At 40.5% G+C, this 72,089-nt stretch overlaps 2 protein-coding genes across 2 annotated transcripts; one reads left to right on the top strand and one right to left on the bottom strand.

Moving 5' to 3' along the window:
• Positions 1-17,856: 17,856 nt before the first annotated feature.
• On the top strand, positions 17,857-29,703 carry LOC113704572 (uncharacterized). The gene is made up of 2 exons (XM_027226462.2): positions 17,857-18,490; positions 29,522-29,703. Exons 1-2 carry the CDS (start codon positions 17,857-17,859, stop codon positions 29,701-29,703), a joined length of 816 nt encoding a protein of 271 aa, XP_027082263.2.
• Positions 29,704-37,510: 7,807 nt separating this feature from the next.
• Positions 37,511-43,434, bottom strand: LOC140012680 (uncharacterized). Its single transcript, XM_072060961.1, has 2 exons — positions 43,199-43,434; positions 37,511-43,118 (listed from the first exon to the last, which is right to left on the bottom strand). The coding sequence occupies exons 1-2, from the start codon at positions 43,432-43,434 to the stop codon at positions 37,511-37,513; spliced, it is 5,844 nt and encodes a 1,947-aa protein (XP_071917062.1).
• Positions 43,435-72,089: the final 28,655 nt, after the last annotated feature.

Raw genomic sequence — 72,089 nt, 5'->3', positions numbered from 1 at the left:
TCGGTTGCCACTTTCTTTCCTTTCCTTTTTTTTTTTCTTGCCAACCGATTCCTCTTTTCTTTCTTTTTCTTTTCGTTTTTGTTTTCTATTTTTTTTTCTTGACTACAACTATCGACCACGACACAAAACAAGGAAGTCCACAAATAATAACTACCAAGAACTCCAAGATCTTTCAAGAAAGTTGTCAGGAACTTCAGAAATTTCAAGATTGTGATCAAGAATGCAAGAAGCTCAAGATTATTGTAAGTTCTCTTCAAGATTCACAAAATTCCAACAAGTTTTGCCAAAATTCAGATTTGAAAACCAAGTAAACAAGTTGGATAACACAAACAACAAGGCTGGACAGATTTGTATTCGGTGAACAGTAACGATGAACAGTGTCTGTGAACAGTACGATAAACAGTGTTGGGTGAACAGTACCGCTACAGTAGCGATGAACAGTACGATGCTACAGTTTTTTTTTTTTTTTTTAATTGACACACAAACTGATTTGAAACAAGAGTATGTGACTCGAAACACAAAAGAAAAGAAGGATATAACCTGGTGGTTGTCGACTAGCTCTGATTACCAACTGATGTGAAACGGATCTAGACGAATACCAAGTTGGGATGTTTTGCGGAACTTTGACCCTTCTAGAATCACGAGCCACGAACTAAGGAGATTCCTTAACCCACGACTAGCCACTTTAGTGAACCAAAAGTATAGATAGAAGAACGCCACAATCAAGGAGACTACTTGATTGATAAGTTCGTTGAACAACTTGAGATTGATTCTCAAGTATTCAAAGGAAATTCTCTTGAGGCAAGAGAGAGTGAAATAACTCACATATATTTTATAAAATCTGAATTGTCCCCCTAATGAATGAAAACCTAAGCTATATATAGCCTTACAAGACAAAACCCTAACTCGGCTAGGCTAGGCCTTTGGCCCGATTCCACTACTCAAATCCACTATCTAATGGTCAGCTTATAATTGATCCAATGAAGGCTTTAAGCTGGCCCAACATAACCCAATAAAAGCTAATTAACCAACTTAAGTTATAGTGAGCCTAGACTCTATAAATCGGATCCAACTCAACATGAGGTCTTGGACCGAATTTATTCCTAGCAAATAAAATAGGAATCTAGAAAATAAACTACTAACTATTACTAAAAGATTCAATCTCTTGCAGCCCAAAACATGGCCCATAAGCGGCCCATATTTCGTATCAAAGAGCATGATTCTGAACTCTGTACACCATCTGGTAATGGAGAGTTGCTGCAATTGCATCCTGAACTTGGTCTACACCAACAATTTGAACCTGTACTTTGAGAGCATCAAGAAGATGGGGTCCTGCCAAAGACATATTAAAATTAGGGAAAAGGGTGACAAACACAGTTCCAGCATTTAGGGTCCGTTTGTTTCGGGTGAAAATGTTTTCCAGGAAAATATTTTTCTAATTTCCCGTGTTTGGTTGCACAAAAGTTACTGAAAACATTTTCCTATGTAAAATATTTTCACTCATCTTGTGGAAAACAACTTCCCTTCCAAACTTACTGAAGTTGTTTTCCGAAATACATGCATCCCGCCTGTAGTATGTTCCAAACTTACTGAAAACATCTTGTAATATGTTCTTTTTTTTTTTTAGTATAAACAGGAGGACTCGAACCCAAGATCTCTTCCTTACACTCCCTCCCCTGTACCACCCAACCCTCCCCCTAGTATATTCAAAAAAAAAAAAAAAAACCTCATTCTGCTCATCCTATGCTAGTAATTAATTGTGTATAATAGGGACATTCTTTTCTAGAGAAACTTTCAGCAGTGAGAGTGCAAGATATATGTCACAATAAGCATTGCATGTGATTGATATTTGACACTAAATGGCCAGCAATTTGTTTATTGCTTAAGGAGATATTTTTTATTCATATATACATTTCTCCAAGATTTTTTAAAGTTAAACAATGAGATAAATTTTCTTATTTTGCATGGGAAGAAGTATGTAGTTATAATGTGTAGAAAGTAAAGATAGAGATAAAAGTGAAAATATTTCAAAAGTTAAACAAACACCAGAAAAATGAAGTAAGAAAATATTTTCAATAAGCTAACCAAACACCTGAAAATGATGAAAGGGAAATGATTTTCATGGAAAATTACTTCCACGGAAAATATTTTCCCAAGGAAAACATTTTACTTCCAACCAAACAGACCCTAAATGTTGTTTCCACAGTTGCGATACAAGCATGCTGATATTGTGTAAATCTGGTGTCTAGTAGTGCTACTCGAGCAACTACAGGGAGTCCTTTTCTTCCATGAAATGATAAGGAAATCCTTATTGCTCCAAAATATATGTGGGTATATCCTTGTTGTTTCCACTGTGAAGGAAAATCTTCTGGAATATGCAAAGTTATGAACTGTTCCTTTTTTGTAGCAGAGATTGGATGTTGATCAATTTTGGAAGCTTGAATATATTCTTTTACTCCTTTCGGATGATATTGGATTAAAGATTTAATTACTCGGGAAGGAGAGAAAGACTTCTTAGCAAAAATAGTATAAGGATTAATAAGAGGTAAAGAGGTAGGATTAACCACCTCTGGTTCAATAGATACTTCATAGAGATAATCTAATTTACTACTATTAGTTTTATTTAATGATAGTCCACTAGACATAGATACAGCAGATGAACTAGAAGAAGCCATAACACAAGTATTAAATACGAAAAACTTTAAGAGCTTGGGTAATTACAACACGACTATTCTTTTTCTTTTCTGCTTCTTGTTTGGCAAACTTTTCTCGCTCAATAACAAAAAGACGATGATAAAACATATCAATTCTTACTTGTCTGCTAACTATAGTATAAGACATAGGATGTAAAACCTCAGTAGCATCTTTTTGTTCTTTTTTATAAATATATATAAACATCAAACAATTTTCTTTATTAAAATTATCATAAGCACACCAATGATTACCATCAAAGATACGATCACGAATATGTTCATATAAGGAAATCTTCTGGAAAAGTACCCGAGGCAGGATGCGCCAAGAAGGGGAACAGTAGTCCCACATCGAAGGTTGGTTAGGAGTGGCCACGGTACTTAAGTCAGGGGAAGGCTGGCCCTAACAGTTTAAGCTTTTAGGAGCAGTGCGGCAGGATCCCTGGCCCAGGCTACTTGTGGTATCAGAGCCAGACCTTCGGTGGGGATGAAAAGTACCCGAGGCAGGATGCGCCAAGAAGGGGAACAGTAGTCCCACATCGAAGGTTGGTTAGGAGTGGCCACGGTACTTAAGTCAGGGGGGACTGGCCCTAACAGCTTAAGCTTTTAGGAGCAGTACGGCTGGATCCCTGGCCCAGGCTACTTGTGACAGTAGTCCCACATCGAAGGTTGGTTAGGAGTGGCCACGGTACTTAAGTCAGGGAGAGGCTGGCCCTAACAGCTTAAGCTTTTAGGAGCAGTGCGGCTGGATCCCTGGCCCAGGCCACTTGTGGTATCAGAGCCAGACCTTCAGTGGGGGTGAAAAGTACCCGAGGCAGGATACGCCAAGAAGGGGAACAGTAGTCCCACATCGAAGGTTGGTTAGGAGTGGCCACGGTACTTAAGTCAGGGGGAGGCTGGCCCTAACAGTTTAAGCTTTTAGGAACAGTGCGGCTGGATCCCTGGCCCAGGCTACTTATGGTATCAGAGCCAGACCTTCGGTGGGGGTGAAAAGTACCCGAGGCAGGATGCGCCAAGAAGGGGAACAGTAGTCCCACATCGAAGGTTGGTTAGGAGTGGCCACGGAACTTAAGTCAGGGGGAGGCTGGCCCTAACAGATTAAGCTTTTAGGAGCAGTGCGGTTGGATCCCTGGCCCAGGCTACTTGTGGTATCAGAGCCAGGTTTCGATCCTGGGACCTGTGGGCTATGGACCTGGGACCTGTGGGCTATGGACCTGGGACCTGTGCCCACAGGTCCCAGGTCCATAGCCCACAGGTCCCAGGATCGAAACCTGGCTCTGATACCACAAGTAGCCTGGGCCAGGGATCCAACCGCACTGCTCCTAAAAGCTTAATCTGTTAGGGCCAGCCTCCCCCTGACTTAAGTTCCGTGGCCACTCCTAACCAACCTTCGATGTGGGACTACTGTTCCCCTTCTTGGCGCATCCTACCTCGGGTACTTTTCACCCCCACCGAAGGTATGGCTCTGATACCATAAGTAGCCTGGGCCAGGGATCCAGCCGCACTGTTCCTAAAAGCTTAAACTGTTAGGGCCAGCCTCCCCCTGACTTAAGTACCGTGGCCACTCCTAACCAACCTTCGATGTGGGACTACTGTTCCCCTTCTTGGCGCATCCTGCCATGGCCTTCCCCCTGACTTAAGTACCATGGCCACTCCTAACCAACCTTCGATGTGGGAATCCTGTTCCCCTTCTTGGCGCATCCTGCCATGGCCTTCCCTTGGGAGAAACTTAAAAGTTTTAGCCTGTCATAAGGAAAACACACTTGAAATTTTACTGATAGATCTTTGATACAAGACTCGATAAAGGCTAGATGATCCTTCCAGCTGCGTGTTGCTTAGATTATCATAGCCTTGCTATAATCTGCTCTTGTGAAAAAAGTCCCTTGAACTTTTGAAGGCCCAGAAGGAGAGAGGTTGTTGTGTTCGGGAATACCTTCAAAGAGCAAGTTGTTTCTCTGATATGGTTTCTAAGCAGGCACTTTGGTATTTGGTATCAGAGTAGCCTGGGCCAGGGATCCAGCCGCACTGCTCCTAAAAGCTTAAGCTGTTAGGGCCAGCCTCCCTCTGACTTAAGTACGGTGGCCACTCCTAACCAACCTTCGATGTGGGACTACTATTCCCCTTCTTGGCGCATCCTGCCTCGGGTACTTTTCACCCACACCGAAGGTCTGGCTCTGATACCACAAGTAGCCTGGGCCAGGGATCCAGCCGCACTGCTCCTAAAAGCTTAAGCTGTTAGCGCCAGCCTCCCCCTAACTTAAGTACCGTGGCCACTCCTAACCAACCTTCGATGTGGGACTACTGATCCATAAGATCCTGGCCAGATTTCAGGAGGAATGCATCTGTTTTCCTGGAATATGTATCTATGAGCTTCTCCATACTCAACTTCTTGGTCTAAAATAGTATGAGACAATTCCCTATAAATAACTACATTGGATAAGGCTTGGATTTGGTTATTTATGAGATGACAAGGGCGATGAAAATAGAGGAGCAGATGATTAGGATTTGTGGCAAATAGATCTTTCCAATAAGATAAAGGCTTAAACCATTGAAGAAATTGTTTAAGATTCGAAACCAATGGTCTATTGAAAAATGGACTCTGAAATTTCATCAAAATATGATATTGATGACACAAACACCAAAAATACCATAATAATTCTTTTGGGAATTCAGTAGGATTGGCAATGAAGATCTGACAAAAAGGATATTCAAAATTTGTACCAAAGGGACTAAGTATTAATCCACCATATGAGCGGAAAAGTTCAAGCTCATATTGATTTCTAATTCGTTCAATATTTTCTTTTTCCCATGGGTACGGTATTTCATAGATGTCTGGTGGATGATCTTGGACAGGGGTAAACATGAAACATGGTAAGGCTTTGGGTGGTGAAACTTGTTGAGGCAAAGGTTCTTTTCTTGAAAAGAAATCAGCAACAAGATTAGTTTTCCCTTTAATGTGTTTAACATCAAAGGAATATTGAGAAAACCATGCTGCCCAACGGAGGAGTTGTGGATGTGGTATGGTCTTTTGTTTGAAATGCAGCATTTTAGGAAATGATCCCATATCCATTTCAACCAAAAAATGTTGAGAGATGAGGAAGAAAGAGAATTTCTTTATTCCATTCCTTACCGCAAGTATTTCCTTGAAAGTGGAATGATAATGTTGTTCAGACACCTTGAATCTTCCACTAGCAAAACCACAACAATGCCTTTGTCCATTAAGATCTTCTTCAAGTAAAATAGCTCCCCAATACTTGTCACTGGCATCTGTCTGTAAAATCTTTTTCCCGGTGGAAGGGATAAACAGAGTAGGAAGACCCAAGAGGGTTTCCTTTAATTTCTGGACTGCTTTTGTCTGGGACAATCCCCAAGGAGGAGGATCTTTCTTGAGCATCTTAGTCAGGGGACTAATATGCTTTGAGGCTTTGGGAATAAATTCCCTCACATAGTTGACAACACCAAGGAATTGTTGTACCTGTTGTTTTGACAAATTTTCTTCTGAAAAATCTTTAACAGATTGTCCAACATGTTGTTCAGGTGTACAAGTTCCATTAGAAATTTTTATTCCCAGAAATGAAATTTCTTTTGTTGCCAAAATCATTTTCTTTTCAGAAATCATTATACCATATTGCTTCACCAAATCATGAAACTGATTAAGCAATCTGATATGTTCATCCAAAGAATGGCTGAAAAGAAGAATATCATCAATATAGATGAGTGCAGTATGTAAGATAGGCTGGAAAATCTTTATCATGGCCTTTTGAAAAAGTGATGGTGCCGTTTTGAGACCAAAAGGCATCACCTTCCATTGATAATGATGATTTGGAATGCAAAATCCAGTTTTATGCCTATCTTCAAGATAAATTCCTAATTGCCAAAATCCAGATTTCAAATCAAACTTTGAAAACCATTTTGCTTTCGCAATTTGAGAGAAAAGTGTAAATCTGTTTGGAATAGGAAATTTATCATCAAGTAGGAAAATGTTAAAGGGTTGTTAATTAATTACCAACCTCATTTTCCCTCTTACCTGTTCTGATCTCTTGTTGACATAAAAAGCTTGACATGCCCACTGAGAATCAGAGACTTCAATCAAACCATATTTCAAGAGTTCTTGGCATTCTTGATCAGCAAGTTTAGTATCCTCAGGATTCATTCCAGAATGACTTGCATTTGTGGGATTTATATCCTCATTCTTTTTGAAAGGAAGATGGATATAAAAATTAGAATTTTTCCACAATGGATGATCACATTTTTGTAGAAACTCCTGATGGTTAGAAGCACAAGACTCCTTAATAATTTTCTCACGAAATTTCTTGAGTCTTTCTTCTAAGGAAATAGAGGTTTCATCCTCTATAAGATAAAGATTAGGGATTTCTATAAAAGATTTAAAAAATATTTTTGATCTGATCCCTCTGGCTGTAATAAAGAATTTGTCTTCTCTGTAAACATCAAAGCCAAGTAAAAGATCTTTTCCAGAATCAAGATTAGCTCCTAGGAATTGGATAGTAATGGTACAGTCTGGAAGAAGTTTAAGAGTAATGGGATGTTTAGTAATAAAGTTTGTATAAAAAGATTTCCCATCAGCTCCAGTAAATTCCTTATCATAAGAGGTCCAAAAATAGTCTGGTAAAACATCTTTTTTCATGATAGATAGAGTAGCACCAGTATCAAAGAAGGCAATTAATGGAATAGGCGTAGCATATTAGCCTAAAAGAAGATGAACAAGTGCTTGAGGATATATGGACCTTTTCCCATGTTCCATTGGTTTTGCCATGAGAATTGCTGGTACCTGTAAAGCCAAATGAGTAGAGTCAGTCTGTTCTTCTCGTTCGGAAAATTCAGATTCTAAATCGAAAAACTATAAATTAAATTCATTCTGAATTTCTGAAATAAGATGTACTCCCTTTTGGTTTTGAGGACAATTTTTCGCAAAATGTCCAGGCTTTCCACAAACAAAACATTTGGATCATTTCTTTCCCCGAAACTGTTTACTTCTTCTCTTGAAAAATCTCCATCTTTTCCTGAAAGGTCATTTTACAAATTGTTTGTAACCTTTGCTGAATGTCTTGAATCTTTTAAACTTTTTTCTTCTTTTAAAAGGTCCACAAGCTTTGCATTTTCCTTTAATAATAAGATCGGGCTTTTTGAAAGCTTGATCAAGACAAACATCTCCTTTGAGATATTCTCGGATAACCTTTCTGTTGTGACATAGATCATCAAGAGCTAATAACACTGCCTGTCTCATTTGTCCTGTTGTTAGATTAAGGATGGATCCATATTTATTATGGATATATATTCCAGCTCCTTCTGCGAGTGATTTGGGTAATGAACTGATGAATGCCTGTTTCAAATTGATATCTGCACCAAGAGTATAAAAAAGTTTAGTCATTCTTTTGAAATGCTTATTTATATCTTTCCTATCATAAGATAAACATTTCATTTGAAAAAACTCTTTTCTCTTGGTTTCACGGCTCTCTTTGACATCTCCAATAAACATCAGATGGAGGATGTTTATATTTTCTGAAACATCTTGTCTAGTCAAGAAAGTCATTTTATCTGCATCACCAAGGCTGGTCCACCAATCTTTGAGAATCCCTGAAAAGTGAGCAGTAAAAGTGGATAAGATTTCAAAATGAGATTCTTCATGAAGATTTTGAGCAGTCATCCAAGCATGAAATTCTTGTGAATTTTGCTTCCCATTTTCCAGCAGGAATATCATCAATTGAAAATAATTGTACTCCTTTTGCTTTAGGAAAATCTTGTTTTGGAGGAGGCCTGTTGGTTGATGTCCCTTCCTCTGCTTCGGATTCTGGTTCTTCAACAACTTCAGAATTCATAAGAATAAGAGGAATTTTTTCTTTGTCTTCTTTGTCTTCTTCAGAGAATTCAGTTGAATCTGGGGATTCATATTCTGATTCAGATTCAGAAGATTGTGAAGTATCCTTAGGGCTTTCTTTCTCTGTATCTGTATCTGAGCTTTGAGACTGATCTGACTGAGTGTCCGCTTTAGAAGTAGTAAGACAGGGAATTAAATCTTGATGAAGATCCTTTAGCATAGAAGATAAAGGATTTTCATAAACTTTAGTAGCTTCAATCGCCTTTTGTTCCTGTTGAACAGAAAAAGAAGGATTAGATTGTACTGTATACATTAAAGAAGTTTCTGTTGCAACTTGTTTTGCCTTTCTCTGTCTTTCTTCTTCTTGCTTCTTTTGTTCAGCTTCAATCCTTTGTTTTTGCCTTTCTTCTTTTTGTTGAGCTTTTTTATTCCTCCGATATTCTCGAAGGACTTTGGCAATATCCCAAGGTTGTTTTGAAGCTGGTTGTGGTTGGTCTGGAAAAAATACTGAAGGATTAGGAGTGGTTACATTTCCAAAATAAAATGGAGTAGGCCAGTTCCTTAAAGGGATGGCTCCAAACCTTGAGCTTACCTGTGGAGGAGGTTCTGATGGTCCAACATCATATTTTGGGATTTCACCTGTAGTTTTCAAAGTAGCAATTTGTTTTTGAAGAAACGCAGTTTTTTTTCTTGGTTTAAAACAAAATTTGCTAAATCGGATGCATTCAGTGGTGAATCATATTTGATGCTGACAATTTTCAAGCGGCTCGTAGTAGTTTTGATGGATACCAGATTCCTTTTTCATGGATTTCCCATGTACCCAAAAAAGAGAAACTCTTGCATCCCTACTATCTAAAGTGTCTTGATATTTTAGATAAGGAAGCAAGATACCAAACAAAGCAGACTCAGAAGGAATGCAAGCCATCACCACCTCAAACACCAGAGATCAGCTCTCAACCTATTCCTTGTTTCATGTTTCAAGAAGCTGATTTTCCACTTTTGGAATCATTTGTAAAAAATGGTTCTAAACATACCCTAAAAATCCAAAATGCTGCTCCTATTGTCTTACCAACCAGCGAATCTGCTACTACAGATATTTCTTATGAAATCCTCAATTGGCAGACAGATAACTCCTTGGTCCAGAATTCAGCTCTTACCTCTATTCATCAAAATGTCTCAGAGGTATCTCAACAGGTAAGTACTCTTGGTACTTCAGTTAATCATTTGGATACTACAGTCAATTCTCAAAAAGAGGAAGAATAAAAAATGATTAGTGTTCTGGCAAGCATCAAAGTGTAATCGGGGGTTGAGCTTGCTCCATGTCCTTCGTCTTACCCTGCAAAATGTTAGTGAACAAGAAAATAGCACAAATATAACCTCACTTCACTCCCTTAGTGTTTCACTCACCCTCGTATTTTCACTCAAAACACTAATGAATGATCTTACCAAGATTCCTTTCCTATCGGTTTGAATAGTTGAGAAATATCGTACAAGTTCTCAATTGGTTCACAACCTTCCACAATAGTAACCAAGAAACAAGGGTACAAGTCGGATGCAATAAGAACACAAAAGTGCACGATTTTGGACACTTCCTAAGTGCGGACAGAAATGGAAATAGGCGCTAGTGTGGAAAGGAAGGGCCGAAACCCTAGCTTCCTAAATTGGAGGGACTTGTCCAACGGGAATTAGAAGAGTTACCCAAGCTGCCCACTTAGTTTCCTAATTGAATTTGGAAACAAATTAGTTTTTGGAAACCTTTAGAAAACCCTTTTCTTCTTGAAACAACTTTTAGAAACTTCCAAATTCTTTTTCCAATAAAGATTACAAACCAGATTTGGTTCCAATTCACTTCTTGTGCAATTTCAGATTTGGTTCAAACACACCAAGCACACAAGTCAGTTTGGAGAGGAACTATTAAAGCTCCACCACGCAACTCTTCTCTAGCAAACACACAAGACCAGTTTCGGATTTCTTGGTCAAGTAGCAAGGCAACTTCGGATTTTACTCAAAACAATGGAAACTCAACAAGGTGATGCAAATAACCCTCCTCGGGCCCCCCAATGGGTTACCCAAGATGTTCCCAAGAAGGAAACAAGAACTCCGAGAAAATCCTTCACCAATGCTAGGGAATACAAGAAGATGTTCACTAGATGGATGAAACAAGTTCCCAAGAATCAAGATAGTCAAGAACTCCAAGAAGTAGTTGATCAAAACTTTTGAATCTTTTCCCTTTGTTTGATTTTTCTTTTTGGCTAGGCCACAAGATGTATCGCGACTGATTTGGCAATAAAATTCGAATTTTTTTCCTTTCTTGTTTTTGTTTCTTGCCAACCGAATGCTCTTTTCTTTCTTTTATTTCGATTCTGTTTTTTTTTTTTTACTTATACGAACAACACTACACAACTTGGCCAAATGGAATAATATTCCAGATTGGTTTGACCAATCAAACACATAAGAAACTATCAAGATTCTCAAGATCCTTCAAGAACTCCCAAGTAAGTTATCAAGAACTTCAAGATTGTGGTCAAGAAATTCAAGAAACTCAAGCTTATTGTAGGTTCTCTTCAAGATTCTCAAATACCAACAAGTTCTGCCAAAATTCAGGGTTGAAAACAAGTAAAATAAGTTGGGTATCTCACGAACAAACTTGGACAGATTGGACACAATGACACAACGCACTAGCAAGGGAAGGAAACCCTAGCCGCCGCCCAAGTTATTTTTCTTGCTGCTCAAACAACGACTAACTAACAAAACAGATTTGTAAGCTCAAGACAGAATTTCGTGGGCCACAAGTGCACACAAACCACGGACAGATTTCACACGAAAAGAGGAACAAGACTACGGACAGAATTTTGACACCAAGGAAGCTAAATTCGGACAACCAACTAGCAAGTGAATTTCGGACAGATTGCAAGACACATCAAATAAACACTACGGCAGAATTTCAAGACGTGACAATGGACACAAACATGTAGACAGATTTCAAGGCAACGACACAACACAAGAACGGGCAGAAATTGACGCAACAAAGAAATAAAAGTGCGGACAGAATCTATTATATTTTTTTTGTAACAATGCAGCGAAAAATAGGAACCCTAAACGACTCCACAAAGACAAACAATGGATATAACAGATTGATACCTCAACCTAGGCTCTAAAGCCAATTGATATACTCCTCGGTCAACACGTTCCGAGACACGTAACACGTTTGTCCAAGGATCTAGCGAGATTTCCAACCGTTTGAATCTGCGAATCCTAGAATCAAGAGGGGCGACTCAACTTGATTGAAGGCGGTAGAACGGTGACTCCAATTGAGGTGGTTACTCAAGTAGATAGGCCGGATGCACAATCAAGAACAATACGCGAGATTGCTTAAGAACCATTGCCAAGCAAATAATGGAATTGTATCTCTCAAAATTGAAGAGAAAACAATGCTCAATTTTATTATCAAGTGCGTAACCCTTCAACCGTACCAAGTGAACCTTTTTATGGGTTAAAGGACTAATGAAACCCTCAAGAAAGAGGATCACAACTAACCTAAGACTGGGGAAGGGGGGTTCGGCCACCTTTAGGCATAAGTGGGCCGAATCCATGACTCCAACAAAGTAACAAGCTAGTAACTAATCTAAACAATGACTCGATTGGCTAACAATTCGCAACTAGAGGCCTAAATAGTCGGCCGACTCTACTTAGTGAAGTCGTAGTCTCCACTTGGCTCCTCATGGCCTTGGAGCAATGTGTAGGTGCCTTGGGCCGCTACGTCCAAGCCTTCAATGTTTCTATGAATCCCATGTTGATCTTGGACACTTCGAATAAGGGCTTGAAGTGATTCTTTGAAACGTTTAGCCCGTGCACGTGTAACCGAGCCCAATGGGACTTGAACTGGATCATCACGTGGGTTAAGGTCTGTGCACACATCAGAAAATGTGCCAGTAGTGAAGGAATTCCCCGATGTCTTTTCCGAGAAATTAGAGACGTTACCTCCGAAAAGAGAAATAGTATTTAAGATTGATGTAACTCCGAGGACGGCACCTATCTCTAAGACGCCTTATAGGATGGCTCCATCTGAATTAAAAGAATTGAAGTTGCAGTTGCAAGATTTATTAGAAAGAGACTTTATTAGAGAAAGTGATTTACCGTGGGGAGCTCCGATCTCTTTGTTAAGAAGAAAGATGAAAGTTTAAGGTTATGCATAAACTATCGAGACTTGAACAATTTGACCATTAAGAACAAATACCCTTTACCTCACATAGATAAGTTATTTGATCAAATACAAGGAGTTGTGGTATTTTTCAAATTGAATTTGAGGCAGAGCTATTACCAATTGAGGATCCTAGAAGCGGATGTATCTAAAACCACTTTCAATTTGAGATATGGGCATTTTGAATTTGCAGTTATACCTTTTGAGTTAACTAATGCGCCAGCAGCATTTATAGACTTGATGCATCGGGTCTTTAAGCCGTATTTGGATTAATTTGTGGTGATATTCATAAATGACATATTGGTGTACTCTAAATCTCGAGAAGATCATGAATGACACCTGAGGATAGTCTTGCAAATCCTGATAGAGCACCAACTTTTTACCAAGTTCAATAAGTGTGAATTTTGGTTGGAAGAAGTAACCTTTCTAGGTCATATAATCTCTAAGGAAGAGATTACTGTGGATCCAGTTAAGGTAGAAGCTATTTCTAAATGGAAACAACCAGAAAATCCTACCGAAATTCAGAATTTCTTAGGGTTAGCGGGGTATTACAGCCGATTTATCAAGAACTTTTCTAAAATCGCAAAACCCCTAACCGAGTTGACTAAGAAGTACGGCAAGTTCATATGGATCTTAAATACGAGAAAGGGTTCCAGGAGTTGAAGAAGTGTTTGACCGAGACACCTGTATTAGTATTGTCGAATGGAAGAGATGGTTTCATGGTTTATACAGATGTTTCAAAGGATGGTTTGGAATGTGTGTTAATGTAAAATAGAAAAGTAATTGCGTATGCCTCCCGTAAGTTGAAAGCTCATGAACAGAATTACCCGACCCATAACTTGTAGTTAGTGCCAGTGGTGTTTGCCTTGAAAAAGTGGAGACATTATCTGTATGGGGTGATTTTCGAGGTTTTCACTGATCATAAGAGTCTTAAGTATTTATTCTCCCAAAAAGAGTTGAATTTGAGGCAACGTAGATGGGTGAAATTTTTGGAAGATTATAACTGTACGCTTAACTACTACCCTGGAAAAGCTAATGTAGTGACAGATATCCTAAGTCGTAAGATACAAGTGGTCAGCCTAATGGTGAGAGAATGGCATATGCTAGAGGAAATTAGCATTTGGAACCCGCATCTTGAGTCACAGAGGGTGATTTTTGGGAATATCACCGTGAAATCTGTCTTGTTAGATCGAATCAAAGAAACTTAAAAAGGAGACCTTGAGGTGCAAAAATGGATTGAGAAAGTTCAAAAAGGGGAAAAGTTCGACTTCAATTTGGGGACCGATGAAGTGTTAAAGTTTAGAAATCGTCTAATGGTGCCAAAAGATGAAGGGTTAAAGAAGGAAATTTTAGATGAAACTCACCGTTCCAAATATACGGTGCATCCTGGAGGTAATAATGTGAGAACCCGTAAAACCCTAATTATTTTCTTAGGGTTTAGTTCCCTTTAATTGCATGTTTTCTGCATTTTCTGGTTTAGAAATATTTTCTTAGTGGATTTTATGAGCAATTATAGTTTTAAGATGATTTTTCTAGCATTGGAGAAATTTTAGAAAATTAAGAGTAAATAGTGGACGTGGGACCCACTAGTGCGAAAAGTTCGGAAAAATTCGGCCAATAAGGTTAAGTTTCGGATACTGTTTAAAATTTATCGGGTGTTAAGAGATTAGTAGAGAGTGTGAAGTGATTGATGTGAGAGAGAAAAGAAAGATAAGAATGCATTAATGATTGCGACAAGTGTCACAATATGGTTGGTTGTGACTTAAGAAACACTATTCACCTTTTGACAATTTTTTTTGACTTTTGACCACTTAAGTAAATATTCCAAAAATTCACAAAAAACACCATTTTCTTACCTTGTGTTGGCCGGCCCTTCTAGCAAGACGAAAGAAGAAACTTCTTCAACTTCAAGCTTCCAATTGGTCCAAAATCCACCAAATCAAGTGTTTAGTTAGATTTCACTCCATAAAACCTTACCTTCTAGTGCTAGTAAGGGTTGTAGTGAAGTTTGTTTGAAGAGCAAAGGTGTCCACAATCTCTCTCTCTCTTGATTTCTTGGTAAGTGATGCTTGAACACCCTACTACACCTAGTGATGGTTATATTATGCTTAGAAGTGGCTTGAGTGTTGGATTATATGATTTATTTCTTGGTTTGGCTTGATTTGGTGAAGTTTTCCATTTTATGATGAATTTTCTGGTTTCATATGATTTTGATGTTTTGGACTAGTATGATGGTTGGTAATAAGGGGCTTTGGCTCTAGTAGGTGTGAATTGTTGTTAAATGCAATCAATTTTGGATTTGGAATGAAATGTGAAAAGTTAGGGTTCTTGAACCCCTATTCTGTCCGAAATTTTAGGTCATAGCTAGAGGCCGAATTGGACTTTGCTCAAAACATGAAAGTTGTAGGTATTGATGATTTTAGTGTGCCTGCAAAATTTCAGGGAAATTGGACTAGTGTAGAGTGAGTTATGCCGTTTTTACTGTTGCTGTTTTTGGTGCACAGAATGTCCGAACTGCGATAGTAATTGCCTGTTTGGACTGGTATTGGTTTGGATTTTGAAGTTGGTGTCTTCTGATGAAATGTTACTGGATGTCTTAGCTATCATATGCCTTTGGAATTTCGGCATTTGGACTTGTATAGACTGAGTTATAGTAATTACAGTTTTGTGTGTTTTGCAAACCTGTTTTGGTAATTCTGGTTTAGTATTTGGCACATTTGACCTAGTTGTGCTAGGATTTGGACTGAGAGGCCTTCTACATTGTTGTAGCCCTGTCTTTTAGCTTCGAGATGGTGGGTCTTACGCCCTCATCCGATAAGCGTAGCGTATTTTGTGCCAATACCGCATACGGAGGCCAAACCTGTTTTTGTTGATTGATCAAATGAGTTATATTTTCTGATTTTCTGGTTTGCTATTATGCTTATTTATGCATATGAGACCCTATTGGGGTTGTGTTCAGCATTGTTTTATGACTCGTCGTCGAGTCTCTCTTAGGGCTTGCTTTCATTTTGGTTGTTTCCTAGCTAACTTTTGTACTTGTACCACTTTGAGCCCTGTACGGCTTTTGGGAAATGAGATGACCTTTGGTGTGAAATGTTGGGGCTGATTTGAGGAAATAATGAAGCCTTAATGGCTGGAAAAGTAAGAAATTTAGGGGAAGTGCTGCCCGATTTTCTAGGCCGTTTGGTTCTTTAAGTTGGATTTGCCTTTTGATGGAAATGAAGGGCTTTTGGGTTGTTGACCCTAGGTCTTCATGTTATCTTTTTGTTTCCAAGAAAATCATGTTCTTGCACCCTTGCATTAGTATTTATTTGGCAAGGCATACGACGTGTAGTCGAGCCTCACTTGTGCATTCCGTTTGCTCGATTTGGATATGAAACCTTCAATTGGTTTATTTTGATTATTTTAGGGTTTCTTGGCGATTAAGGCCAATCTGAAGTAAAAACTTTTGAAGTTGAGCCGGTGAGTGTACCACTCCCCTCCATTGCTGTTTAACTTGATTTCTGCTCTGCAATCTGTTTATTTGTTCGAGACGAGGGTGTACTTTATCACACTCGTTCTCTAGTCTGTTCATATGCCAATTTACTATGCAAAATTTGAATCTGTTATCTGTGTCTGCATCTGTTCGGATTTCTATGACCTATGAGCTCAATCCTGTGGCTAAGTTATTCGAGTCGGGCCGGCAAGGGCCTGGACGATTAGATAACGAACCACGGTAGTCTGTTCGGGGATTTTGGGTATTGAGACCCTTGATTCCGGGTATACTCGAGTATTACCATTTTGTTCGTTTGAGGTGAGCGGGCCCGGTAAAGGGGTGTTTGGTGGACGGAATTCGGTGATAAGAGGGGTCTACGGACGCGTTGGTTCTATCTACGTTGACGGAGAGTCAACCGGTTTGGATCAAGTATTGCGCTGGAAATTTGGCTCCTGAGAGCCACCCGTATCCTTCTGATTTGAATCATTGGTTCCTTTGCTTTACATCTGACATGTGTATCTGATTTGTTAAATGTGAAATGCCATGATTTTAATGCTATCTGTTTGGTACCTCATTGAGCGCAAGCTCACCCCTTTCCGTTCCTTTTGTTTTCCTTACAGGAAAATTAACCCTTTTGGTCTGGATTTGACAAATGGCTGCCAAATTGAGCTAGTTGAACATATCTTTTGTATAGCTCATGTATTAAAACCCTAAGTGTACTTTTGGGGTGTTTTCTCTTTTGATTTGGCAAACCGTGTGTATATATTAACTTTTGAAAACTTTTGTATGTCATTTTGATTTGTAAACGCTAAAGTTCAGATGTGAATGTTTGTTGGCTATTTCGGTTGGGTTCTGACGGGTCGGTCACTATTCATGGCCGACTTCGGATTTCATTTTTTTACAATTTTGGGTTATTTTACCATTTTGACTCGTTTACGCTCGTTCGTAAGTTCCGGATCGCTATAGATAGTTCTAGTCTGCATCGTGAGTCCTGGCGAGAGCTGGGCAGGCAGTCCGCTCACCCCTTTGGTTCGCCTTAGGGGAAAGTGGGGCTGTTACAAATAAGATGTATCAAGACTTGAAGAGCCTTTATTGGTAGGAAAATATGAAAAGAGAAATTGCCCAATTTGTTTGGGTCTGTCTCACTTGCCAACAAGTTAAGGTCGAGCATCAGAAGCCATCTGGGTTATTACAGCCTTTGGAGATATCTGAGTGGAAGTGGGAGAATATTACTATGAATTTCGTATCAAGGCTACCAAGGACTCAGAGAGGTCACGACGCTATTTGGATAATAGTGGATTGGTTGACCAAGTCTGTTCACTTTTTGCCAATTAGTATAAAGTACTCCTTGGAAAAATTGGCTAAATTGTACTTGGACGAAATTATAAGGTTGCATAGGATACCGGTGAGTATAGTATCAGATCGGGACCCTAGGTTTGTGTCTCAATTTTGGCAAAAGATGTAAAAAAGTCTAGGAAGTAAGTTGAATTTTAGTACCACCTACCACCCGTAGATAGATAGACAATTGAAAAGAACGATCCAAACCCTAGAGGACATGTTGAGATCTTGTACTTTGGATTTTGGAGAAAATTGGAGTCAGTACCTTATGTTGGTGGAATTTGCTTATAACAACAGTTTTCATTCCTCAATACAAATGGTTCCTTACGAATCCCTTTTTGGTCGAAAGCGTCGGTTTCCGATTCATTGGGACGAAATTGGAGAAAAGAAGATTTTGAACCCGACTACCGTGCCTTGGATTGAGAAAGCCTTTGAGAAGGTGAAGTTGATACATCAAAGGATCCGAATGGCTCAAAGCCGCCAAAAGAGCTACGCGGATAATCGGAGGAAAGATTTGAAACTTGAGATTGGAGATAAGATGTTCCTTAAGATTACACCTTTGAAAGCAAGCCTAATGGCGGAAAAAAGAAAGAACTTGCAACAGAGATTTGTAGGCCTCTATAAGGTTATTCAGCACGTAGGGAACGTGGCTTATAAGCTGGAATTACCCTTGAACTTATCCAGAATTCATAATGTCTTTCATGTCTCCATACTTAGGAAATATCATTCCGACCCGTCCCATATGTTACAACCGAAAGAAGTGAAAATTGATGAGAATTTGTCATATGAGGAAAAGTCGGTAAAACTCTTAGATCGAAAAGTGAAGGAGTTAAAACACAAGCAAATCCCTCTTGTGAAGGTCTTATGGAGAAATCATGGAATCGAGGAAGCAACTTGGGAAGTTGAAGAGGAGATCCGAAAGAAGTATCAAGAGTTATTTATAAATCAAAGTATGAATTTCGAAAACGAAATTCTTTTAAGGGGGAAGAATGTGAGAACTCGAAATTCTCTTTTACTAGCCTATCTATTTATATATTTATTCATTTTTCCCAATCAATTTATTTTATTCATTTTAATTGCATCTGCATTGTACATTGCCTCATTTTATTTTTTTTAAACACGTTTGCTCTTAAATTTAATTTTTCTGTCACCCAATTAGTGAAAATTTGAGAAAGCATGCTTTTCGAGGTAATATATGGTTTGAGAGTACAGTGGTCTTGGAGAGTTAAAGATGATCAAATATAAACTAAGAAAAGGTAATTGAGGGATTAGAAGTGAGTGATTTGAATTAAACTCAATTAGGAGCATTAATGAACCACTATTCAAATGTTGACTTTTACACCATAAAAGTTGGCTTTATGTCACTTCTCTCTTTCACCATTTCACTTCACAAAAATCACACAACACACACTCTCTCTCTTCCTCTCCATGGCCGAACCTCCCCTCTCCCTTGGCCAAGAAAAACTTCATCTTCTTCCTCTCAATCTTACTCACTAATCTTGCTCCCAACCTTGCTCACACCTTAGATTATTTTCAAACTTGGTAGAAGACTTGGTGGAAGGAAGATTCTTGGAGGTTTAGTACTTGGTTTCTTGAGGTTTTGCTTGCTATCCTTGGAAGGAGGTAGCCTCTCCAAGCTCTAATTTTTCTTTCGTCCATTAGCTAAATTTTAGTTAGATACACTTGGGGCTATTGAAGGGTTCTATGAACCTTGACATTAGGTAACATGTCTTGAGGATTTTCTTGCTTTCTTGACTTGCTCTTAGGAAGATGCCTTGAGGGATGATATGTTTGATTTGGTTGGATGATCATGTAATATAGCATGGATTCTTGGATTGCTCGATGGTTTGATTTTACCTCTTTACTAGCTTGCAAGATTATGGCTTTGTTGGTTAATATTGACTTGCTTTGTTGGTTGTTTTGGTGGCATGAAAAGTGAGTTATAATGCTTGAATCTTGGTGGAAAAATTTAGTTTTGGCACCTTCCTTGTTGAACGAAAATTGCAAGAGAAATTTCAGTTTTCAAGGCCACTAGTTGGCCGAATATTGAGGCTAAAAATTTCAGTTTTGAGCCCCCCTCTTTGGACGAAAATGGTGCTGAAAATTTCTGGTTTTAGTGACCTTCTTTGTAGCTTAAAATCTGAGCCAAAAACTGGTTTTTGGTGAAGCCTCATGGCCGAAAGTTTGAGCAGAAAATTTCAGTTTTTGGAGTCTCTTCTTGAGCTAAAATCTTGCTAAAACGATGGCTTTAGATGTACCTTGATCGGAGCAATTAAGCTAGCTTTAAACGAAAGGAAAAGAGAAAGGTTTCACAAGTAGGTTTGCTGGAATTTTTGTGTTTCAGGTTTCAAAAATCAGCTTTCGAAACACTATTGTATCTTGGTGTAGAAAAATCTAAATTTAGTTCCATTTTTCGCATTTGAAACTAGACTTGAAGGTCTTTCTGTGGTATAAATTTCAGAGGTTAATTCGATTCCTATGAATTTTGATAAATTTTCAAAATTCACTGAAATTCAAGACTGCTTTGCCCTGTTTTTACTGAAGCAGCAATTTAGAACTAAAATTTGACTAGTTTCTGATTTGAATCTGATAAAAGTGTCTTAGAGTTTTAGTTCATTGAGTCTATTTTCCAACGGTATAAGATTTGCAATTTTTGGACTTAGGGAACTCAAGTTATGATTTTTCAAAAAACGTTACAAAAACTGAAATTCTCCTTATAAAGTGACAAAAGCTCAAAAGTGGTTTGGAAACATTTTTTGGGTTCAAACCTAACTTTTTTTATTATTTGCACCCCATTTCATACTTGGGAAATGGATTTTGCCGAGCACATGTGATTTCTCTTGACTTGGATCGGAAAGCTTGATTGTTTGGAAGTTGGCCAAGTTTCAAGCGAAACTAGTTGGTTTTCTTTGGTTCCGAAATAAGATTTTTCACCTCTTAGTCTTATGCCCTCGATTTCCGTGAAAATGAACCATAAATTGAGCGTTTTAACTAGAGTAATTCTTGGGAATTTCACTAACTCCATATTTGAAACTTGGATCTTTTAACTCCAATATTTACTATGAAATAAGTGACGCTTTTGATGTATTTTGACTTTGTAAGTTTAGAAAACGTGAACGTTCACTTATATTCTAAAATTTGGGCATAGCATTAGAAATTTTAAGATATGAAAACATTTTTTTCCCTTCCTCGATTTTCATGCCAAAAATTAAGCGTTGTACTCCTCTTTTGAAATCTAAAGTCCTTGCCACAACTTGACTCGAAAATGGAACTTTTGATTCCTCCTTGAGTATTATTTCAGTGATTAAGTGAGAAAGTTTCTCTTTTAATTTGACTTGAACTTGAGGCTCTTGAGTGTGGGTAGCAAGAGATTTTTTTTTTATTAGCCTTGGTCAAATACTTAGGTAACCGTGATTTTGCATGTCTCAGGTGATCACATGGATACCGAGGAGCTCGTTTGACCTCTTACTTTTGCTCTCATTTTGCTCTTAACTTTGGTGAGTGTCAAGTGCATGCTTCATGTTACTTTGAGTGAAATGATACTTGTACAAGTGTTATGTGATTCTTGTGATTTGTAAACTTGTTAAGGCGAGGGTGTACTTTATCGCCCCTCGTCCTCTCCCTCTCCAATACTCGCTACTTGTTATATGAATTTGTGTGACTTGCACTTGTATTCGAACATGCTTTTAACTCGTGAGCACTGAGCGGCAACATGTACCACACCCTAATCGGGTGGGAGGTACCTCTCATCCCGACTCAGTGCTATGATCGATTCTAAGTCAATTAGAGTGTTGTCTTTTCGACCAATTATACTTGTGGGGACGCCTCAGCCCAGTGGCTAACCTGGTAATTCGAGCTGACAAGGGCTTGGTCGAGAAGTTTGGTGAACCTTGGGAAATTTTATAGGTTGATCTTTTGAGATCTTGTTTAGCATACTCGAATAGTATTGCCATCTTGTGCTTGTTTGGTTCCGAATCTGAGAGGGTGATATGGTGGATGGAGGAAGTAAGTGGAGCTCTACGGACATGTTGCTACTTGAGTTGACGGAGGGTCAACCAAAGATGGTTTGAACCGGCCGTGACGTGGGGATAGCTCCTGAGAGCTCCTGTATCCTTTCTACTTATGTTTTACTTCCTACTCTCTCACTTATATGAAATTCATGTTAAATCGCTTTTAAGTGTGTTATTTAATTTGGTTCGTGCTACTTGCTTGCTTGTTTGATTTTCTTAGCCTCATTGAACGTTGGCTCACCCTAAGTTGTTATTTCTTAACAGGTTTTGAAAGTGGAAGTTGGGAAACTCTAGATTAGTGGTTTTTGATTGAAACTAGTAAACCTCTTGTATGACATTTGAGATAATTGAAGTATAAATTTTGTTATATTTGGGATTTTGGATTATAGTAGTAGATGGTATCTTTAGAAGAATTTTGGTTTGTATATTCGAAATATTCCTTTAATCCTAAGTCTATGGTTGACTTGTGGATCTCTATTAAGATAGAATGAGTGCGTGAGTCCCGACGAGAGTTGTGTAGATGCCCCGCTGATACCCTAGGGCTCGCCCTAGGGAGAGGTGGGGGTGTCACATTGGATCGAAATATTAGAAACTAATTTGATAAACTAAAATACTATCAAGTAACAAAACTATATCTTTCCTTTATTATTTAAATATCAAAACATGGCATGCTTGGTAGGTCATAATATAAAGATGGGGTATAGAAAGGTCTTTGTACACTAAACTGAATTGTTGCAACAATCAAATTGAGTGTGTTTGGATTGCATAGTTTTGAAATAAAATAATTTACTTCACAAATTTCAAACACCATTTTATTTTTCCAATCACCTTTTATCTCACATACATCACATCACAAAAAGTGATACAGTAATTATCTCGAATAAATTATCCAAATAAACTCCTATCCAAACAAACCCTATAATGTTATTAAACTCGGATAGTGACTCGGCTAAATTATTGAATTAGAGGTCAACTAGTTGAATCGATTGGACCGTTCTTAAAAATCCACTAATGTCAACATGATATCATAATTATTTTATATTTTTATAAGTTTCAGAAATATTGATATTAAGTGCTTGGTTATATTCGATCAATCATAGAAAATGTTCCAAAAATATTAAAGTTGCAATCAAATATATACCTAATAATTATATATATATGTAAATTCATGGATAAAATATGTCCATTCTCCAAAATTACTTGAAAAACTAAATTAAAACAAATTAATGCAAGTTGGAATCACTGATGCTAAATTGATAAGAAACAACGTAGGGATGAAACACATTTTGATTTAGGGATCATTCAGGAAAGTAAATGATTTTGGAATTTACACTAAGTGGATAGCATTTTTTTTATTCCTATTAATAAATGAAAGTGTTGCAATTTAGATAAATCAAATTATGTTTGGGAAAAAGAAGAAGAAAAGTTTGAGAATCAGGTCAACCAATCGAACCAAATCACTAATTTAGTCGATTTTTTATGGTTTTGACTGATTTTTGACTAAAATAATTTTGTGCTGCAAACCAATTTGAAAAAAAAGTCGGTTCATGATCAAACCAGTCGAATCAATCGGTTCAGTCCATGTCTAACAACATTGGCAGCAATAATGGAACCACAAAGAGAGGCAATTGCACAAGGAAATTTGATGCGGTGATTTGACCAAAAAAAAGGCTAATTTCACATTGCATTCTTCGACTATATCCAAATTCTCACTCTAGTTCGTAAACCTCAAAACGAGACATTTTAGTTCCAAAAATATAAAAATTGTCCCACTTAATTAAAATCATTGATAGAAATGAGATATATTTTATATTTAGATGGGACGAATGTTATACTTTAGTGACTAAAGTAAAACGAAACTTTATACTTTAGAGATTAAAATAGGATAGATTTTATATTTTAGAAACTAAAATATGACAGACTTTATACTTTAGGAACTAAAGAATCACATTTTGAAATGTAGGGACTTTATACTTTAAAGATACAATTTTATATTTTATGGACTAAAGTATTTTATTTTAAATTTGTCAAAAAAGGTATCATATTATACAGTTGAGAGATGTAAAATGAAATTAGCCTGCAAAATATTTTTTTATATATATGTTGAAATCTATCCAATCTTGACAGTTAATCCTCCGACGCGATTTCTTTTGTTTCGCCTCATACGCGTGGTAGACAAGGCGGGGAACCCTGGTGCGATAGAGCAATAGCGTGTGAAATGATAAGAAATGAGTTAAGACTGCAAGAGCGGGAACAATTAATGAGAAAAGCTGTGGCGGACAGTAAGATGTTGAGAATTTGAGTGGTTAGAAAAGTAGCCATTCTGGCACAAAATCCGCCAAAGATTCTTTGGTAGACCTATCGTTTCCGTCCTTTCTATTGTGGGCATATCTTTCTTTCTAGAATCTAATTCCGAAATAAACCGGCAGTCATCAATTAGCAACAGGCTTAGATATGTTAAGTAGTACTAATAGACTAGTCTAGAGAGTTTGTCAAACATTTCTCTCGAATTGACTATTAGCCTACAATACGTTTGGGTTGTAATTCTTTAAGAGTTTTTATAAATATATATATACATATATATGTTAAAGTACTTTTTAGAAATGTGATGTGTGAGATGAAAGTAAAGTGATCGAAAAATATAATAAAAAAAAAGAGTAAATCTTATATACACTGACAGTGTATACACTATTATCATTGGATTCATCTATGTTTTCAGAACCGGACCGGATATCGACTCGGCCGAAGTCAGGGGTCAGGGGTCAATGGGTTCGACCGGGGGTCGATAGGGGTCGAACCGGATGACGTCATAAATAAAAATTATTTAAAAATTAAAATATTATATATAAAATATCTAATAATATGTTAATATTAATAAAGGTATATTCATATATATTTGATGTTTCAAATATATTTAACAAGAAAATACAAAGAAATTAGAACAATCAAGTAGCAATTTATGTTATTTAATAAATATTAACAAGTTTAGAATTAAAATTATGAATTTAATTGAAAAATAACATCAAATTTTAGGACAATATTTATAAAGTATGAAATATTTGAGGTATATTAATAAGTTTTAACAATTTAGGGGGCCAAAACATAATATTGAAAAGATTGAGTTTTTTTTTTAAAAAATGTCCATTGAACCAGAAAAACCGGTTTTTTCCCGGTCAAATCCGGTTTTTGACCGGCTTTGACCGGGCTTTAAATTTCCGGTTTTTTACCATGACTCGAACCGGACACTTGGCCGGTTCCCGGTTCGACCGGCCGGTCCGATCCGAGTTTCAAAACAGAGGGATTCATGACACGTGTACAAAAGTTGAATTTCAAATTCAAATTTTGTATAGTTATCATTCATCCAACGCTGACAGTGTAATTATAAAAAATAATCTTACGAAAGTCCACAAAATTTTTCTGCAAAAAATGTAATCCAAACCCACAAAATTTCTTCTCCCTTGCACATTTTAAGGGCTAATCTCCCCTAAATTTCATCACATATTGGAGCTGCAATTACGTCTTGAATTTCACCTCCAACCCAGCTCAATTATAATACTTATTGTGGGGATTTCATTATATAGAGTTGGAAACTGAGTAGCATTCTAGCAGCTTATCCCAAAAACAAAAAACGCATTCTAATAAAATTTGTTGGGTCAAAACTACACCATTTTAATGTATTTTTTCTCAAATGAAAAGAAAGAGAATGGAAAACAGAAGAAAAACTTCCTTATTTTAGTTTAGAAGTCAAATACGCTTGTCTTAAATGGATTTTACTCCAATCTGCAACAAGGAGTATGACCAATATGTTGCGTAGGCTTGAATTTTCATGACAATAAAATGAACAGTTTGACTAACGGGTGCCCATTTAAGGGGTGCAAAAGAATATGAGTGCATGTATTTATTTACATGGTAATTTAGATATGATTTAGATATTTTAACAAGTGACAAGTAAGTACCCCTTAGAAAAATCTTGAAATGAATATATGCTATATATTCAATTAGCTTATTTGTTAATTGTCAATCTATAGCTTGAAAAGAATCACGCAGTTTTACTGATTTGACTGAAAAGTTTCCTTGTTTTATTGTGTATCTTTTCTTTTCTTTTTTCACTCTGAATTATGGGCCTTATGGCTACATATTTTCTTTTTTCAAGAAAGAGGCACATCAATGTGAAACTGTGAAGCTTTAACGATAGAACTATTTGTGCTCCGGCCTTCAAGATGGCTTTTGTATCTTCTAAAACTTCACTTCATTAAAAACAGATCCTAAATCATTTTTTACCAGAAAAACAAAAAAGAAATGCTAAGAGGACGTATTAATGATGTATAGTAAAATGGTAAAGCCTAATGGTTCAATGGATCAGGAAAATCTTGCTAGTGTCAAATTAAGTAGGTTAATTAACTTTGAGAGTTGGAAAGGGAACATCTCAGTCTCTCGTGCAATGCCTTCACCCCTGAATGCAAACTCTCAAATCAAAGAAGAATGTAAAAGTCACTGGTGTCAATTGTGGGACAATTTAGTTACAACATGTGCATTCACTAACAATATCATCCCGTGTTTTGCTACAAGAGTACGAATCAATTACCGCATGATAATACGTCCACCATCTCAATAACAGAGTCGGTTTTTAGAATTCAATTTTTTACAGGGACATGTAACAGTTTTAGTGAATTTACATATGTGTACTTTGAGTTGAAATTATTCTCTTGTTAAATGTGCATTGAAAGTTTTAAACGATAAAATTGTAAGGTATGTATTGATTTAAAATGGTGACTTTTATATTAGAATATAAAAATATGAAAATATCAAAAGAAGATTGCTATTCTCTCTCTACCTCTACTTTTCTCCAATTTCTCTCTACTTCTCTTCTTCTCATAAGGCCTTCCTCTTGATCTCCTTCTTATAGATTTCGTTTTATTTTATTTTTTTAATAAAGTTTCTCTTAAAATTTCTTAGTGAGAGTTTTCTATTTCTCCTATGGTTCCTAATGAAAATTTCCTATTTCTCCTAGGGATTCTCTAAGATTAAAAACAACCTAAAAGGGGCGTGAATTAGTTTTTTACAAATGAAATAAATAGTTGCAAATATTCACCCAATTTTGACTATCCAAAATGGCCTAAGTGATCACACACTTAAGCAAATGGAATGTGATAAAGATAAAATAAGGAAATCACACAATTGATCAAATAAGAGAATGATAAAGTAAAAAGAAAGCAAACCAAATGAATTGGTATTCTCAATGGCACTTTCTTTAGCTCCCAAACTTCACCAATCATGGAGCTCAATCAAGTACTTCTTCCAATGGTTGGTAACACAAATCAACTTGTACAAAGAAGGGTTCACCCCTTACTCACACTAAGTTCTCAACTCTAGTTGAATCAAGGGATTTTACAACTCTCCCTAGTTAACCCTTTCTAAACTACAATTAAATGCTTATCCTAACAATGAAGAACACTTATATAATTGAGACTTACCTTCTCCAAAATTTTAGATCTTCTCAATAAGAAATCTCACAAATCCAAGAACTTTTTCCATACCTATACAATATTCAAGTTGTTTTTTTTTTATCACAAAATCACTCTTGAAAGCATATATCTCATGTACGCAAAAGTCTTTCTTATTTTTAGACTTAAGGGTATTTATAAGTAGTTAAATTTTGCCCCAAAATTCTCTTCAATATTCAAAAAAATAGCTGTTGAAACTATTGGATGTTCAATGGTTTGTTGTGCGTCCAATACAGGTCTCGAGAGGTTTCTTTGTTAAAGCTTTCAGATGGCCGATAGATGCCTTTTTGCGTCCGATACGAATTTCAGAAAGTTTTGCTACTTGTTTCAAACAGTTCCAACGGTCGATACTATTGTCTTGCATCTGATGCCCTATTTCTTCTTCTTTTGGACGTTCTATCCTGTAGTGCGACGTCTGAGAGTTGTGTTCAATAATGATTGTAGGTTCTGTACAGTTTGCCTTCGGACGCTTGATCCATCATTGTGCATCTGATAGATATCTATAACCCATATTTTCTTCTTGATTTCATTCCTTTTCTTTTCTAATGAATCAAGTACCCGTTGTAACAAATTTCTCATATAAAAGTATTAGTTCAAATCATCATTTTGATTTGTGAATCATCAAAAGTAATGATTGATCAATCTAAGTCTTCATATTCCTAGTGAGAATTTTCTTTTTTTTTTTTCTTATTTTATTAATAAATCTGAATTTATTTTAGATTTGGTCATTAGATCTGAATTTTTTGTGGTCCTTGAGTCTATCTTGACAGATCTCATCATTGTTGAAGATTAAAGCCGTTGATTAGCAAATCTGGCAATTATAACATGCACAAAATGGAGATTCAGTGATTTATCATTATAAAAGAATTTGAAATTTTTTTGTATTTTTATACCTGTTAAAAAAATTTTCAGATATATTGTACATATTATATTATAGATTTATTATTTTTAATATATGTTTAACCTACAATTAGGACAGTGATGTAAATCAAATTATGTGGAACAATATTCAACAATCCTTTAATGAAACTTGCCTTTTATTTAAAAAAAAATGAAACATGATATTAATAATCAGATAAGAAGGCATACTAACGAATCATTCTTATTTAGTGAGTTTTTTAACAAAGGATAGTTCATTATTATTATTTGAAGTATTGTAATATGTTAATAATTTTTAACAAAAAGCAACACTTATGATACCTTGATCAAATCTCCTTGCACCCTCCCCACATCTTAAGTATCATCCCTATTTTGTTGGGAAAAAATAAAAAAGAAACACTTATGATATCTTACCCTATTGCTTGATGGGAATAAACCCGACTTTGTTGTATAACACACTAGATCTAGAGATGGACACACAAACATCTGGTGCATTGGTACATTAGTAATGAATTACCGTCAAAAGTACTAATGAGTCATTCCTTATTTAGTAGATGTTACAAAGTGCATTGGTGCATTGTTATTATTGTTCGATGCTAATTTATTATTAACTTTCTACAAACAGCAATACTTGTGATATTCTATGACCCTACTAAGTTGTACAAAGGACTATGTAGATCAAATACTTACATCGACACACTATATGAATCTTTGTAATTATACGACACGAAATTTGAACTTTCAACTTATAGATAGGTTTAGGATGTTTGAACTTTTTGGCAACTAACCCGTTATTTTACAAATTTTTTCTTTTGTAGTAAAAATAAAAATATGAGAGATTTAGAAAGCAAGAAAAGGGAAAAAAGAATATGAACGCAGAACCTCAATCAGTGGCTACCTTAAATTACCTTAAATTATTTGAATAGTAAATTTGTACGTGACATCGACAGTGACGAAACTTTGGAAAGTCCAATCATGGAAGTGAGGTGTACCTCTGCCAAAAGGTTATGGGGTCCACTTATGACTCATTGTATGTATCAAGACATGTGTAGCATGGCGTGTGATGCTCAAAAAGTTAAGTTTGTCGTTTTATGTGATTTAAAGATCCTAACTCAAGACCCGCCGCTATCTGTCACGTGTCGCCCATGACGTGCTTGCCTTTCTAAGGGGCCGCCCTTGACTTTGACCGGGCTTCCTTGGCTCCCTCGGCTGATCCCTTGCAACCTTCGCGCACTTTATTTGCTTTCCTTTTTCTTTTGGAATTTTTAACTTTTTCTTTGCTTTGCTGTGTAAAACTCCTACAATTCTATAAAGTTACTTTTGATATGAGAGATTTGATAAAAATTTAAAATTCTCTCATATTTCCTTAATTATTTAAAAAGATTTAAAATTGTAATTTATCAAATTGATGAATTATAAATTAATACCTCTGAATCAATTTAAACAACTAATTTGATTTGGGTGGATTTCAAAATTAAAATCCGTCATTAAATTCTTCAATCCAAACGAAGCCTAAAGGCTTTCTCGACTACAATGTGATAGTTTGCATATTGATTAGGTTAAGACTGATAATCATCTTGTATCCCAGTCAGAGAGGCAATATACAGGAGAGCTGCAATAGGGGATCCAGTGTGCAAAGGCTATGGAGAGGAACAAGAAACAATAGAGCACACCCTATTCCAATGTCCCCTAGCACAAGAGATTTGGAAAGTAGCTCCATTAATATGGGATGGAGCTAAAGATCAGATAGGAAACTTCCAAAGATGGTGAATCAGAATCACAGAGGCTAGGAAAAGGCAAGAAGGAAAAAGCCATATGGGTCTTACGGCTAATATATTATGGCATATTTGGAAGGAAAGGAACAAGAGAGAATTTGAGAACCATGTCAGCTATCAACCGTGCAGTGTTATTCAAAAAGCACACAAAGAATGGTTGGAACTAGAGGAGCTAGTTTCTAAGAATATTGATCAGAGCACAATAGAAACAATGCCAACACTGGAGGAGGACAGTCATGCACAAGAAGACCAAGATCTCATAAATCTAAGAGTGGCAACAAGAAGCTTATTGAGACCTGCATTGCTGGGAATTGGAGTTTCTGTTAGAAGGATGACAAATGAGGCTACGGAATTGTGGGCTTTAAAAGACAGAAGCTCGGGGGATAAGAATATTGATGCTGCTTCAGCAGTCAAACTGGTTTTATGTAAAGCAGTGGAAAGAAGATGGTGCAACATCAGAATCCAAATTCACAGCAAGGACCTGCTGAAGCAAATCAAGAATGGTAAGTCCCCTGGATGCAGAATGACAACAATCCTTGAGGATATTCTAAGTTTAAAGTCATTGTTTTGAATGTGCTCTTTTTGCTTAGCTAGTAATGATGATAATGATCTTAGTGCTAATGTTAGCTCATATGCCTTAAGCATTTTGATGGATGAGGAAATTATATTTCCTCCGTGTCATTGAACACGAGTTGTACAGATTTTCGGGCCTTTGCTCGAAGTGTATTTTCTCCTTATAGATCAATGCAAGTACGCTAATGTTTCGAAAAAAAAAGATAATCATCTTGTATGCCAAAAAAAGGACTAATTTCGCTTTGTTCCTCAAATTTGTACCACTTTTTCACTTTGTACTCTATATTTCAATTTTGGACACTTTACACGTTAAACCATCATTTTGAATAATTTACACTCTAAACTTTCAAGTTTGTCACATTTACATCCAATTAATGACAATGTTATCAAAATTAACGAAATAAATGACAATGCAAATTAATAACAATGTATCATTCTACTCTAATAGCGATCCCTTGGCTCCTTTTGACTGTTTTGAACACATTGTCAATGATTTATATGGTCTAAATCACTAATATTATTAGCAAAATTAATGAGATAAAAGATGGTGCAAATTAATAATAATATGTTTTTTTGTTCTAGTTGTGTACCTTGGCTCCTTTTGATTACTTTCAGCAAATTATCATTAATTTATAGGGTCCTCTATACCATCAATTTTGGTGACATTGTGATGGGACTTAAATGTGACAAACTTGAGAGTATATGGTACAAAGTATCTAAATTTAAAAATTTAGGGTACAAAGTGTTTAACACTAAAATTTAGGGTGCAAAGTAAAAATTTGATTCAAGTTAAGTGGTGCAAAGTGAAAGTGGTATAATTTTTGGGATTGCAAAGTAGAGTTAGTCCAAAAAATATTACTCTAGCTCAAGTTTTAATGTCACAATTAAAGTGACAAAATCACCCCTTCAAAAATTCAATTTGTGATAGTATAATAGTATTTGATTTGATAAGACAGTGATAATTTTGGCGCTATACCACAATATTGTCTGTAGCTATCATCAAATTTGTATTTTGGCAAAAGCACAAGCTACGCATGTGGAGTATTTTTTTTTTCTTTTTAAGTATGTTCATTAGAAACTTTTTCTTGGATATGTATATTAACTACGAAATAATATCTATCGTATACATAAAACGAGGGACTCCTCAGGATATTACGTTATTTTGTGCTTTGTCAGTTTTATCCTTATCATAAAGGGTAAAACCATTCTCTAACAAAACAACGAATAAAAAATCAACCGCAACTCCTAGCTCTTCATATTTCACGTTTTATACATTTTATATGCATCCACAACCTTTCCATGTTTGCCCATTAATTCTGACATTCTTTTTAGTATTACACACAATATGTTTTTCCACTTTTAGCACTTTATTTTTTATAATAACAATTATTATAATTTTTAATTTATTGAGTGTGTATTGATCCCTGGTGAATAATAAAGTAATTACAAATTGAACATGCCTATCCACGTGTCCCTTACTGTTAGTGGAACTTCTTTTTATTTATAAACCAAATTGATTTTTAACTAATAAAATAGAATAAAAATTTTATACACTGACAGCGTATAGAATAACGAGTCTAGATGCATGTTACATATACAAAATTTGATATTCAAATTCAAATTCAGATAATATGACATACAATCTAATCCCATCAGTGTATATACTGAAAGTACAGGAAAGATTGATCCAATAAAGTAACTGCAAATTGATCTCTAGATCTTGTTTAGATTACAAATTTTCACCCAAAAAATAGAAATTTTTCTATGAACACATGTTCCAATCAATATTTTACAACACATATATCAAATCATTATAATATATATATTTTTTACAAAACTGTAAAAAATAGCAACCTAAATAGGTTCTAAGCTATTTGGTGGTGCTGGAGGTCAGGGGTTCAACCCCTGCCTCCTTCAAATTTGCCACAATATGTGGTTGGTCTTAGTTGACCATCTACCCTTGCCCCTTTCCCCTAGATTAGGCTAGTTTAGGTTATAGGACATCTATCGTTGCAGAAAAAAAAAAAAAGGTTCTAAGCCTTTAGAAACTTTGTCCATATTAATATTTCATAAGTATTAGCAATGCCCAAAGGGATTTCGAATAAATGAAAGTTTTTTTTTGCCAAAAATGAATACAATTATACCCATAAATATTTAGAGTTTGAATACCTTACTCATCTGTTTCCCTTCCAAAATAACAATTTCTTTTCTTACATTTAATTTCAAAAATATAAAATACATTTCCTTCACATAGTTTGTAGAAATATTCTTCGGTACCTAAGTAGTGAAAAATATATTAAATATGGGTAGACCGAAATGTCTGTCATTACCATTTGAATTGGTAGTTTCTCTTTGAAATAGTACTTATTCTCTTTCCTGATACTTGTATCAATTCCAAGTAAAGCATTAATCATGGGTGCCAGTAAAATGCAAAGATGATTAAAGTCAAGAACTCTTAATGCCCACTCTTAATGCCCTTAATCAAAGTGTATAGATTATGCTGTTGAATAAGTGTATATTAAAGGCATAATTGTCCAAGTATCAATTTACCAGACGTCAACGATGTGACGACCCCATCTCCCCCTAGGGCGTACCCGAGGGTTTGGCGGGTCGCCTGCCCAACTCTCGCCAGGACTCACTCACTCATAGCTCAAGAAAAATAACGTACATCCATAGAAAATAAATAACACATCCATTTCAACTTAATATATACATTGATGCTCAAATCCAGATACAAAGCTTCTACATGCCAAGATACTTTCAAGTGTTTACAATTTAAGTACAAATAACCCTTGTCGGGTGCTAGCGCGAGTACAATTTCAAAATTCAAAACAACTAGACTACGGTAATCTGTACATGTCTCACGCCTCGCTCGTACCACTTGTAAGGAAAACAAATGGTGTGGAATGAGCTAAAAGCCCAGTGAGGTTCCAAATAGCAAGTTGACCATTATTTAAAAGTGCAGGTCTCACGTAGCAAAATAATGAGCATGAAAAGTTCATAAAAGTGAGCAATAACACTTCAAGTAGCAAATCTCAAAATGAGCGAGTGTAAAGTTTTTCTTTTAAAATGAAACAATAACACGATGAGTACTAATCATTCTAAAGTATAAGAATATGGATGGCTCTCAGGAGCCAAATTCCCATTGCATCACTAGAGCTTGATCAAGTAGTAGTTGACACCAAACTAAGAAGTTCTATGGAAAAATTTGAAGATTAAACGGTTGAATTGAAAGATTGGGCAAGATTGGAGCTTGAAAATTGAGAGAGTTTTCTTTCCTTTGTGCCTAGCAAGAAATTCCGCCAAGAGCTTCAAAATAAGAAGAATTTTGGGTCAATTTTGGTTTAAATGGTAAAGGCATGAATAGTGGTCAAAAGGTCAAAAAGGTAAGAATAAATCCTCAAGTGACACATGTCCTCTTCATTAATTGCTTGCCTAACTTTTTGTCTCTCTTACACCAATCCACTTGGCAACCTCTAAATATCTCATAACACCCGATAAACTAAACCCAGTATCCAAAACTTAACCGAACTGGCCGAATTTTTCTGAATTTTCCACACTAGCGGGTCCCACGTCCGATATACGCTCTTTGAAGAGGCGATTTTTGGTTGGTAGCTGAACCGACCTGAATCAGTCCTCTCTGAGATGAGGTGAGGTGAACTCCTGGATCCGAAGTCAACCTCCTTGTCCGAAGTGAATGGCGGGGCTTCTCCCCTGGGATCACTCCGACGATCAAGTTAGTATGAGAACGAGAAATATGCTAGAGTATGAGCAAATGAACAGTGTATGCTTACTTGCTAGGAGTGTATGTGGGGTATTTATAGGAGGGTAGAGGACAGAGCGGAGAGCTCATGCTGGTGGGACCCATTCTCTGGTCATTACGGCTCTGTCCCGTGTCAGGAGGCCTGACTCTGACACTGTAGCCGCCTGAGTGTGATGACGGAGAGTATTGAGCAGGTTCCATTAAGAGTCTCCAGTGCTTTTCAGATAAAGCACTGGACCTGGGTGATGTCAGGGGCCGTGACCTCATCAGCGTGCGGCCGAAGTGGGTGGTGCCGAGGTCACCTACACGGTAGGCTAGGGAAGTGGCCGAGCTCAGGGGTTATGCCCAAGATACGGATGAGCTCTGATAAGGGACGAGGTGAGTTCACCTCGGACACGCAGGATGGCCGAGGTGAGCATCCTCAATAAGCCCCCCAAGCCTCGGGTGCTCCGGGACTGAGAGGTGCCGAGGCTTCCTTGTGCCGAAGTCATGAAGAGTCGGGGTCCTGAGACTGCTCCGGAAGATGCGGGGACTTGACACGTGGTCGAGTCAGTTGACAGGACGTGGTCAGAGGTAACCGTCGCGTCGTGAAGTGGTGGGACGTTTCGTGCAGAGGGTGTCAGCCGAAAGGACGGGCATTAAATGAGGAGAGATGGACAGAAGGGCAGGTACACGGTATCCTGAATTCGAATCGTTGCCGCCTTTTCGTATTCTGGCTGCCTCTTCGGGTTCTGGCTCTCCCCTATAAATAGGGGGTCCCTTTCATCGTGTGGCCCATCACTCTCTTTCTTCGCTTGTAACTTACAAAATTCGCGAGTGTAGCCGAAGTCAATCCATTAGCCGAGATCACAGCCGAAGTCATCGTCTTCGTCCGAGATCGTAGTCAATAGTAAGTATCTTTCTTTCTCTTCATATCGTCTTTCACTCATGGCCAAAACCGCTAAGACCCATAAAGAAACTGTGACCCCGAGCTACCAGACCGAGGTGAGGCCGGATCCTGAGGAAGAAGCGACGACGTCCAGCTCTGAGGGGTCGACGCAGGGTTCTGAGGAAGGATCAGCCGAGGTGAGAGCCGACGTGACGGGCTTGGAGTTGGAGTCGTCCGAGATCAGCGAGGGTGGTTCCGAGGTCGAATACGATACCGAGCTCGGGACCGAGATACCTCATGACGAGGGTGTCCTGGAGCCAGTCGCTCCAAAGGACGTGGACAACATCGACTTCGGTCAGATGCCGAAGTTTAGAAGTCGTATAGGAAGGGACAGGGCCACGAAGGTGATAAACAGGTACCCTTTCCGGTTGGGGTACGAAATTCTGCCGCCCGAGGCGAATGACACAGCCGCGAACCCCCCCTTTGGCATGGTGGCTGTCTACGTTCAACAGCTGGAGGCCGGGCTGAGGATGCCGACGTCGAGGTTCCTCCGGGACGTACTTCGTCACTTCCACGTGAGGATCACCCAGCTTGCCCCGAATGCGGTCCGCATCATTGTGGGGTTCGAGATGCTGTGCCGACATCAGGAGGTGACTCCCTCCGTCGACCTCTTCCGCCGATGCTATACTCTCAAGGCACACGGGACGGATAAAGGATGGTTTTATGTTGGCAATCGAAACAATGCTATCCCGAAGTTGGTGATCGGTGCTCCCAGCTCGATCAAGAACTGGAAGCGCGACTACTTCTTCGTGTCCGGAGTGGACTTCCCGAGGGGTTTTTGGTGGAGGCCAATTAAGGCGAAGGCCGACCCCTCTGCGGGGGATGCCGAAGAGGAATCCTTCCAGAAGTTGATGAAGTCGGGACTTCGGCTGTTCAGCCATGACTACCCCGAAGCCGTGCTCGTGGATGGGGGGATAAGTCGAGCCGTGATCAATACTACCAAGCCCTCCTTCCTTTCCACCGAACTTGAGATACCTTGTAATTTTTCTTTCGTAGCTTTGCTTTCACTTCGGTTAAGACATATGATAATATTTATTTTTGTGCAGTGACTAAACTGTCCGACCTCGTCGTCTCTGGCTCGTCCGAAGTGGCCAAGAGGCAGAAGAGGAAGAGCACTGACGAGACATCGGCACCTTCGCCAAAGAAGAAGAAGTCACAAGGACCAGTCGCTAAGACTTCGGCGTCTAAAGGCACTCCCACCAAGGTTGGCCAGAGCAGCTCGGCCACGGCGGCTACGGGGTCCACCTCGTCTGTGCCAGAGGGAGTTCCCCTTGGAGTTGTTACAACAGTCACACCTCCTCCTGGCCGAGGCAAGCAGCTGAAGCCTCCAGTTAATCCGGTGTCGGGGACCTCGCTATGGAATCGTTTCCATAGCCCCCCAGTGTTTCCCGGAGACGATAAGACGCACCCCGGCGGGCATTGGTGTCCGGACTGGAAAATTTCGGTCAACGACAGGTGCCAGCATCCTCGAGTTGCCCAAGAACTAGTGATGCACTCCCCCTTGCCGAGGGACTTGGAGTTCATGAAGAAGCTGAGCCCGGCCGAGATGGTTCAAAGTCTCATGGTGTCCACAGCTTCCACCTCGGCCTTTGTGGCCGAGATGGCACACCGCTACTGTGCTCTGGTCGAGGAACAGGACACCGGCAAGTTGCAGAATCAAATCTCCAAGTTGGAGAAAAAACAGTTGGTGTCCGAGTCTGAGAAGGCCGAGCTTGAAAGGCGGCTTAAGGAGGCCGAGGTGAAGGATGAGGAGGCCGCGGCTACTATCAACAGTCTCCGATCGGCCCTCGAAGAGGAGCAGAAGAGGGGGGACGAGGTGAAGGCGTCCCACGAGCAAGCTCTCGAGGGTGCCGGAGCCTCGGCCGTAGACGCTTTTCGGAAGTCCGAGGCCTTCATCAAGGACCTCGGCCAACTACTTACGCCTAACTTCATGTTTGGCTTCACATCGGCCGTTGACGAGGCCGCAGCTCACCTCTCCTCCGAGGCCTTGGAGTCCTTAAAAAACCATACCAGCTACAATGAGGACTCCAAGGAGTTATGCGATCGGATGGCCGAAGGCATTCAGGCAGGAAGGAATCTGGCCGAAGTCCAGGTCGAGTTCAACAAGTGGCTGTCCGAACTCGACGAAGTGTTCGAGGACGTGGAAGTGGAAGAAGCTGGAGGAGAGGACGCTGAGGGAGACGAAGCCGGAGGGGACGTTGGCAAAGAGCATGGAGATGAAGTTCACCCCGGCGGAAAAGAGGCCGAAGAGAAGGATGCCCAGGAGGGAGCCAAGACCGGGGATGGAGCCGAGACGGGGGTCTAGGCTTCGCGGTTTTAAGGGGGTGGCCGAGGTGGAGAGTGCTTAGTAGCATTCGGACCTCGGCCTTGTACTTTTGTAACGCTCTTTCTTATTGAATGAAAGCATATTTCTTCTCGTCTCAGTGCTTTAATTTCTTGCTTTGACTTCATCCCTTGCTTGTCCCCCTTATTTTTTAATAGCGTAACAACGATATTGAAGAATAACATAATAGCTGAAGTCATTACTTGATTAAAAATTCAGGCGTAATACAATCTGAGGTTCTCGGCGTGCCACGACCTCGGCACTAATGAGCCATCTCGGTAACTCACTTTACAATACCCCTTAGGGTCAGATTCCACAACTCGGTAAGGGCCTTCCCATTTCGGGCATAATTTCCCTTGCGGTTCAGCTCGGCTGACTGAGTTTTTTCTAAGAACCAAGTCTCCAGGTTGGAATCTACGATGTCTCACGCGGGCATTGTAGTAGTGTGCCAGTGTGTTCTTGTAAGAAGCTATCCGGGCTGAGGCGAGGTTCCTTCGTTCTTCGACGAGGTCGAGGTCCAGCTGCCTCTCTTCGTCGTTCACCTCGGCGGCATAGGCTGCCAGCCGAGGGCTGGGGGTAAGGATCTCAGCCGGGATGACTGCCTCGGCGCCGTAGGTCAGGGAGAATGGGGTCTCTTGCGTCGCTGACCTCGGCGTGGTCCGATACGACCACAGGACACTGGGGAGTTCCTCCACCCAAGACGACCCAGCTCGGTGTAGTCGGGTCCTGAGACCATGTAGAAGAGTCCGGTTGAAGTTTTCTGCTTGACCATTGGCCTGGGGGTGGCCTACCGAAGTGAAGTGTTGTTTGATGCCGAGGTTCTCGCACCAAGTCTTGAACGGGTTCTCGGCAAACTGTCTCCCATTGTCCGAGATGATGACCCGCGGTATGCCGAAGCGGCAGATAATGCACTTCCAAAAGAATTTTTGAATGGCCAGCCCTGAGATGGTCCGAAGTGGCTCGGCCTCGACCCACTTGGTGAAGTAATCCACAGCGGTTACTAAGAATGTATAACCCCCGACGGCTTTGGGGAAGGGACCTATGATGTCTGTCCCCCATTGCTCAAACGGCCAGGGTGAAGTGATGGGGACCATGAAGTTTGAAGGCTGGTGGCGCTCGGGTGCGTGGACTTGGCAGGAAGGGCAGCCGAGAACGAAGTCCTGGGAGTCTTGCCGAAGTGATGGCCAGAAATATCCCAGGAGCATAGCTTTCTTAGCTAGCATCCTGTGGCCGATGTGAGCCCCACATAGGCCCTCATGGATCTCGTGGAGGGCCTCGCGTCCTGCCTCGGGGGTGACACACCTCAACCATGGGCCGAGGTAGGAGCGCTTATATAGTTCTCCATCGCGGAGTGCATACCGAGCGGCTTTGCGTTGTATCTTCCTTGCTTCAGCTCGGTCTTCGGGAAGGACTCCTTGACCCAAGAAAAGGATGAACGGGGTCATCCAAGTTTCTTCAGAGTGCACGGGGTAGGCCACCTCTTCCACGTACCCTGGTTCACTCAGGACCTCCACCAAGACGGTTTTGTTGAGGTCAGAGAATGAAGTGGAAGCCAGCCGGGATAAGGCGTCGGCTCGCTTATTCTGGGACCGAGGGATCCTTTGGATTTCGAATGACTTGAAGTACGCGGTGAGTTGGTGAACTTTGGAGAGGTACCGTTGCATGGTCTCATCCTTGGCCTCGTACTCACCAATAACTTGGCGTACCACGAGCTGGGAGTCACTGCGGACGTGGATTTGCTGGGCGCCGAGGTTGCGGGCTAGCTGGAGTCCAGCGATTAGAGCCTCGTACTCGGCTTCATTGTTGGTGGCCGGGAAGTCAAAGCGGAGGGCGTAAGAGCAAACCTCCCCCTGAGGTCCTTCCAGGAGCAGTCCGGCTCCGCAGCCTTCTCCATTAGAGGATCCATCGACATACAATGTCCACAGGGATGAGGTGGACACCTCGGGTAAGGCTGAAGTGGACTCCGGACCTTCCGTGAAGGTGAGTTCAGCAAGGAAGTCAGCTAAAGCTTGAGCTTTTATGGCGGTGCGTGGCTCGTAGGACAAGTCATATTCTCCCAATTCGACAGCCCACTTGGTGAGGCGACCAGAAGCTTCGGGTCGCACCAATATTTGCCGAATGGGCTGGTCGGTCCTGACCGAGATGGGATGGGCTAAGAAGTAGGGTTTCAACCGCCGAGCTGCGTGGACGAGCCCCAGCACAAGTTTTTCCACTTGCGTGTATCGGGTCTCCGGCCCGCGGAGGGCTCGGCTGACGTAGTAGACCGGCACTTGGGTGCCCTCATCTCGGATGAGCACAGCGCTGACAGCCTCGTCGGCTGCGGAGAGGTAGAGGTAGAGCTTCTCCTCGGGCCGAGGTGAAGCGAGAGTTGGTAGGTGATGCAAGTACTGCTTCAGCTGGTCGAAAGCAGCCTGACACTCCTCAGTCCAGGCGAACTGGTCAGCATTTTTCAGCACCTTAAAGAAAGGCAGAGCTTTCTCAGCTGATTGGGACAGGAAGCGATTCAGCGCGGCCAGGCGTCCATTTAGCCGTTGGACTTCTCGGATGTTCCGAGGTGGAGACATGTCCTGAATGGCTTTCACCTTGTCGGGGTTGGCCTCGATTCCCCGGTGGGAAACCAGATACCCCAAGAATTTTCCCGAGGTGACGCCGAAGACGCACTTCTTGGGATTCAGCTTCATCCTCGAGTCTCGCAGGACACCAAAGACTTCCCTCACGTCTGACAGAAAGGATGAAGTGGCGAGGCTTTTAACGAGGATGTCATCCACATAGGCCTCCACATTGCGGCCGATCTGATTCTGGAAGAGTCGGTTGATCAGCCTTTGGTAGGTCGCCCTGGCGTTCTTTAACCCGAAGGGCATGGTAGTGTAACAATAGGTACCTCGGTCGGTGTAGAACGCCGTTTTCTCTTGGTCCTCCTCACTCATTCCTATTTGATGATACCCTTTGAAGGCATCTAGGAAGCAGAGGATTTCATACCCCATCGCCGCGTTGACGAGGGCGTCTATCCTTGGCAGAGGGTAGCAATCTTTGGGGCAGGCCTTGTTGAGGTCGGTGAAGTCGACACACATTCTCCATCCCCCGGTGTCCTTTTTTACCATGACTGGATTGGACAGCCAGGTGGGATATTGGACCTCGTGGATCATCTTGGCCGGCAAGAGCTTGTCGACCTCATCCGATATGGCTTGGCTACGTTCGGGGCCGAAGTGCCTTCGTTTCTGTCGCACAGGTCGGGCCTGCGGGTCAACGTTGAGTTGGTGAGTCATGAGCTCGGGTGGCACTCCGACCACTTCATCCGCGGACCACGCGAAGACGTCTCGGTGGTCTTTGATCAGGGAGATCATTTCTTCTTTCAGGGGTGGGGGGAGTCCCGCCCCTACCTGGACCACTTGGTCAGGTTTCGCTTCATCCACGACCACTAGTTCCACCTCATCCCCGGGCTCCAGCCTGTTGGGCTCTTCTGCCTTCTGAGGGTTGATACAGTCTATGGAGAGGACCGCTGGCCTCTTTTCCTCTGACCTCGGTGAGGGCCGGGGGGTGACTGCTGCTTGAATGGTGGCGAGGTAGCACTCCCGGGCGGCGCCCACATCGCTGCTTACCTCGGCCACCCCCGCAGATGTTGGGAATTTAAAGCTCAGGTGGTAGGTGGAGTATACGGCTCTCAAGGCATTGAGCGTGGGCCGGCCTATCAGCATATTGTAGGGGGAGTCTGCTTTGACCACTGCAAAACTGACAGGCACAGTTCGGCAGCGTGGATGACGCCCGATTGTTACCACCAGGGTCAACATGCCTTCCGGGTGGACGACGTGTCCCCCGAATCCCACGAGGGGAGTCCTGACAGGAGTGAGTTGCTCCCTGGTCAGTTTCAAACTTTCGAAAGTCCGGTAGTACAAGACGTCTACCGAGCTTCCGGGGTCTACGTAGACCTTTTTGACTACGTAGTTGTTGGTGAGGACTTCAATCACAAGAGCTTCATGATTGCTGGAGGCCGCAGGAACGGGGTCGGCGGGACCGTAGGTGATGACCTCGGACAGCCGAGAGCTCGGCTCGGCCACCTCCATCTCGGCCTGGCGGTAGGTCCGCTTCCGGGAGTTCTGGTTGTCTCCTCCCGTTGGTCCTCCCGCGATGGTGTTGATCACCCCGGCGATGTTGGGGCCGTAGCCCGATGAGCCATCGCGTGGGGGCCGCTTGTCCTCCCTACGGTCTTCGGGACCTCGGCAATGTATGTTCGTGTCCCGTCGGTCGTCTCGGCGGGGGCCCCGGTTCTCCCGGTGGGAGACGCTTCGGTTGAAGCCTCCATCCTTGCGGACGAATTGCTTCAGGTATCCCTGCCGGATCAAATTTTCGATTTCCCGCTTCAGGTCATTGCAGTCTTCAGTCTCGTGCCCTACATCACGGTGGTAGGCACAGTAGAGGTTCGAGTTCCTCTTATCTCTCCTCCCCGGAATTTCGGGAGGGTTGCGGCCGAGGTGATTCTGCCTCATCACAGCCAGGACGTGGGTCCGGCTCGAATTGAGGGGCGTCAGCTCGGCGTCCGAGGTAGACGATCTGCCTTTCACGATCCGGTCGAAGACACTTCGGCGGTCTCGGGATTGGTTCGAAGTGCCACTTGGGCCTGGTTCACCTCGGCCAGCGTCTTTCCTCCTCCGGGGATCTTGCCCCGTACGAGATGCTTGGGCTTCTCGCTTCATGCGATTTACATCTTCACTTCGGATTCCCTGGTCCACTCTTTCCCAGAGCTCCCGGAGTGTACGGGGGTACTGCCGATGGATTTCGGTGTTAAAGATCCGTGCTACTAACCCGTTGGTGAAGGCAGCAATAGTTACCTGCTCGTTTTGGTCAGGTATCTGTACATTCTCCTCGTTGAACCTTTGGGCGTACGAGCGAAGTGACTCGCCCTGACCCTGTTGCAGGTTCAAGAGGTAAGCTGAAGTCTTTGTTATTGGTCGAGACGACACAAAGCGGTGGATGAACCGGTCTATCAGCTCATCCAGGGAGGAAATGCTCCCCGGTTCTAAACTCCAGAACCACTTCCGGCCGGTCCCGTGCAGGAAGATGGGGAAAGCCCGACAGATCACGGCGTTGGGGACGCAGTAGAGTCGGAATGCGGAGATGAAGGCGCGGAGGTGATACTCGGGGTCACCTCGGCCGTAGTAGGTGTGCAAATTGGGAAGCTTAAAGTTTGGGGGCACCATCTCCCCATTGATGTCATCAGTGAAGGGCGGAGCCCTCATGTAGTCAGTAGCTAGGCCTCCGGGACGCCGAGGTGGGTCCTCGGCTCGTTTTCCCAGTAGTCCCCGAGAAAACGCTCGGGAGATGGAGGCAATCTTGGAGGTTGCCTTGGATGAGACTCGCCTGGAGGTGCTCCGAGATAGACGCCCATCTTCGGAGTCCTCGCCTGAGGGCACTTCAGGGGACTTCGTCGGTCTCCTCTTGGAAGACTCGGCTTTTTCTTTTCCCTGCCTTTTGAGGTACCTTCTTAGCTCCTCAAAAATGTTAGGGTTGTCTGATACAAACTCGGCCATCTTGGCGATGGCGTCCTCATTGTTGGGCTGGGTCCTTTGGGACCCTGGCTCTTCAGATATGCGGTCTTGCTGGGCACCCGAGGTCTGCCCAGCCCCAGTTGAGGGAACTCTTCCGCTTCTGGAGCGCGTGGATCTCATTTTAATAGCTATCTCGTTCCCACAGACGGCGCCAATTGAAGAGGCGATTTTTGGTTGGTAGCTGAACCGACATGAATCAGTCCTCTCTGAGATGAGGTGAGGTGAACTCCTGGATCCGAAGTCAACCTCCTTGTCCGAAGTGAATGGCGGGGCTTCTCCCCTGGGATCACTCCGACGATCAAGTTAGTATGAGAACGAGAAATATGCTAGAGTATGAGCAAATGAACAGTGTATGCTTACTTGCTAGGAGTGTATGTGGGGTATTTATAGGAGGGTAGAGGACAGAGCGGAGAGCTCATGCTGGTGGGACCCATTCTCTGGTCATTACGGCTCTGTCCCGTGTCAGGAGGCCTGACTCTGACACTGTAGCCGCCTGAGTGTGATGACGGAGAGTATTGAGCAGGTTCCATTAAGAGTCTCCAGTGCTTTTCAGATAAAGCACTGGACCTGGGTGATGTCAGGGGTCGTGACCTCATCAGCGTGCGGCTGAAGTGGGTGGTGCCGAGGTCACCTACACGGTAGGCTAGGGAAGTGGCCGAGCTCAGGGGTTATGCCCAAGATACGGATGAGCTCTGATAAGGGACGAGGTGAGTTCACCTCGGACACGCAGGATGGCCGAGGTGAGCATCCTCACTCTTAATTTCTCAAAAACTAACCGATACTAGAAAAATCATTTAAAAACTATATTTACTCATAAAATTGATCTAGAAAAATTTTCTAATAAAGAAAATGCAGAAAACGTGCAATTAAGAAAAGTACGGGTCCTCACAGAAACCTCGTCTGGAACCGAAGAAGGTGATTCTTAGAAATATTGAGGTGAAGTCGACACTGTTGGATCGAATTGAAGAGGGCCAAGTGAAGGACCCAATGGTGCAAAAGTGGGTGGAAAAAGTGAAGAAATGGGAGTTGCCTAACTTTAACCTAGATCCTGATGGAATCTTAAAGTTCCGAAATCGTGTCGTTGTACCTAGGGATGAGGAGTTAAAGAGGGAGATTTTGGAGGAATCTCACCGCTCTAGGTATATGGTGCACCCAGGGAATAATAAGATGTACCAAGATCTAAAAAGTCTGTATTGGTGGAATAATATGAAGACGGAGATTGCCCAGTTTGTGCAAAAGTGTCTTACGTGCCAACAAGTGAAAGCTGGGCATCAAAAACCGTCAGGTCTGTTACAGCCTTTAGAGATCCCTGAATGGAAATGGGAGCACATAACGATGGATTTTGTATCAGGGTTGCCACGAACACAAAAGAGGCATGATGCAATTTGGGTAATAGTGGATCGATTAACTAAGACCGCACATTTCCTGTGACAGCCCCACTTCCCCCTTAGGCGAACCAGAGGGTTCAGCGGACCGCCTGCCCAGCTCTCGTCGGGACGCAGTCGTTAACTCACACAAATCAGAAATAGAACCACAAGAAAGAGCAAAATGAGGATCGAAAACTTAAAACAAAACTTATATACATTGCTATCTCAGAAAGAAGTACAACCGTCGAGAATACAAAAGTTCCCAAGTCACCATACAACCAGCCCGTGCCAAGCACTAGGGCGAGAACCAAAACAAAACCAAAACTAGACCCAACCAGTCGGTACAGAGCTCTCGCCCTTGCTCGCCTTCCCCTATTAAGGAAAACAAAACTAAAGGGATGAGCTAAAAGCTCAGTGAGGTTTCGAACATAGAATCAAGTCATAAATCAAACGATAAGTCAAGAAACAGTTACAACATTTACAATAAACCATACATGAAAAGGATACGTTCATTCGTTCATTCGTTCGTTCGTTCGTTCTCCTGTCATTCCCCTTTCCTTCATTCGTTTGAAAATGCATTTTTCATTTATCAATAAAACCCTCGTTCGTTCGTTCGTTCATTTCATTTCATTCAACCCTTCCTGGGTATTGGCCAGGCTCCACCAACCTACAAGGTAATACTCGAGTATACCAAACGTTCACCCAGGTCACCAAATCGCCCGACCGAGTCCGCTACTTGATCAAGTAGTAGTCGATCGGTAACAAGAGGTAGGGCCCAGTTCAGCCAAAAGGCTTACATTCATGCACAAGTACATTCCAATCATTCAATCTTTGAAAATTTCACATTTATTTAGGTCGAGTGCGATAAAGTACACACTCGCCTAGAAAACTCGTTTTGGAAATCATAGAAAGCACTTAACACGTTATCAAACAATAATACAAGTCATGAAGTCAAGAAAATACAACAAACAAGGAACACTCACCTAATTATGCAAAATAACGTCCAAAATATCCTTCCAGATATGACCCTCAGTCACCGAGAAAACCTATGATTTAACGAGAAAGAATATTACAATTCATCGAGCAAACAAGTAAGTGAAATCAAAGAAAAACCGGCAAATGATAAGTAAAATGCATAAAGACGCCTTTATAGTGAAAAGGGGATATTTGGATCGGAGGACGGAAATAACCAGGGTTTGATAAACCAAATGCAAAACGAACTCAAACGGGTTATAAAATGTCCGGCGGAAAACACTTGGACCAAAGACAACTCGGACTCCAACGAGATAGGCTAAAAATATTGTTTTCGGAATCGTTTAGATAGTTCAAAATCAACTCATACCCAAGAAGCTAGTATAGACAAAACGTCATGATATAAAATGGAAAACCGGTCATGGTATTGGCCAAACAAAAGTATTCAAGCTCAAATCGAAACTTAGCCCTCGAGCAAAAATTTGGGCAGCACGCCCTTTGTATTTACCTATTTTCTAGCCATTTATGGCTTCATTATTTTCCTCATTCAAACCCAAAGGTACACACACAACAATCTAAGTTCAATAGCCGTTCAATAGGCTCAAAGTCATTCAAGTACAAAATTTAGCTAGGAAAATGACTGGAAATGAAAGTCAAGCCCTAAAATATTCAAATAAGCACAATAAGACTCGATTACAAGTCATAAACCAATTCCACATACTACCAAAATAGGGCTCCATAAGAATGTATAAGCACTAGAGTAAACCAGGGAAATCCGGAAATGGACTTAAGCTCTAAACCATAAAAACAGTTTTTGACATCATTTTTGCGGTTTTGGCACCATTGGCACTACGATTATCGGATGGAGGTGCAAGATACACCCTTTCGAAGCTAAGAGATAGTGCTACAATGTTGAAGAAGGCTACCCAGTCCATTTTCTAGTGCAATCAGGTCAAAACTTCAATATACTAACCAGAACCGCAAAAACAGGTTCACCAACCGCATTCTGGTTCAAACATCATAAGTCAGGCTACCTAAGTCCAAATCAAGTGATTCCAAAGCCATCCGAAAGCTACGATATAAGGTTACAATTCTTAAGAAGACATCAACAACCAAATCAGAAGCATTCCCAATCAAATTAGCCAATCACAGAAGCAATTCTCAAGTTCGGGTAGAAACAGGGCAGCAGGGGTATTTCAGTCTTTTCACAGGTTACGTTACTCCGATTGAGCTGAAATTTTGTAGCAAACTATAAAGCATCATTCTATACAACTTTCATGTTTTAACCTAAGGCTAATTCGGCCTCTAACCTAGTCGAATAGTACCAGGTAGAACAGTTCTCAAAGAAACCCTAATCTGGAATTTTTGCTTCAAACCAGAAATTTTCCACTAATCCTTACAATTATCATACCAAAGCTTCATTCTAACCCATACTAGACCATCATACATGGCCAATCAACATTAAACATATAAAAACAGAAAAATTATGCATAAAATCAAAAATTCATCAAACACCACCAAAAGTCATGAAAACCTCCACAAAATCACCTAACTAACCTTCACAAGTCATGAATTTACCATTATTGGAAACAAACAATGAATATTTACACACCATACCTTGATAACTCACAAAAGGTAGTAGCTTAAGTCTCTTGCTTCCAAAACAACTCCACCAACTTCCTCAATCCTACCTAGCTAGAGGTTTGTATGGAATAATTTCAAGTTTGGATGGTTGGATTGCAAGATTTGTGCAAGAAATGGAAGTTGAAGGTTGAAGCCTTCTTTCTTTTCTCTCACTATGGAATTCGGCCAAGGAGCTTGTGAAGAAGATGAATTTTGGGTCAATTTTTGGTGATTTAGTAAAGGTGATAAAATGGTCAAAGTCCACCCTTTAGTAAGAAAGTGACACTTATCACCTTTTTAACTTAGAGTTATCCTTTTGTCTCTCCACTCTCATCCACATAACAACCTTTAATTATCTCTTAACACCTGGTAAAATAAATCTGGTATCCAAAACTTAATCTAACTGGCCGAATTTTTCCGAACTTTCCGCACTAGCGGGTCCCACGTCCGGTATACGCTCTTAATTTCTCAAAAATTAACCGATACTAGAAAATCATCTAAAAAAGAATATTTACTCATCAAAATTATCTAGAAATGTTCCTAATAAAGAAAATGCAGAAAATATGCCATTAAATAGAATAAAACCCAGAAAATGAGAAAATTACGGGGTCTCACACCCTCTCCCCCTTAAAAAAATTTCGCCCTCGAAATTTTACCTTCATTTGCCTCAAACGAGTCCGGAACTGTTTGGGTGCCTAATGCATAAGCTTTTGCTGGCCCACTAGTTCGGTTTCCTCTTTCATTTGCTTGTTTTGTTTTAGCTCCCTCCAGTTGCGGAATACTACCTCCGCGTGACTGTCTCCTCGGACAGTTGCTAACTTGGTGCTCACCACTCCCACAAATCAAGCACTTCCGCCCTTTCCGCCAACAATCGTTCTCGGTATGATTGGCCTTTCCGCAATAGCCACAAGTCAAGTAGGAAGCCATTTTTTGGCTTTCTGGAGAAATCTCCCCATATCCGATTTGGCTTCCTTTGGTAGATCTTTCATTTCCCGCCCCTACTGTCCATGGCGGGTAGGACAAAAAGTTCACTTTCTACATTTTAGAAGGTGCTATTGATTCACTAGGAGGTTCTTCAATCACACTACCAACTGCACCTCTTTTCCGAGTTTGGGAGGCTTTTACTTGTGCCTTTGCATTCTCGATTCGTTGAGCCTTCTCAAGGGCCTCCGTAAAAGTACTCACTTGCGCCGTGGCTAACGCCTCTTGGATGTCCAAATTCAGTCCCTGTATAAACCGTCTTACTCTTCGCCGTTCAGTGGCTACCAGTTCGGAAGCAAACTTGGATAATCTTGTAAATTTCGTTTCATATTCGGCCACACTTAACGTTCCCTGGCGTAACCCAATAAACTCCTCCTCCCTCCTTTCTTGGACTAAAGGTGGGAGGTGCTTCTCGTTAAATTCTCTTATGAAGTTCGCCCATGTCCAGATGGTCTGTTCTCTTTCCTACTTTGCTCTAATTACGTTCCACCATAATCGGGCCGGCCCCTCAAATTGAAATACTGCAAAGTTCACTTGCCTTTGCTTAGTGTAGTTTAGGGCTGTGAAGATATTAACCATGGTTTCTATCCATTGTTCAGCCACGTCCGGATCGGGCCCTCCAAGGAATTTTTCCGGAGCAAACTTCTGGAACCTTTCAAGAGCCTTATCCTCGCCCATCTCAGAGTTCCGATTTTGGTTTACGGGTATTTGGCCTTATTGATCCACCAGTCTTGCCAAGATATCCGTCATTTGTTGCATTGCCGTTGCCATTTGGTCTCCAGTCGCAGCTCTTGATCCCTGCCCTTGCTCGGCTGACGTTTCCCTTTCTCCTCTTGATTCCGGGGTCCGCTCAGTTCCCCGGTCTCGACCACGTCCACGACTACGTCTCCCGTCCATAGATATGTTTTTCCCTCTCTCTTTTCTTTTCTTTTCCCCAGAAGGTATTTTAGTGAATAAACACAGTAAATTAACTAAGCACCAATTCCAGTATACCAAATATACAAGTAAACATATACGCACATAACACGCCATATCAAGGAGGCAGATAATCAAATACACAAATACATATCACAAATACATATCAAGTTTGACAGATAATCATATACACGAATTCACATGCTAACGTCATGTAGTAGCCATATTTGGGTGCATCAAAAGAAAACGGATACGTTGTCCCATACCCTGTTAACCCCGTCCGGTCTCTCACGTCACTTACAATCCAAACTAGATGTCCATTGACCTCTTGTGCACCTTCTAGCCAGACAAAACCTGTTCATGTCCCAAAATGCAAATCTCAAATACTGGCCATCGCCTCAGCTCTAAAGTACTCAGGCACGAGAATCCGAAATAAGACAATTCACATCTCGAGCTGGCCAGTCCCAAGAGTAAACCATCTACAATCGAAATTCCTCCCAGACGTACCTATCTATGATTCTCAGATACCACAAGAAAGGTTAAGGCCTATCACATTCACAATTCAAAGCTTAGGTTCGAACGAGCACTTAGTCCTTCATACCTATTCACCACTCAGTCCAGGCTCACTCCGCGCAGAGACCACGCGAAGCAGGCTCTGATACCAACTGTGACAGCCCCACTTCCCCCTTAGGCAAACTAGACGGTTCAGCGGACCGCCTGCCCAGCTCTCGCCGGGATTCATTCGTTCACTCACACAAATCAGAAATAGAACCACAAGAAAGAGCAAAACGAGGATCCAAAACTTAAAACAAAACTTATATACATTGCTATCTCAGAAAGAAGTACAACCGTCGAGAATACAAAAGTTCTCAAGTCACCATACAACCAGCTCGTGCCAAGCACTTGGGCGAAAACCAAAACAAAACCAAAACTAGACCCAGCCAGTCGGTACAGAGCTCTCGCCCTTGCTCGCCTTCCCCTATTAAGGAAAATAAAACTAAAGGGATGAGCTAAAAGCTCAGTGAGGTTTCGAACATAGAATCAAGTCATAAATCAAACGATAAGTCAAGAAACAGTTACAACATTTACAATAAACCATACATGAAAAGGATACGTTCATTCGTTCATTCGTTCGTTCGTTCGTTCTCCTGTCATTCCCCTTTCCTTCATTCGTTTGAAAATGCATTTTTCATTTATCAATAAAACCCTCGTTCGTTCGTTCATTTCATTCAACCCTTCCTGGGCATTGGCCAGGCTCCACCAACCTCGACCAACCTACAAGGTAATACTCGAGTATACCAAACGTTCACCCAGGTCACCAAATCGCCCGACCGAGTCCGCTTCTGGCTCGAGTTGATCGGTAACAAGGGGCAGGGCCCAGTTCAGCCAAAAGGCTTACATTAATGCACAAGTACGTTCCAATCATTCAATATTTGAAAATTTCACATTTATTTAGGTCGAGTGCGATAAAGTACACACTCGCCTAGAAAACTCGTTTTGGAAATCATAGAAAGCACTTAACACGTTATCAAACAATAATACAAGTCATGAAGTCAAGAAAATACAACAAACAAGGAACACTCACCTAATTATGTAAAATAACGTCCAAAATATCCTTCCGGATATGACCCTCAGTCACCGAGAAAACCTATGATTTAACGAGAAAGAATATTACAATTCATCGAGCAAACAAGTAAGTGAAATCAAAGAAAAATCGGCAAATGATAAGTAAAACGTATAAAGACGCCTTTATAGTGAAAAGGGGATATTTGGATCGGAGGACGGTGTGAGAACCTTGAATTTTGCAGATAAATACCAATGCATACTTCAATTTCATTTTTATCTAGTATTCGTATTCCTTAATCCCTTCTAGCATTACTTTCACTTGCTTTTAAATATTAGTGCATATTTCATTCGTAGTTCTTATTTTTTTTCATAAATTCTAGCATTATTTCTACTTGTCTTTAAATAAGTGCGTAAAAATAATTTTTATGTGATAAATAATATAATTGTGCCAAAATATTAAAGTACTTGGTTTTGTCAAGATAAATTAATATTTCGAAGGTAAATTATTTCGTTTATTTAATAATTAATTTCTCCGTATTCCGATAGCTAGACTTTAATCGTTAATAATGTTAAAGGTTAATAAAAACCTTAGTATTAAGATGCAGTCAACAAATTGTAGATAAACATGACACAAGTATACTAAACATACTTAAGACTTAAAATTTCGATAATTGAAGCCTTGCAAGATTAGTGTATTAGTAGGAGCTTAATTTATATTCGGGGATAGATTTTGGAGTTAAGTTAGTGATAAGGATACGGGCGCACAACAACTCCAACCTTGGGTCAAGGACCCTTTGATCAACATTGGTGGTCCGATGACAAGATCAAGAACCAAGAAGGTGAAGGAAGCTTTACGAGCCTTGATCATTCACCATACAAGCAAGGGGCAAGCTAGGTTTGAAGATTCGATAGACCATGAAGTTACTTTGTTCACTTGTACGTTTGAAGCGAAGGAATGATCTCATACTTGTTAGCCTAGTTGGTAGTTGTTTTAAGACTGTCTAGTTTAGTAGTTGTTAGGCGTTTAGTATTTTATTACTTATTGGGCCTTACCGGAAAGCCTTAAAGAGCTGGCTCTTTAAGCTCTTTGTGCGGACCGAATTTCTTCCAGGTTTATTACTTATTGGGCCTTACCGGAAAGCCTTAAAGAGCTGGCTCTTTAAGCTCTTTGTGCGGGCCGAATTTCTTCTAGGTTTATGTGGGCCGGATTTTTGCCCTAGTTTTAGCCTATAAAAAGGCACCTCTTGTAAGAGTAAGGAGAGATTATTACAACCAGAAATCGTGAGGAATTTTCCTTCAAGTTCTTAATCGAACTTACTCCTGAATTCTTGAGTTCATGGCTTAGGATTCAAATCAGACTTTATCGATTAGCTTGTTCCCTAATCGTGGTGTCGCTTCATCCATCCTTATTTGCTTAAGGTTGCTGATTACCTTTGTGTGTCAGAGGTCTTGAGTTCATGAGAACAATCGAGTTCAATTTCTGTTGGGAGAAAAGATCCAACTCTGATAATTACAAGGTTGGGAGGTTCTAGGAGGGTCTTCCCCTAGGGTTGCCTATATCAGTTAGAATTAAGGAACTCAAGTGGATATTAGGAAGAGATGTGAAAAGACTAAAATGCCCTCCATACAATCTCAAAATTTCCATGCAATCCAAACACATTTTCAGACAACATCATCACTCACCACCCTATCCGGCCAATGCACTCTCTTCTCCAATTCCACACTCAACCTTCTCATGCACTCAACCTCCTCCATCCGCAAGCCATTTTCTCTCCTTCCTCAATACCGCGACACCACCACACTTCACCTTCACCTCGTTAACATCGACGTGAAAGAGTGAGAGAGAGGGAGATCAGCTTCATCCGAGAGCAAGAGGGAAAACTGTGAGCTGCACATATCTTCCATTTCTGGCCGCGAGCTAGGAGGAAGAGATGGAGAGATATCGTGGGAGTTCCATCCATTTCTGCACCATCAACCAGCTGCAATCCAGCTTCAACCTCCACCAGTCGCAACCACTGAAATCCAAACCAACCTCCAGTCACGAGCGAGCCGAGAGCCGAGAGGGAGAACAGAAATTTTTTTTCAGATTTCTTGTGCGTGAGCTGAGTTCCTAGCCGAGGTAAATTCGAAACTTAGATTAGCTAAGTGAAAACATGATGATTAAGACATGCATGCCATGTTTATATGCTCGGATGATGAAATGAGGAAGAAAAGGAAAATCTGTTTGGAAGTCATGGCTCGGCCGAGAGATTGATTAGGAAATGCAACTTCAATTTTGCTCTATTGTGATGATCTGAGATTCTAATTGTGATTAACCAACTAAAAACTAAATAATTAAGTCTTGCATGAGGTTAAATTAGTTCGATTGAGCCAGGAAGTAAGAATAAAGCAGAATCCTGCTGCATGCAAGTTCATCCGAGAGTAATTGCACAAAATTCTGGAACAATGGATGAATATTGTTGTTGCCGAACTGAATTGTGGACTGGAAATGGTAGCTAATTAGTTCAGTAGCTGTGCACGTGAGATTTGAGTACTTAAAACACTGGTTTAGCCGAAAGAAAAGCTAGATTATAACCACGCAAGTTCTGGAAAAAAAATGATCATTGGCTATGAAAGTGAATCTAGAAACTGTGACGTTATAACTATTGTTCACGATTGATCTTCGAGCTGGAAATGTTAATTGTCTAGCCAAGTAATTGCATGCTGAATTTGAGAGCTTAATAGCATTTTTAGCCGAGGAAATGTTGGATTTATGAACATTGAATTGCTGGAAATATTAATGACCGAGAGGTTGAGCAGAAATTCTTCATTTGATTTCTGGAATTTTCCCTTGGAATGTAATGGTTTAGAAATGCATGAGAGATGTGTATTTTAAGCAGTGTAAGTTGTTTAGCTATGAAACATTTGATATTTTGGAGGATTTAATCAAAAATGTTGAGATGGAATTCGTGATAGTTTGGAATGACAATTGCTGGAAAATGTTCAAGTTATCCTTGTTTTTGAACAATAAAAGTTTGGTTGAAATGTTGGCTATATTACTATAAGAAATGATTGTTGGACGCTAAGGGTTAATGCTCGATGGAACCCTTGGCTATTTGAGTAAACTTTACGTGCATTACGGTTTTGATAAAATTATTTACTGGGATTTTTCTTGACTATCGAAACAAGAAAACGAAAATTTGAACTCTTAGAGTCATTTGAGACTCAAGCTAGATATAGTTCTCTTCTTGTCTTGAATGGAGTTGTGATTTAAATTGAGTATTTGATGTCAAGAGCTAATGATTGATGAAGCTCTTGGCCATTTGAATGATTTTATATAAGTGTCAAAGTTGATGAAATTAAACTGCTGGAATTGCTTGGAGGCCTTATGTTTATTTTGATTAAGTTGAGATGTGATGTGAGCTTGCCAAAACCAAGAGCTAATGATTGACGAATCCTTGGTCACTTGTTTTACTTTTCTAGCAGAAATGAATCTGTTGAAATCTAGGGCTAATGATTGAAGAAGCCCTAGTGATTTGCTATTTGAAATGTGATTTTACCATGTCGACAAATTTGAGCCATAACGTGATTTCGAAAGGGAATCGAAATTGTGAAAGTCGTCTTGACCCGGTGAGCTCGAGCAATTTTGATCAAGCTAATCAAAAATAATTTTTACGCTAGAATTAAACGATAAAATTCAGTATTTAGTATTTTGCCCTAAATTTTGCCAACCCGACAAGATTCCTTTAGCTTAAACTAGCCTTAATGGTTATGGAAAATAATTTTTCTAGCTTTTAAAACCCTAAGTCTTGTTTTAATTCTTTTCTTTCTTTAAGAATTGCCTTGGCTAGCTGTCTATAGGAAAAGTTACAAAATGCGAGTCTTTACTAACTTTAGCTAAAAGCATAGAAAGCTTGTTCGGCAAGAAACATTATTTCACGTAAATTAGTTCTAGTAACACTTTTACAAGAAAAGTAATATTAAGGAAACTTTACAAAGTATTTTACTAGTTTTAATACTACATGGTTTGTCGACTTGTTTCAAGAAAATAAATCAGTCATACATGCGAATAATTTCCCTACGTGACCCTAGAACTGGTATAGCCAACTTATAGTTTTAAAATTTGGTATTTTAGGGTTTAGCGAGGACGCGGATTTTGATTCCCAGTTTGATCTGTAATTTCACTCTTGGTGAGTGTCCCTGCTTGTTCTATGCCTACTTGATTAAAGTGCTTTCTTGACTTGATATGTGATAATTGGAAAATGATTTCTGATCCATCGAAGTGAGCAGTGTGTACTTTATCACACTAGCCTTTCGAGTGGTGACTTGTTTGAAATGTTTTCGTGAGCATCCTGCTTGCACTTGCTAAGCACTGAGTAGGGGAATGTACCACACCTTAGGGTGGGAGGGCCTCTTATCCTATCTCACGTGCTAAGTACTGAGTAGGGGAATGTACCACACCTGAGGGTGGGAGGGCCTCTTATCCTATCTCAAGTACTAAAATCACTAGGCAGGGGAATGTAACACACCTTAATGGTGGGAGGGCCTCTTATCCTGACCTGGTAACCACGTGTTGGACATAACGTCGCTGGGTGAATCCCTCGACCAATTTCCTGAGGGTATACGCAAGTATACTGCTCCCAATTTCCTAAGGGTATATCTCGAGTATACTGCTTCCTTTATTTTGTCGTGCGGGCCCGGAGCTGGGGTATGTCTGGTGGCCGGAGTAAGAAAAATAAGAGAATCTAGATGGACCGTAAGTAGTGAGAGTTGACGGAGGGTCAACTACGATAACTTTTGATCAAGCAAGGCAAATGGCTCCTGAGAGCCCCTGTATCCTACCTTGTACTGTTATTCGCTTTCCTGTTTGTTTACGTTAATCGAAATCAATACTTGCTATTTGTTTATTTGATTGCATGTTTTGGGGCACCACTGAGCTTTAGCTCACCCCACGTTTATTTGTTTTCCTTGACAGGTCTTGAGGTTTGAGAAATTTGAGCTACTTATATCTTCTTAAGAATGTATTTGGACTTCATTACTTCGTTTTGTGGCTTGTAATGTATTTGAATTAAACGATATAGTTTTGTTTTGGGTTGCCACTTGAAGCTGGAAAATGTGTAAACCCTAATTCTGTCATTTGGCTGGTATGTATATATTCGGTCTGCGTGAAATTATATGTATTTGGGATGGTATGGCTTTAATCCTTGTAAGTAACGCGTGAAGTGATTAAGAGCCGTTGATTGGCTAACTTCGGATGCTGTTATCTTTGAAGTTAATGTGGTGTTAGCAATCGATTTATTTTGGAAGAATCGCTATTGCAATAGCTTAGGTTAATCTTCGGAAGGATTTGGGTTAGTGTGCTTGCGTGAGTCCTGGCGAGAGCTAGGCAGACGGCCCGCCAACCCTCTGGTTCGCCTTAGGGGGAAGTGGGGTCGTCACAGACGGAAATAACCAGGGTTTGATAAACCAAATGCAAAACGAACTCAAACGGGTTATAAAATGTCCGGCGGAAAACACTTGGACCAAAGACAACTCGGACTCCAACGAGATAGGCTAAAAATATTGTTTTCGGAATCGTTTATATAGTTCAAAATCAACTCATACCCAAGCAGCTAGTTTAGACAGAACGTCATGATATAAAATGGAAAACCGGTCATGGTATTGGCCAAACAAAAGTATACAAGTTCAATTCGAAACTTAGCCCTCGAGCAAAAATTTGGGCAGCACGCCCTTTGTATTTACCTATTTTCCAGCCATTTATGGCTTCATTATTTTCCTCATTCAAACCCAAAGGTACACACACAACAATCTAAGTTCAATAGCCGTTCAATAGGCTCAAAGTCATTCAAGTACAAAATTTAGCTAGGAAAATGACCGGAAATGAAAGTCACACCCTAAAATATTCAAATAAGCACAATAAGACTCGATTACAAGTCATAAACCAATTCCACATACTACCAAAATAGGGCACCATAAGAATGTATAAGCACTAGAGTAAACCAGGGAAATCCGGAAATGGACTTAAGCTCTAAACCATAAAAACAGTTTTTGACATCATTTTTACGGTTTTGGCACCATTGGCACTACGATTATCGGATGGAGGTACAAGATACACCGTTTCGAAGCTAAGAGATAGTGCTACAATGTTGAAGAAGGCTACTCAGTCCATTTTGTGAGAACCCGTAATTTTCCCATTTTCTAGGTTTTATTCGGGTTACTGGCATGTTTTCTACATTTTCTTTATTCAAAAAGTTTCTAGATAAATTTTATGAGTAGATATAGTTTTTAGATGATTTTTCTAGTATCGAATAGGTTTTGAGAAATTAAGAGCGTATACCGGACGTGGGACCCACTAGGGCGAAAAGTTTGGAAAAATTCGGCCAACTAGTTAAGTTTTGGATACTGGGTTTAAATTATCTGGTGCTAAGAGATTATTAGAGGTTGTTATATGGATTGGTGTGAGAGGGAACAAAAGGATATGTATGCATTAAATAGGGTGACAAGTGTCACCATTTGGTTGGTTGTACCTTATGACCACTATTCATTTTCTTACCAATTGACCAAATAAATCAAAAAAATACCAAAAATTCACCATTTTTCTTCCTCCTCATAGCCGGCCTCTTCAAGCAACAAAAGAAAGAAAACTCTTCAAGTTTTTGGCTTCAATCTTGCTCCAATCTACCAAATCAACCATTGAATCTTGTTTTTGCTCCATAAAAACACTTAAGGGAGTGATAGTGAGTTGTTTTGTGGAGTTGTTTGGAAGGCTAAAGTGACTAGTTGCTCTCTCTCTTGTGTTGCTAAGGTAAGTTGAGAAGGACCCCTCTCCTCCCTCTAATGATGCTTAAATCATGATTGGTGGTAGTATAAGATACACTTTTATGGATTATATCTTGATTTTTGGTTGAATTGATGAAGTTTTATAATTTTTGGGGATTTTTCTGTTTTCATATGAATATGATTATGTGGTCATGTATGAAGATTGGAAATGGTATTTAAAGAAGCTAGAAGGTGGAAAAGGTGGTAAATTGCAAGCAATTTCTGTTTTGGAAGAAAAATTGGAAAGTTAGGGTTCTTTGAATTACATTCTGCCCGATTTTGTAGTTCATATTTAGAGGCCGAATTGGCCTTGGGTTAAAACATTGAAGTTGTAGGAAATGATATTTTAGAGGTTCCTACAAAATTTCAGGTCAATCGGAGTAGCGTAGCTTGAGAAAAGATGGAATTACCCTTGCTACCCTGGTTTTACCCGAAATTGAGAATTGCTTCTGTAATTGGTCATTTGGGTTGGGAATTCTTCCGAATTGGTTGTTGAGGTCTTCTGATGAAATGTATCCCTGTTCCTTAGCTTTCGGATGGCTTTGGAATTTCTGGATTTGGACTTAGGTAGCTTGATTTATGATGTTTGCACTAGAATGCATTCTGTGAATCTGTTTTTCCGGTTCTGGTGTAGTATATTGCATTTTTGACCTGGTTACACTCAAAACTGGGCTGAGTGACCTTCTGTAATATTGTAGCCCTGTCTCTGAGCTTCGAAACGGTGGGTCTTGTACCTTCATCTGATAATCGTAGTGCCATTGGTACCAAAACCGTAAAATGATGTCAAAAACTATTTTTTTTCCGGGTTAACACTTACTCCATTTCCGGATTTTTCTCGTTTCCTCTAATGCTTATGTATGCTTATGGAATCCTATTTTGGTCGTATTTGGTACTGGTTTATGACTCGTTATCGAGTCTCATTGTACTTGTTTGCATATTTTAGGGCGTGACGGTGGTTCACGACGCTCCTTTGACGGAGGTGTATGAAATATCATTTTCAAGTTTGGTGAGTGTACTACTCACTTATGTGTTACTATATATGGCTTTGATACTTGAACTTGATGAGTTAAATGTTTATTGCACCATCGATAATGATTGAAGTGAGGGTGTACGTTATCACTCTCACTTATTTCTCATGTTATTGGAATGTTACATGGAATGTTACATGAAATGAAAGTACATGACTTGGTGTCGTTTGGACGAGTATCCAACGACCATGATTGTTACCATTGAGCTCAACCCCATTGGTAGTTGATTGAATTGAGCCGGCGAGGGTTTGGTCGTGCCAATTAATGAACCTTGGGGACTGTTATATGGAATCTTGTAGTATGAGAGACTCTCGATTCCGGTATACTCGAGTAATACCACAGTGCAAGTGTTTGGAGTTCGGGCCCGGTAGGTGTGACAGCCCCACCTTCCCCTAAGGCAAACCAAAGGGGTTAGCGGACTGCCTGCCCAGCTCTCGCCAGGACTAACGGTGCAATTAGAGCGATCTATTGCGTTCCGGGACTTACAAACGCGCTTAAACAAGTCAAAATGTCAAAATATAAAAAAATGAAATCCGGAGTCGGCCATGAATAGTAACTGACCTGTCAGAACCCAACCAAATATCAAGCAAACATTCACATCTTGAAACTTAGCATTTACAAGCCAAAGTGGCATACAAAAGTATTCAAAAGTGGATACATGTCTGGTTTGCCAAATCAAAAGAGAAACGGTCCCAAAAGTACATTTAGGGTTTCAATAATTGAGCTATACAAAAGATATGTCCAACTAGCTCATTTCGGCAACCAATTATCAATTGCAGTCCAAAAGTATTTATTTTCCTGTAAGGAAAACAAAAGGAATAGAGTGAGCTAATTGCCCAGTGAGATAATACTACTCAAGCAACCAAGTTCATAGATGCATCAAGCTTTTCAGTCCAATTCATCAAAAGTAAATAAAGACACACATCAATAATGATGATAAAAGGATACGGGCGGCTCTCAAGAGCCCTTTTCCTCGTTTGTATTCTTGATCGAATCTCATTTACTCTCCGTCAATGTTTAAAAGTAACCAACCGTAGACTCCACTTTACTTCCATTCCTTCCACCCAACATACCCCTACCGGGCCCGAACTCCAAACATTTGCACTGTGGTATTACTCGAGTATACCGGAATCGAGAGTCTCTCATACTACAAGATTCCATATAACAGTCCCCAAGGTTCATTAATTGGCACGACCAAGCCCTCGCCGGCTCGATTCAATCAACTACCAATGGGGTTGAGTTCAATGGTAACAATCACGGTCGTTGGATACTCGTCCAAACGACACCAAGTCAAGTACTTTTCATTTCATGTAACATTTCATGTAACATTCCAATAACATGAGAAATAAGTGAGAGTGATAAAGTACACCCTCACTTCAATCAATTAACATTCAACTCATCAAGTTCAAGTATCAAAGCTATATAGTAACACACAAGTGAGTAGTACACTCACCAAGCTTGCAAATGGTGTTTCATGCACTTCCGTCAAAAGAACGTCGTGAACCACCGTCACGCTCTAAAACATGCAAACAGGTACAATGAGACTCGATAACGAGTCATAAACCAATGCCAAATACGACCCGAATAGGGTTCCATAAGCATATACAAGCATTAGGGGAAACCAGAAAATCCGGAAATGGAACTAGCTTTAACCCTGAAAAAAAATAGTTTTTGATGTCATTTTGCGGTAATGGCACCAAAGGCACTACGATTATCGGATGAAGGTGCAAGACCCACCGTTTCGAAGCTAAGAGATAGGGCTACAATATTACAGAAGGTCACTCAACCCAGTTTCGAGTGTAACCAGGTCAAAAATGCAATCTACTACACCAGAACCGCAAAAACAGATTCACAGAACGCATTCTAGTGAAAACATCATAAATCAGCCTACCTAAGTCCAAATCCAGAAATTCCAAAGTCATCTGAAAGCTAAGAAACAGGGATACATTTCATCATAAGACCTCAACAACCAATTCGGAAGCATTCCTGGCCAAAATAACCAATTACAGAAGCAATTCTCAATTTCGGGTAAAACCAGAACAGCAAAGGTAATTTCGACTTTTCTCAAGCTACGCTACTCCGATTGACCTGAAATTTTTCAGGCACCTCTAAAATATCATTCCCTACAACATTAATGTTTTAACCCAAGGCCAATTCGGCCTCTAACTATGAGCTACAAAACCGGGCAGAATGTAAAACATTAGAACCCTAATTTTTCAATTTTCTTCCAAAACAGAAATTGCTTGCAATTATCCACTTTTTCCACCTCCTATATCCCTTACATACCATTTCCAATCATCATACATAGCCACACAATCATATTCATATTAAAACAGAAAAAAATCCCCAATAATTACAAAACTTCATCAATTCAACCAAAATCACAATATAATCCATAAAGTTGCATCTTATTCCACCACTAAGCATAAATTAAGCATCATTAGAGGGAGGAGAGGGGTTCTTCACAACTCACCTTAGAAACAAGAGAGAGAGAGCAACTAGTCCTCTTAGCTTTCCAAATAACTCCACACAACACCTCACTATCACTCCCTTAAGTGGTTTTATGGAGCAAAAACAAGATTGGATGGTTGAGTGAGTTGATTGAAGCAAGATTGAAGCCAAAAACTTGAAGAGTTTTCTTTCTTTTGTTGCTTGAAGAGCTCGGCCAAGATGAAGGAGAAAATGGTGAATTTTTGGTATTTTTTTTATTTATTTGGTCAATTGGTAAGACATGGAATAGTGGTCATACAAGTCATCCAACCAAATGGTGACACTTGTCACTTATTTAATGCAAGTCTATCACTTTGTTTCCTCTCACACCAATCCAAATTGCAACCTCTACTTATCTCTTAACACCCGGTAAATTAATTTCAGTATCCAAAACTTAACCTAGTTGGCCGAATTTTTCCGAACTTATCGCACTAGTGGGTCCCACGTCCGGTATACGCTCTTAATTTCTCAAAACCTATTCGATACTAGAAAAATCATCTAAAAACTATATCTGCTCCTTAAAAGTATCTAGAATTTTTCCTAATCACGAAAATGCAGAAAACAAGCCATGAAAGATAATAAAACCTAGAAAATGGGAAAAATTATGGGTTCTCACAGTAGGGTATGTTGGGTGGAAGGAATGGAAGTAAAGTGGAGTCTACGGTCGGTTACTTTTAAACATTGACGGAGAGTCAATGAGGTTCGATCAAGAATGCAAACGAGGAAAAGGGCTCTTGAGAGCCGCCCGTATCCTTTTATCACCACTTTTGATGTGTGCCTTTGCTTATTTTTGATGAATTGGAATGAAAAGCTTTATGCTTATGTGAATTTTGCTGCTTGAGTGGTATTATCTCACTGGGCGTAAGCTCACCCTATTCCTTTCGTTTTCCTTACAGGAAAATAAGTACTTTTGGACCGCAATTGATAGTTGGTTGCCGAATTGAGCTAGTTGGACATATCTTTTGTATAGCTCATTGATTGAAACCCTAAATGTACTTTTGGGTCCATTTCCCTTTTGATTTGGCAAACCGTACTTGTATCCACTTTTGAATCACTTGGGTATGCCACTTTGGATTGTATCTGCTAAATTTCAACATGTAAATATTTGCTTGATGTTTGGTTGGGTTTTGACGTGTCGGTTACTATTCATGGCCGACTCCGGTTTCATTTTTTTTTATTTTGACATTTTGACTCGTTTACGCGCGTTTGTAAGTCCCGGAACGCATTAGATCGCTCTAAACTGAACCGTTAGTCCTGGCGAGAGCTGGGCAGGCAGTCCGCTAACCTCTTTGGTTCGCCTTAGGGGAAGGTGGGGCTGTCACAGGTGGTATCAGAGCTACTTCGCGTGGTCTCTACGCGGAGTGAGCTTGGGGCGGAGTGGCGTTATGGTCCTGCTTTTGGTGAAGGTGTCTAAAAGGGTTAAGTGCTCTTTGAGCATAAGTTATGAACCGGGCATGTTATAAGTGTAAAAATCTTTATCATGAAACTTGAGGAAGATAGATTTGTGTGTCGGGTAGGAATCTATAATATGGATGATTTACTCTTGGGACCGGCCGGCTCGAGTTGGGAATTATCTTATTTTAGATTCTTGGACCTGAGTACTAAAGGGTGGAGAGCGCTAGAATGAGAGTTGGTATCTTGATTGAAGTTGAGGCAAGTCTTGATGGCAAAGGTCAAGGTACGGAAGGTCTTTACATTTGACCTAGTAATTAGACCGATTGAGAGGATTGGAGATGGAAGTGTTATCATGGACGGATCTCATACTCATCTGGCTAGGGTTTTCTGGAGGAGAACTAGATTGTCGGGTACATGGAGAAATTCACACCTAAGACTTGTTTTCTTTTCCTATGACCTCTGCACTCACCTTAGGGAAGCACGTGAGCGCGAGACTAAGCGAGCTCGAAAGGTTAAGGTTCGAGCCGCATCGATCCTAAACCTCTGCGCCGACGTAGTCGAGGGCGTGAGTGACGAGGACTCGTGTGCGGGACCCGAGGCTGGGGTTGGATCCACCCCGTCGGGTAGGTCTACTAGCCTATCGACGGACTAGGTCTCGACTCCTAGGTTTTGGGATGGTTTTGTTCCTGTATATAGGGCCGATAGGGAAAAGAGCCTTAGCTAATCGTTTTGTACGTTTGGATTAGCTTCGTATATATTTCTTTTGATGAGGCCATTCCCTCACGGATTGTCCATGTTTGTACTTGACTTGACTGTACTTGACGTGACTGGTTGTTGATATGTGTGTTGTTTAACCTTGTTTGGAATGTATATATATGTTATTGTAAAAGTTTTTGGGTTTTACTTACATGCATTGATATTATATTGGTTTAGTACATTTGCCTAGACCAAGTAGATTTCATGGAAGGTACACGGAGTGGACGGGGACGTGGGCGCGGAAATAGACAACCGACACCGGACAGGGGTACTGGGGAACCCTCATCTGGACCTAATCCTGACCCCAATGTGCAAATCGCTGCCGCTATGCAGCAAATGACCAATTTGCTGGCACAAGTGGTGCAGCAACAGGGCGAAAACCCAAACCCTAATCCTGGAAACCCTGGCAACCACATCGAGAGCGAAGACAGAGCTCTCGAACGATTTCAAAAGGTTGCTCCACCCAAGTTCATTGGGGGACCCGATCCGGATGTCGCCGAAAGGTGGCCCGAGAAGATGGTCGATATTTTTGCTGCCTTGCACTATACCGAAGAACGGCAGGTGACTTTTGCCGTTTTCCAGCTGGAAGGGGCGGCCCGTTCCTGGTGGAATGTCATTCGGCAAAAATGGGAGCGGGAACAAACGCCCAGGACTTGGGTAAATTTCATAAGAGAATTCAACGCGAAATTTTTCCCTCCTCTAGTTCAGGAGAGGAAGGAAGACGAGTTCATCCGACTCCGCCAAGGGGCTCAATCGGTGGCAGAATACGAGAGCCAGTTCACCCGCCTGTCCAAATTTGCGCCTGAGCTGATCATGACCGAGCAACGGCGGATCAGGCGGTTTATCCAGGGCTTGAATGTCGAAATTCAGAAAGACCTCGCAGTGGCTCAAATCAACGCTTTTAGCGAGGTCGTGGAGAAGGCCCAACGGGTAGAGAGTGCTCGATTGCAAGTCCGGAACGTCCAGGCGAAAAAGCGAGGATTTCCTGGAAGTAGTTCGGGGCAGGGGGATGAGAGTACCCCTTCCAAGTTTGGGCGGGGAACGGGAGGAGAAAGGATGCCGGGAGTGTCACGAGAGGGCCCGTCACGAGGCGGCCAAGTGGGGAGAGGCCAGAGAGGAGGCTTGGCTTCTGCAGAATGCGGACCTTGCGGGTATTGCGGAAAGTCAAACCACTCGGAGAACAATTGCTGGAAGAAGGAGGGAAAATGTTTGCGCTGTGGAAGTGCAAACCATCAACTCGCTACTTGTCCAGTCCTATCACGAGATGGAAAGGGGAGTCAGCAATCGACTAGGACTACTTCCGAACCCGCCATGGTGGAGAGGACCAAACCTAAGGTAGCGGCTCGAGTGTATTCACTGGAGCCACAACAGGTCCCCGATTTTTCTGAAATTGAGGAAGGTACGATTTCGGTATTTCACCGATTTGCGAAAATCTTAGTAGATCCCAGTGTTACTCATTCATTTGAGCACTGGTATGGTTTGTAAGGATTGCCGCGTTTGGGTAGGAGAGAAGGTTTGGGGTGTGTGTTGACGCAAAATCAGAATGTAAAATCTTTTGCCGCTAAGAAATTGAAACCCCACGAACAAAAACTATCCAACCCACGATCTGGAGTTAGTCACAGTTGTTTCCGCTCGGGAAAAGTGGAGAAATCATGGGATAGAGGAGGTTACCTGGGAGGTGGAAAAGAAATACCCTGAACTGTTTGCGAATCAAGGTGAGAAATTTCGAGGGCGAAATTCTTTTAAGGGGGAGAGAGTGTGAGAACCCGTAATTTTCCCATTTTCTAGGTTTTATTCGGGTTACTGGCATGTTTTCTGCATTTTCTTTATTCAAAAAGTTTCTAGATAAATTTTATGAGTAGATATAGTTTTTAGATGATTTTTATAGTATCGAATAGGTTTTGAGAAATTAAGAGCGTATACCGGACGTGGGACCCACTAGGGCGAAAAGTTCGGAAAAATTCGGCCAACTCGGTTAAGTTTTGGATACTGGGTTTAAATTATCGGGTGCTAAGAGATTATTAGAGGTTGTTATATGGATTGGTGTGAGAGGGAACAAAAGGATATGTATGCATTAAATAGGGTGACAAGTGTCACCATTTGGTTGGTTGTACCTTATGACCACTATTCATTTTCTTACCAATTGACCAAATAAATCAAAAAAATACCAAAAATTCACCATTTTTCTTCCTCCTCATAGCCGGCCTCTTCAAGCAACAAAAGAAAGAAAACTCTTCAAGTTTTTGGCTTCAATCTTGCTCCAATCTACCGAATCAACCATTGAATCTTGTTTTTGCTCCATAAAAACACTTAAGGGAGTGATAGTGAGTTGTTTTGTGGAGTTGTTTGGAAGGCTAAAGTGACTAGTTGCTCTCTCTCTTGTGTTGCTAAGGTAAGTTGAGAAGGACCCCTCTCCTCCCTCTAATGATGCTTAAATCATGATTGGTGGTAGTATAAGATGCACTTTTATGGATTATATCTTGATTTTTGGTTGAATTAATGAAGTTTTATAATTTTTGGGGATTTTCCTGTTTTCATATGAATATGATTATGTGGTCATGTATGAAGATTGGAAATGGTATTTAAAGAAGCTAGAAGGTGGAAAAGGTGGTAAATTGCAAGCAATTTCTGTTTTGGAAGAAAAATTGGAAAGTTAGGGTTCTTTGAATTACATTCTGCCCGATTTTGTAGTTCATATTTAGAGGCCGAATTGGCCTTGGGTTAAAACATTAAAGTTGTAGGGAATGATATTTTAGAGGTGCCTACAAAATTTCAGGTCAATCGGAGTAGCGTAACTTGAGAAAAGACGGAATTACCCTTGCTGCCCTGGTTTTACCCGAAATTGAGAATTGCTTCTGTAATTGGTTATTTGGGTTGGGAATGCTTCCGAATTGGTTGTTGAGGTCTTCTGATGAAATGTAACCCTGTTCCTTAGATTTCGGATGGCTTTGGAATTTCTGGATTTGGACTTAGGTAGCTTGATTTATAATGTTTGCACTAGAATGCGTTCTGTGAATCTGTTTTTCCGGTTCTGGTGTAGTATATTGCATTTTTGACCTGGTTACACTCAAAACTGGGCTGAGTGACCTTCTGTAATATTTTAACCCTGTCTCTTAGCTTCGAAACGGTGGGTCTTGTACCTTCATCCGATAATCGTAGTGCCATTGGTACCAAAACCGCAAAATGATGTCAAAAACTGTTTTTTTTCCGGGTTAACACTTACTCCATTTCCGGATTTTTCTGGTTTCCTCTAATGCTTATGTATGCTTATGGAATCCTATTTTGGTCGTATTTGGCACAGGTTTATGACTCGTTATCGAGTCTCATTGTACTTGTTTGCATATTTTAGGGCGTGACGGTGGTTCACGATGCTCCTTTGACGGAGGTGTATGAAATATCATTTTCAAGCTTGGTGAGTGTACTACTCACTTATGTGTTACTATATGGCTTTGATACTTGAACTTGATGAGTTAAATGTTTATTGCACCATCGATAATGATTGAAGTGAGGGTGTACGTTATCACTCTCACTTATTTCTCATGTTATTGGAATGTTACATGAAATGAAAGTACATGACTTGGTGTCGTTTGGACGAGTATCCAACGACCATGATTGTTACCATTGAGTTCAACCCCATTGGTAGTTGATTGAATCGAGCCGGCGAGGGCTTGGTCGTGCCAATTAATGAACCTTGGGGACTGTTATATGGAATCTTGTAGTATGAGAGACTCTCGATTCCGGTATACTCGAGTAATATCACAGTGCAAGTGTTTGGAGTTCGGGCCTGGTAGGGGTATGTTGGGTGGAAGGAATGGAAGTAAAGTGGAGTCTACGGTTGGTTACGTTTAAACATTGACGGAGAGTCAATGAGGTTCGATCAAGAATTCAAACGAGGAAAAGGGCTCTTGAGAGCCACCCGTATCCTTTTATCACCACTTTTGATGTGTGCCTTTGCTTATTTTTGATGAATTGGAATGAAAAGCTTTATGCTTATGTGAATTTTGCTGCTTGAGTGGTATTATCTCACTGGGCGTAATCTCACCCTATTCCTTTTGTTTTCCTTACAGGAAAATAAATACTTTTGGACTGCAATTGATAGTTGGTTGCCGAATTGAGCTAGTTGGACATATCTTTTGTATAGCTCATTGATTGAAACCCTAAATGTACTTTTGGGTCCATTTCCCTTTTGATTTGGCAAACCGTACTTGTATCCACTTTTGAATCACTTGGGTATGCCACTTTGGATTGTATCTGCTAAATTTCAACATGTAAATATTTGCTTGATGTTTGGTTGGGTTTTGACGTGTCGGTTACTATTCATGGCCGACTCCGATTTCGTTTTTTTTTTATTTTGACATTTTGACTCGTTTACGCGCGTTTGTAAGTCCCGGAACGCATTAGATCGCTCTAAACTGAACCGTTAGTCCTGACGAGAGCTGGGCAGGCAGTCCGCTAACCCCTTTGGTTCGCCTTAGGGGAAGGTGGGGCTGTCACACATTTTCTAGTGCAATCAGGTCAAAACTTCAATATACTAACCAGAACCGCAAAAACAGGTTCACCAACCGCATTCTGGTTCAAACATCATAAGTCAGGTTACCTAAGTCCAAATCAAGTGATTCCATAGCCATCCGACAGCTAAGATACAAGGTTACAATTCTTAAGAAGACATCAACAACCAAATCAGAAGCATTCCCAATCAAATTAGCCAATCACAGTAGCAATTCTCAAGTTCGGGTAGAAACAGGGTAGCAGGGGTATTTCAGTCTTTTCACAGGCTAAGTTACTCCGATTGAGCTGAAATTTTGTAGACAACTATAGAACATCATTCTCTAAAACTTTCATGTTTTAGCCTAAGGCTAATTCGGCCTCTAACCTAGTCGAATAGTACCAGGCAGAACAGTTCTCAAAGAAACCCTAATCTGGAATTTTTGCTTCAAACCAGAAATTTTCCACTAATCCTTACAATTATCATACCAAAGCTTCATTCTAACCCATACTAGACCATCATACATGGCCAATCAACATTAAACATATAAAAACAGAAAAATTATGCATAAAATCAAAAATTCATCAAACACCACCAAAAGTCATGAAAACCTCCACAAAATCACCTAACTAACCTTCACAAGTCTTGAATTTACCATTATTGGAAACAAACAATGAATATTTACACACCATACCTTGATAACTCACAAAAGGTAGTAGCTTAAGTCTCTTGCTTCCAAAACAACTCCACCAACTTCCTCAATCCTACCTAGCTAGAGGTTTGTATGGAATAATTTCAAGTTTGGATGGTTGGATTGCAAGATTTGTGCAAGAAATGGAAGTTGAAGGTTGAAGCTTTCTTTCTTTTCTCACACTATGGAATTCGGCCAAGGAGCTTGTGAAGAAGATGAATTTTGGGTCAATTTTTGGTGATTTAGTAAAGGTGATAAAATGGTCAAAGTCCACCCTTTAGTAAGAAAGTGACACTTGTCACCTTTTTAACTTAGAGTTATCCTTTTGTCTCTCCACTCTCATCCATATAACAACCTTTAATTATCTCTTAACACCTGATAAAATAAATCCGGTATCCAAAACTTAACCTAACTGGCCGAATTTTTCCGAACTTTCGGCACTAGCGGCTCCCACGTCCGGTATACGCTCTTAATTTCTCAAAAACTAACCGATACTAGAAAATCATCTAAAAAAGAATATTTACTCATCAAAATTATCTAGAAATGTTCCTAATAAAGAAAATGCAGAAAATATGCCATTAAATAGAATAAAACCCAGAAAATGAGAAAATTACGGGGTCTCACACCCTCTCCCCCTTAAAAAAATTTCGCCCTCGAAATTTTACCTTCATTTGCGTCAAACGAGTCCGGAACTGTTTGGGTGCCTAATGCATAAGCTTTTGCTGGCCCACTAGTTCGGTTTCCTCTTTCATTTGCTTGTTTTGTTTTAGCTCCCTCCAGTTACGGAATACTACCTCCGCGTGACTGTCTCCTCGGACAGTTGCTAACTTGATGCTCACCACTCCCACAAATCAAGCACTTCCGCCCTTTCCGCCAACAATCGTTCTCGGTATGATTGGCCTTTCCGCAATAGCCACAAGTCAAGTATGAAGCCTTGTATGGACGACGATGTCGATCCCCAATCCATTGGGATGAAGTAGGAGAGAGAAAGATTATAGATCCGGCTACAATACCATGGGTTGAGGAAGCCTACGAACGGGTAAAGGTGATCCGCCAAAGACTTTAAACAGCCCAAAGCCGACAGAAAAGTTATGCCGATCATCGGAGGAAGGATTTGGAGTTCGAGATAGGAGATAAGGTGTTTCTTCGAATTACCCCGTTGAAAGGAAAGATTAGAGGAGGAAAAGGGAAAAAGTTGCAACCACGGTACATAGGATCTTTCAATATACTCCAGCGAATAGGAAAGGTGGCTTATCGACTTGAATTACCAGCTAGTTTGTCTCGGATCCATGACGTTTTCCATGTTTCTTTACTTAAGAAATACCATCCGGATCTGACTCACATTTTGCCACCAGAAGATATTGAACTCGACGAGTCCTTAACCTATGAAGAACGACTCATTCAAATATTGGATCGGAAGGTGAAGGACCTGAGAAACAAGCAGATTCCATTAGTAAAGGTTCTATGGAAGCATCATGAAGTGGAAGAAGCAACTTGGGAACTAGAAAAGGACATGCAAGAGAAATATCCCGACTTGTTCACGACGAAAGGTATGAATTTCGAGGTCGAAATTCTCTGAAGGGGGAGAGAGTGTGAGGACTTGTAAATTCCTTATATATTTCTTGAAAATTCCCTTTTATTTGAAAATTATTTGGTAATTATTAGTCTACACTATCCTACTACTCAATCACCCTAGAAAAGTGCCAATGATCATAGGAAATTAGGATTTTCCTTTCCGATTTCAATTCGAAGTGAAATAGGATTTTTCGTGTATCCGTAGTGTAATTATCCGGTATGGAGTAAGGATCAAATTTGGTGCTTAAGAGTGACTTTTAGGTGAGAAATAATATGTGATTAGAAGCAATGATAAAAAGTTAGTGAATAGGAAGTAAAAACCCTAGTACGTGTGATTTAAGGAAAAACGGTGCGAACCGACGTGTACCGTGCACTACCGATTGAACACCACTTGATCACCACTTTCTTACCATATAAGCTCATTAAAATTTGAGCAAAATATCCCCTCATTTCTAGCTGGCTTTGGCCGAAAATTTTGGCCAAATTGGCAGGGAAAAGAAACAAAAAAATGAGTGGAAATTGGTAGTGATACTTGTTGGCCATCTAGGGCCTTGACCAAGACCAAATTGTCTTGCCTTATTATCACCATTTTGCTTCCTTTCTTCATCATTTCTGCTTGCTTTGGCTGAGAGAGAGGGAGAGAAAAACCAAGGGAGAGATACACCATTTCATCTTGAGTTTGAGCCATCCAAGTGAGGAAACAAGAAACTAAACCGATTAAAACCTTCTTTGAGTGTTTAGCTAGTGGTGTGTTGGTGAAAGTTTGGAAGGAAAAGCTAGGGCTGCTCTTGGTAGTAACTTTAATAAGGTAATAAGGATGATTTACCATTTCTTACTCTTGATCTTGTTTAATTTGGCATAGCACCTTAAATTTGTGGTGGATGATACCTATTATAATGATTTGGATGGATATAGTGTATGTTCTTGAGTTACATGAGTTAGGGTTTGATGATTTTCTGCCTATACTTGCTGTATGGATAGTATATGTTGTATCTAAGCTTATATAAGAGGTTGTGGTGGTGATTGAGGCAAGAAATGAAGAAAATTTCCTTTGAAAACGAAAAATTTCAGATTTCTGGAAAACTGTAGCTCAGTTCTGTCCGGTTCTAGTTCGTGATGTTAGAAGCCGAATTAGGCTTAGAATAAAAAATGAAAGTTGTAGAGAATGATATTTTATAGATTCCTACAAAATTTCACCCCAATCAGAGCAACGTAGCCTGTGAAAAGACCAAAATACCCTCACTGCCTTAGGATGCATCCAGTGATCCGTTTTAGACAGTTCATCCAGTTGACCGTGTCTATTCACTATGATCCGTGCTGATTTAGCCATTTTCCAAAACATGAAAGTTTTAGTACTCTGTCTTAGCTTTTCAACTCCTCCAATAACGCCTTAAACGGACTTTGGTAGCTTGAGACATGGCCATTTAAATGTAGTACGGTTAACTAGCCGGTTAGTTGGAAGTTGGTTCTATGAATTGGGAATTTGACTGGGTTACACTGGAAAATTGACTAAGTGATCTTCATGAAAGTTGTAGACCCTCATCTTAGCTTCGAAACGGTATAAGTTGCACCCCAATCCGATAAGCGTAGCTTCTGTTGTGTCCGTTACGTAAAACTCTATCAAATCTGTCTCTTGTTAAACTTCATTTCCGCACTTGTTGTTAGCTTGATTTTGTCCTTGTGTTGTCTTGAGCCTATTGAACGACTATTGAAATTAGATTTTTGTGTGTGTACCTTTGAGTTTGAATGAGGAAAATAATGAAGCCATAAATGGCTGGAAATAGGAAAATACAAAGGGCATACTGCCCAAATTTACGCTTGAGGACTAGAGAAATACACTTGCGACTTGGGTAAAATTGATAAATGAATATCACTTGAACCATCTAGGACTTTTGCTACTTTGGTTATCGAGGGTTATACGTTAGAACCTAGCCGAACTTGTACCTTTAGGAAAAGCGGTAATAATCACTATAAATCCGTTTTCGTTGCACTTTCGACTCAAAAGTTATTTCCAAGTATACATCTTACAAAATTTTTCAGTTTGAAAAGCGAGCAACCGTTTCACGACTATTCTCCGAGTGAATTTCAATTTCTTGATTCTTATTGAACGAAACGTCTAAGTTTCGAACCTTAGTTGATTTTCAAAGTTCTTAAATTAAGTTTTATCGCAGATTTGGACTCCGAACCCGGAGTACCACCCAGACGCAAACATTAGAGGCACTGCTTCCAAATATCTGATTGAACTTGATATTTGTGATTTATCTTTGACCAATGTGATTACATGATATATAAGTGATTTGATCGGGCAAGGGTGTACTTTATCGCACTTGCCCTAATGAGAATTGTTCTTGTTTATCGATTTCACTTGACTTGCTCTACATGCATATGAATTGTATCTTGTCTGGAATTCCAGAAACCCTGTGGCTAGTTAATCGAGTCGAGCCGGCAAGGGCCTGGTCGATTAGATAACGAACCCTGGGTAACTAGTAATGTCGAGTGGAGTGTTATCTCCTCGGCTAATCGGTATACTCGAGTATTACCACCCGTGTTTCGTGTGACGTGCGGGCCCGGATAAGGGGGTTGATCGGTGGACGGAGACTGGCGTGAA

This window comes from Coffea arabica, chromosome 8e (assembly GCF_036785885.1).
Source record: "Coffea arabica cultivar ET-39 chromosome 8e, Coffea Arabica ET-39 HiFi, whole genome shotgun sequence".
NCBI lineage: Eukaryota > Viridiplantae > Streptophyta > Magnoliopsida > Gentianales > Rubiaceae > Coffea > Coffea arabica.
The sequence above is the reverse complement of the archived record's forward strand: the minus strand, read 5'-3'. Positions and strand labels throughout refer to the sequence as shown.

Bases quoted from the DNA above. Each gene is read 5' to 3' on its own strand.
- LOC113704572 (XM_027226462.2), top strand. From the start codon at position 17,857: ATGGTTCCTTACGAATCCCTTTTTGGTCGAAAGCGTCGGTTTCCGATT. The intron at 18,491-29,521 runs GTATGAATTTCG...CTTGTATCCCAG, and splicing joins AGAGTTATTTATAAATCAAA to TCAGAGAGGCAATATACAGG.
- LOC140012680 (XM_072060961.1), bottom strand. From the start codon at position 43,434: ATGAGGTCACGACCCCTGACATCACCCAGGTCCAGTGCTTTATCTGAA. The intron at 43,119-43,198 runs GTAAGCATACAC...GAGTGATCCCAG, and splicing joins CCCACATACACTCCTAGCAA to GGGAGAAGCCCCGCCATTCA.